The sequence below is a fragment of the Ctenocephalides felis genome, unplaced genomic scaffold (genome assembly GCF_003426905.1).
Source record: "Ctenocephalides felis isolate EL2017-DRISC unplaced genomic scaffold, ASM342690v1 CF-g0.4_SCAFFOLD_01886, whole genome shotgun sequence".
NCBI classification, from domain to species: Eukaryota; Metazoa; Arthropoda; class Insecta; order Siphonaptera; family Pulicidae; genus Ctenocephalides; species Ctenocephalides felis.
Window position 1 is genome coordinate 130,616,094 of NW_020538040.1, and position 63,700 is coordinate 130,679,793.

Consider the following 63,700-nt stretch of genomic DNA (forward strand, 5'->3'; position numbering starts at 1 on the left):
CACGAGTTACGCGCGAAAATTCAAATATAGTAGAAAAACATTTAATAATAAACCTTGTGTTTTGGTATAAATTTATGTAGTGCAATGTTTTTTGGAAGTAATTTTTGTCTTTAGGTTTACTATTAATAGTTTTTTTAATGTACCTTTGTCGAACAACATGTAGAAATATTTACATCCTTATGTGAGGAAATAATGCATAAACAACAAATAATTGCTTTCAAAGTTATTTAATCTTTATCAACTATTATTTCTTCATTGTGATAAATAGCATTAATAAAATTACTATAAAAAAATTGAACAATAAACAATTTCAGTCAAAAACTTAATCATATTAAATTTTCCGTTAAAGTCGTTTTAGTTCAAAACCCTAACCAACTTCAGATTTTATCTATCGATAATGTAACAAAAAATTAAAACATATGATCATAATGAAACAGTATTTCCATACTGTAAATATATTTACATACTTTCATATAAATAAAAATAAAAAGTTACCATATATTTCTTATCCACATTAACAATAAATTAAATTATTATAGTATCAAAAATCTAAGTTTACATTCATAAACATCTCATACTCATCATCAGCCATTAACAATTCATGAGATGCTATCGTTTCATGTTCTACCTGTTCAACATTTTCTTCAACAATTTTAGCTTTTTTTGGTGCAGAAGTTTCCATTTCGGAATTTTTTCTCTTAGTAGGAGAAAAATAACTTTTAAATAAAGAACAAGAGTGTGAAAATAAATGGATATTTTAAAAAATTACCTTGATTAAAACCTCTTTTGTATTAGCATCACCATAATCGTAATTGCATAAACCAATTTTGTTTAAAACTCCTTGTTTTTTTTGTAGCATAGGCCAAATTATATCATCTGCTGTACCTTGTGCAACTAAATATTGGACTCGAATTTCGCCAACCTTGCCTATTCGATGGGCTCTGGCTTCAGCTTGTGCCAAAATCTATCAAGCAGTAACTTTAACTTAACTTTATGTTATCAAATAATTAAAAAGTCAAAAGCAATAATTAAAATATCACTTACACTAGGCGTCCAATGCAACTCTGCAAATATTACTAGCTGAGCTGCAGTTAATGTTATTCCTGCATTTGCTGACGTTATTGATAAAACTGCCGCTCTGCATGATTGCTTAGTTTGGAAATTCTCCACTAATTTCTTCAATAAAAATATGTTATTACTACAACACATTTATATATAAAAATTACCTAAACTTACAGTACGTATTTCGGGCTTGATGCTTCCATCAATTTTAATATAATGAATTTTACAATCATTTAATAAATCACATAAAGATTCTATCATAATTTTATGATGCGCAAACAGTAATATTTTTTCATCTTTCTTCTCTCCAATCAATTCTTTTATATAAGCACTAAACAGAAAACAAAAAATTATTTATAATATTTTATATCATAATTATTAAATTCAAGTTTTAATACTAACCAAACAGCTTTAAGTTTATATTTTGCAGTATCAGTAAAATATGTGAGTAAAGCAGCATGTTCATTATCACGTTTTCTCTTTGAAAATTGTTTTGCTAATGAATTTAAATCCTCTTTAGCTGTTTCATTAGTAATAATATATTTTGAATTCAATTTTATAACTTCTCTATAAGAAATAAAATATTATTATGAATATAGAAATAAAGTAATAAATTGAATAATGAAAACCTATTAATTTCGTTTAGCTCAGGCAAAACTTGTTCTTTTGTTCTTCTGATCATAAATTTTTTATTCAATATCATATTCAATTCGGGTAAATTTGAATATCCTAAACTACTCCAACCAAACCTTGATTCCTTGCCATCACAGTATCTTTTACCTAGAATTTTAATTCTAAATTACTCACTTTCCAATCTTAATTAACAAAATTAATATATTTTAGTAATTTGGTCTAAACTTACTATATTCTTTAAAGTTGACAAAAAATTTGTCATCCAACATATATAATTGTGTGAAAAGTTCACTTGGTCTTGAAAGAGCTGGAGTTCCAGTTAATAAAATTACACGTTTTGCTGATTTTGCTAAAACAAGTGCTGCATTTGTACATTTTGCTTTAAAATTTTTTAGTGTATGTGATTCATCCTGAATATGAAAATAAAATTATATCAAACGTGTAAAATGTAATATTAAAATAAGTGTGTTAAAGAAATTAGTAGATAAATGATTTTTATGTTTACATAAATAATAACTCCATATCGATTCTTCAAACTATCGATGCATTTTTCCAACAAACTGTGTGTCACAATTAATATTTTTGCATCATATATGTAATCTGTTCCTGAAGACATACAAACAACGTTGTGAATTGAAACGGAAGGCAAAAACTCTGAACATTTTTGGTACCATGTATTCCTGTTGAAAATGAAATGATATTGAAAAGAGATTTATGTAAAAAATTAAAATCTTGTTTGAATATATTAATGATTCTTTTTTTAATTCATTCATTAATTTAATGGTTATTATACCTTACTGATGCTGTAGTTGCAATTAACAAAGGCCAATCATCTCGATAATAGCTGGCAAGAGCTAACGCCTGAATAGTTTTGCCTAAACCCATTTCATCAGCAATCATACATCTACCATTTTTTTGTACTCCAAATCTGTATCAAAATAATAAAAATAATATGCTTACTCGCTTGATTACTCGCTCACTATAATATTACCTTACACCTTCCTTTTGGAATGGATATAACTTCTCCCATAAATCTTTTTCAATTTTTGTAGGATCTACTGGAATCGTTTTGTCAGGTTTTTGTTCTAATAACTTTAAAAGTTTACATCAAGGAAAATGTAAGCAATTGCTAATAATAAAAATAGTTGATACTTACAGAAATAATGTTTAAAGGTAGTCTTTCCACTGATATGTCCGGTTGTAGAAGATTCATCTTTGTCAGTAAACTTTTATAATCAGCAAATAAAAATGTCCAGCATTTTGTTTTGCGATCTGAAATTATTGTTATGAATTAATAAATTAAATTAAATTATATATAATAATATATTTCACAGACCATATTGCTTCGATTGAATTGATTTAAATGCATCTATAAGCTTAGCATGAAACTTTGAGGCCTTAACCTTAAATCTCGAGTCTGATATCATTGCACATGATGCTCTTACTTTTTTAAGATTAATTAGAGGTTTTTTATTTTTAATATTATTAAACATTATTTGTTCTTTTGTTCTTCTGATCATAAATTTTTTATTCAATATCATATTCAATTCAGGTAAATTTGAACATCCTGAACTCTTCCAACCAAATTTTGTTTTCTTGCCATCACAGTATCTTTTACCTAGAATTTTAATTTTAAATTACTCACTTTTCAATCTTAATTAACAAAATTAATATATTTTAGTAATTTGTTCTGAACTTACTATATTCTTTAAAGTTGACAAAAAATTTGTCATCTAACATATATAATTGTGTGAAAAGTTCACTTGGTCTTGAAAGAGCTGGAGTTCCAGTTAATAAAATTACACGTTTTGCTGATTTCGCTAAAACAAGTGCTGCACTTGTACATTTTGCTTCAAAATTTTTTAGTGTATGTGATTCATCCTGAATATAAAAAAAAATTATATCAATTGTATAAAATATAATATTAAAAATAAGTGTGTTAAAGAAATTAGTAGGTAAATGATTTTTATGTTTACATAAATAATAACTCCAAATCGATTCTTCAAACTATCGATGCAATTTTCCAACAAACTGTGTGTAACAATTAATATTTTTGCATCATATATGTAATCTTTTCTTGAAGACATACAAAAAATGTTGTGAATTGAAACGGAAGGCAAAAACTCTAAACATTTTTGGTACCATGTATTCCTGTTCAAAATAAAATGATATTGAAAAGAGATTTACGTAAAAAATTAAAATCTTGTTTGAATATATTAATGATTCTTTTTTTAATTCATTCATTAATTTAATGATTATTATACCTTACTGATGCTGTAGTTGCAATTAACAAAGGCCAATCATCTTGATAATAGCTGGCAAGAGCTAACGGCTGAATAGTTTTGTCTAAACCCATTTCATCAGCAATCATACATCTACCATTTTTTTGTACTCCAAATCTGTATCAAAAATAATAAAAATAATATGCTTACTCGCTTGATTACTCGCTCACTATATTATTACCTTACACCTTCCTTTTGAAATGGATATAACTTCTCCCATAAACATTTTTCAATTTTCGTAGGATCTACTGGAATGGTTTCTTCAGGTTTTTGTTCTAATAACTTTAAATATTCTCATCAAGGAAAATGTAAGCAACTGTTAATTATAAAAATAGTTGACACTTACAGAAATAATGTTAAAAGGTAGACTTTCCACTGATACGTCCGGTCGTAGAAGATTCATCTTTGTCAGTAAACTTTTATAATCAGCAAATAAAAATGTCCAGCATTTTGTTTTGGGATCTAAAAATAATGTTATGAATTATTAAATTAAATTAAATTATATATAATAATATATTTTACGGACCATATTGCTTCGATTGAATTGATTTAAATGCATCTATAAGTTTAGCATGAAAATTTGAGGTCTTAACCTGAAATCTCGTCTCTGATATCATTGCACATGATGCTCTTACTTTTTTAAGATTAATTAGAGGTTTTTTATTTTGAATATTTTTGAACATTATATATAATTGGAAATCATTAGAAAAACTATCAAAACTAATAATTTATCATTAGTAGGCACTATTCGCAACTGTCATACTTTTCGAAACACGTGCCAGTAAATGTCAAAATGGCAATTTTTTCTTTATGTTTTCGCACAAATTTAAATAACTTAAACTGAATGTTTTTGCTTATCACTCAGTATAGATTTATGTGATGATGTTTAGACGTTTATCAAGTAAATATCCTAAACATATTTAAAATGAATGACAATGACAGCGAAAACGTTTGTATCATGTTGTGTCAGTTTTTGTAACGCTCCATTTAAACTAGAAACATCTGGCAACCCTCAAGTGCCTGACTTCAAGACTTCTGAGTGGTTACGGCCATAGATAAATAAGCATAAATAGATCGCTATCTCAATGGTGGCAGCACATGTACAGTATGTTAATTAACCCGTGGTATTAATAGTTATTTTGCTATCCAATCAATCATTAATAAAGTTACATTTGACGAAATCTATTGAAGTATTTAGAGTTATAATTACTTGTCTTTGTCCTTGGAGTTGCAGATTGTTCTTCTGGTTCTGTATCAGAGTATTCTACAGTGACTTGAAAATTATTCTGTTATTGCCGCAAAGGAGACACTTCTAATTGGTTTGGATTTCAAATTATCTTTGATTTGTGCCACGAACCGAAGAGTTAGGTCATCCATTGAAGGATTATTCGCCCTCTGCATCCAAATTGAAAGCATTTTTTTTACACACAAATTTTTACGCTCAAATATATATATATATATATATATATATATATATATATATATATATGTTTAATTTGAGTTTAAAATTCGGGCGTAGCATCAATAAAAATAGTATGAGAGTTTTTTTTAAAAGTTTATTTATTTAAAATCTATACGTTTCGGCTAGTATCCTAGCCATCATTCAGTCGTAATCAAATTAACTATAAAAATTGAAACTAAATAAATTATATGTAAGAAATTTCATGAAAAAGCAATAATAATAATAATAATAATAACAAAACACTTACAGTTTTGTATCCTAATATAGCATATGAAACCATTATTAATCCATAGTATGAGTATGTGCACATTGATAAGATATATATTTTTTAACATCACAAATGGTAAAACACACTAATAACCATGATAACTTAACAAGTTGTCGAAACTATGTATTTACTCTTCGGAGTTTAAGATAGAAGAAATGTCACATTTTTCTTAAAGCAGTTTTTAGCATGTGTTCAAATTTTATGGGAAATTTAAAAAGCGATGGGATCTTGTCATTTTTTAAGAAATTTTGACACGCTGTAAAGAAACCACGTGTTTGTTTCGTTCAGGGTCGTATTGTCGAAGCGTTTGTTTATGACCCTGTCGTTATGCAATTGCAAAAACAACCCCTGAGCAAATCTTCTTTTAATTACGTTCTCTTCAAAATGTAAAATTTTAGGGTTGAAAAAATCTATATTATGGTTTAAACATCATCTTAAATTGCTTCGGATTTTTTGAGTTGTTTTTATGTTGATGAAGGCGTTTATTCAGGTTTTGGCTAGTTTCTCCAATATAAAAGAGTTTGCATCAGAGGAATTAATCTGATATACCAAGTTCCTGAGGCGGTCAAAATTAAACTTAGATTTAATTTGTGTAAAAATTGAACTAAGGGTTGTATCACAATTGCATACCAACAAAATGCCACACTGTTGAAATAGTTTTTTCCACGAGAAATATATATCTTTTACGTACGGTAGGCAAATGATAGTATATGACTCCAAGTCTAAGCGGTTTTTATGGTCTGTCTATGAGGTCGTTTTGTTTGTTGAGAATGTAACTGCGTTTGTTATTTATGACTGAGTTGATTATGTTTGTAGGATATGAGTTGTTTTTCAGTGTGCTTATTACCAGGTCAATGTTGGTGTCCCAGAAATTTTTATCAGATAGTAGTATGGCGTGGTCTGTTAAATTTATTATTGTTGCTATTTTCATTTTAAGAGGGTGGTATGAGTGGTAATTTATGTATCGTCCGGAGCTACCGGTTGAGAATGACTAAAAACATAAAGAAAACATACAAATTACAAATCGAATTTATTTGATTTATTTGAATATATTTGATATTTTCTTATTATGTTATTTTCAAGGGTGGCCAAAAAATGCGCGCACGCAGGCGGCCACATACCCAGGCACGGCCCTGATTTCTTGCGCACATTTTTTACTAATTGATTGCGAGTAAAATATACTAGTAAAAACATGTCAATTTTAGGTTTAAAATTTTTTACTCAAAATAAAATTTTCAAGTATTTAACCATTTTACAATCCTGATAAAATGCGCCTACTTTTAATGGTACTTGCCAACACTCTTTAGCACATTTTTTTAAAAGAGTCTCTCAAAGTCAACCGATTTAAGAAAAAAAAAATACATAGGTCAACAAAATGTCTTAATTTTTGAAAACTTGGGTCAATTATGTTATTTCCAAACAACGTGAGATATTTTCTAATTTTTTTTCAGGGCAATTAAGGCCAATACTATCACCCCGATTCGACTTGACGTCAAAATCTGGGATACTCTGTATTATTGCAAATAATCCTCGAAAATGTTTAAGGTTTTTTTGCAGTTATTCTTAAGAATTATTTGGAGGAAACATTACAAAAATAAATAAATTTAATTAAATTTTAATTACAAACTCGTGATGCTCCTCTGCACAATTTATGCAGTTAATATGCTCCTTTCTTTTCTCAGTTTTTCTTAGGAGATTTGGTGACATGTTCTTGATTTTAGAAAGAGACAAGTTAGTCTGAGCGCCAAGCAAGGATTTTTTAAAATTGAAAATTACAATTTAATTCGAAGGACCTTATGTTGACTTGAAATAATTTATATTAGGAGATACTAGATACGGTTGTGACACTTTTTTTTGATCAGCAATGATTTTGTTAATTTACCAATTATGTGGGATACAAGTAAATTAAATGGTAGTTTCAACATTTGTCTGCGAGTGTCACAACCGTCCACACCCGAGAAACGGTTGTGATAGTCATAAAAATAGGTTGAAAAACAATAGCTATAAGCACCAAAATGGTTTATAATGCCTTTCATTGTCGTTAATAACAATAATATGTAACACAACACAATATGAACATTTAAACAAATCTTACCATTAAAGTATAACAATATATAACAAAACATAATTTTTTAAACATAGTTAACAAGAATTCTTTGTGATTTTTTTTTCTTATATTGAATTTCTCTTTCATACCTTATCGTCGTCTTAGTCAAGTTAGATTTTTTTTATTAGTTCAATCTTCACCCGAAAAGGACAAGAAATACATGTCACAACCCGACCCACAAAACTTGTCACAACCGTACTCTACGCACACTTTTGAAAACAAATCACCATTATGACGGAGCTAAACTATCTAAGCAAAATAACATACCAAGTGATCATCTGTTTACAATTAACAGTTATGAATAAAAGAATTTGATAATGAAAACTTACTTTTGACTCTTTAAAAGCAATGCGAACTACAGATCATGTTAATGTAAGGCACTTACTGAAAGCAATAATGGGAACTTATTCGAACAAACAAACGTCATCTTTCTCACATTGGAGACCCTATCTCAAAATCTGTATAGTTTAGCTGTTATGACGATTGTCACTACCGTACCCTGACACAACCGTACCTAGTTTTCCTTATTATTTGCTTCCTCTTGAATAAATCAATATTTGGATAGACAATTACAAAAGAACAATATCTAATTCCTCAGGATTTAGAATAAATATCATTTAATATTATAGATTTACACGTTTTCGATTAGTATCCAAACGTTACATGAATTTGTACACGATTTTAGACAGTTCTAGACAATTTGGGATCTTAAACAATTGACCTCTTTTTTAATCGATGTCCAACAATGTACGAGTATTTTAGATAATGTTAAATGATTTCAGATAATTGCAAACGATAATAGATGATTTCAAAGTTTTTGGATAATTTCAGAATTTTTTTAAACAATTTTAGATAAGAACTAACAACTTTATACTAATTTGAATTATTTTAGATATTTGCAGTTACTTGAACATAATTTAGATACATTTTAAAGAAAACTTAGTGATGGCATAGACATTTATTAGGTTTCATATAAAGGCTGGGACTCAAAGGCAGGGGTTCAAAGGCAGGGGCTTTCACACAATGTTAGACTATACACTATACCAATGATGAAGTTGTATTTAAACTAGCTGTAAGTGGAATTCTGTCTTAAGGCAATTAGGGCATCGTGCCTTAAGGCAAATTGCTGGAACTTCCCGTACCAAAAATTATTATTTTTTTTAAAAACGATTAACATTTTTGAAAAAAAATTACTTCGAAAAAATAAGATTTTTGAGAAACTATAAATTTGACAAAAAATTACTTTTTTTTGAAAAAAAAATTGAAAAAAAAAAATAATTAAAATTTTTTTTTAAATCTTTTTTTTTTAAAAAAAAAAGTTTTCTTTATTTTGACATATTTTGGAAGATCGGAACTTTTTTTCAAAGCAATCGTACTGCTTTAAATGCATAGAGACAAAATATAAAGCGCGTAAGCGCCGCGTCGTTGTCTAACGGGTAAACATTGGTACGAAACCCATAGGAATGAAAACAAAATTTATACTTATTGTTAAAATCTCTATAAAATTACTGATAATTTGATGTGCATATGTCTAATGATCATTTTTGACCGCCAAATGGCATTTTTTTTTACTTTTTTCGTTAGATCTCCGAAACCGCTAAACCTGCCCTTATAAAAATTTGATCAAATCTTCATCTTGTCAATACAAGTAAAATGTTTTCTGAATTATTAAAATCGGACGCTCCGTTCTATTAAAAACTGAGGTACCGTTTTTGGCATTTTTTGCCCCATATCTTCGGAACGGCTAGACCTACCTCCGCCAAAAACTAATCAGCACGTCTCCTTATCATACGGATCGAATGTTTTTTAAATTATTCAAATTGCTTCATCCGTGTTCCCGAAATCGTCGACGAAAATTTGTATCCGCACACACATACATACTACGCACACACACACACACACACACACACACACACACACATACATCCATTTTTTCTAAGGTATGCCAAAATATTCAGAAACCTCTGAAACGTAAAGATATATAAAAATTTTCATTTTCGATTTTTTTGCGATTACTATAACTTACCCTACGGGAAGTTAATAAGTTTGAACAAATTTGAACATATTCAGATAAACATAAAATGTTTTGAGTTTTGTCCGACAGTTTATTATTTGATTTTATTTTTATTATTTTAATAAGATATTTATATAGTTTCAAATTGTTTAAGAGAATTTCGCCAGTTTTCAATAAAGTTCAGGTATTTATGAAAATATTCCTGAAGATTTAAAAAAAGAGTGCGCGTAAGGTTCGCATGCGATTGATGTAATACTTATTTGCTACTGTACAAAACAGCAAATTTAAGTTAAGTAAAAATAAATACATCATATAAAAATTTTGAATAATGTTTATTCGTAATATGGCAACACTCGTGATGCACACATTTATTAGTGTCAACCATTATACACATTTATACAATGATAAATTTTATGTATTTATAATAGCATTAAAAATATGTATAATATTTAAATACAATAATGTAATTAAAGTCAAACTTCAAATATAACATGATCGGTTTGTCATTGTAATTAGCATTTAGAAATAAATTTTTATTAGAGAAATGAAGTAATTGCTGATTAATAACTTCTATAATATTCGTTCATACAGTGGATTATGTTAAACAACGCCTAAATAAATATTGTTTTCGCAACTTCACTCATCATGTAATAATTGTTTTTGAAGAACTTCATGTAATTAAAATTAACATACATTTATTGACTGATGTTTTTTCTCTGAACAGCTGTTTATCCTAAAAAATATTTTCCATTTCAATAACTTCAAAGATTTATAAAAACTGCGAATAATATAGAAATTATTTCAGTAAACTTATGTTTCATACACGGCGCAAATGCTGCATTTGTTTTATTATTTTCATTATAATTATTTACGGGGGACAGGATAAAATATTCTTTTGATTCAGGCATTTTTCATTAAATCAAGATTTGTACTGCGATGTAATTTTAAAATGTTTATTTATCTAAGCCGTTGATATCGGTACGCATACAACGTTGACGCCGGTACGCAAAGAACGACAGATCTCTATTCACATACACGACGACTAATCACAATCGACCTGTATAAAAATGATATCATCGAGAGCGAAAGACGAATCATTGGCACTCGACTCTTATTTTATCTTATCTGCCGTAACGAACTTCCGTTGCGTTTGTACGGATTTACACCCTAGTCGCGCCTAAAGAAGTTTTACTTCAAAAATTCATAAACCTTCAATTGATTTTTAAGACTTTTTTTCACCAAAAGGGTCGTGGGCTCCCTGTCTATTCGCGATAGTGTATTTCGCATGCCTAGACGAACTCTTTCTTCTCTCTGCCATGTTTAATGAGAGTCAGTCTTTCTTTAATGATGGCATACTCCTCCATCTTCCGTTTGCTAGTTCCTGGCCGAGATTAAAAAATAACAAAGCCGATTCGGAACAGGGTCTCTGGCAGAGTCAGTCCTTTAGGGCTGGAAGGGGGCGAGCAAGCGGTTGTACTATCCGCACCTTTGATATTAAAATTCTAAATTGCCTTTCTTTCGAGCAATTCGCTCTATACAATTTGCCCGTTTCTTTTCTTAAGCCTCTTCACGAATGCTCGCAGTCGAATTACTTTACGGCTATAATTCTATTTTTATTTAAATAGCTCACTTATTGTGCCATTAGCAATTCATGGAGTTCGGATGTTTATTTGAGGAGAGAGGGGCGTTACACATTTGGGGTTGACAAATAGCCCTGATGTCTCTTAGGTTTATAGGATTCTGTCATGAACAATCAGATTATTTTCTTTTTATGTCCAATGACTTTTTGCAAAAAAATGGTTAAGACAAGTTATAAAGTTACAAACGTAAATATTTATACTTCTACATGCGTACTATGTATAGTGTTTTATATCTTTATTCAACCAATATAACATATAAATTTCACGGGTACATTTTTTACAGAGATAATACTATATATAACCTTGATCTGGTATTTTGCCAAAAAAATCATTAACAGTGTTGGAATAAATATGTTTTTAATCTATCTTATGTAAAATTGTTTTTTTTTTAAACTTAATTTACTTTTTTATTTACTATTTTTTATTGTTTACACCTTTGCCAGGGTAAAGGTTTAGTTGAACCTTTTTACCCCAATCACGTGTAAGTTTTTATAAAAGCTATATAAAAAAACTGTTGAATTTAACTTAAAATTAACTATACAACTTATAAAACAATTAAATAACGTGCACTTGAAAATTACATTAAGGCTTTGTAAACTAAACAACGGGACTCACAACCAAAAAATAACTATCAACGAAAGAAAATACTTTTGTTATGGATTTTTAAACATTACCGTTTTTCACCCGTCAGCGACGTCGTAAGAATCAATGGCTGATTATACAGCTTTTTCTATCTACTTTCAAATATTGTTGTTAACAATTCTTAACTTTACTTGTTTTTGAGATATTAGTGGTGGATCTGTTAACCCGCGGACATTTATGCCCCGCTGTACCCTATATAATTATCACAAAAATTAAAGTGGCTGACCGCTTGATAACAATATATCTAGGTTAAGATGTACGTGAGAGCAATAACTTCTAGAAAATGTAGTTCTGATTGCTGTTCAAATAGAATATAATTTTTTTCAAAAAAGTTTGATGTTTCAAAAAGTATAATAAAGAAATGTCTACATTACATACAAAACATATGTAATATGAGGTATTTCTCACTTACTTATAGCATTTAGATACTTACATTTTTATTTCATAAATTATACTATTTTTTTTAACTTTCCGTAGGGTAGTTATAGTAATGGGCCGAAAATCGTAAATGAAAATTTTTGCATTTCTTTACGTTTTGAAGGTTTCTGAACATTTAGGCATACCTCAGAAAAAATGGATGTGCGTGTGTGTGTGTTTTGTATGTCCGCATTTTTCTGTCCACGTTTTCGGGTGCACGGATCAACCGATTTGAATGGTTCAAAAAACATTCTATTCCTATTGATAGGGAGATGTGCTGATTAGTTTATGAAAAGGGCAGGTCCAGCCGTTACGGAGATACGGAGCTAATTGTACAAAAAATGGCAGTTTTTGAGAGAACTAAGCGTCAGATTTGAATAATTCAAAGAACTTTCTACTTGTTTAACAAAATAATTGCTTTTGAAAAAAAATTTTTTTGTTTCATTTTTTTTAAAAATTTTTTTTTGTATATCGAAAATTGTTCAGATTTTATTTTTAATTCTGACTAAAGTTCTAATATACTTTAAACAAATAATTTCAACTTTGCAATTCAGTTTATATAATTCTTATAAATATTAGACAATGTTACAATATTTATAATAATCTATTTAAAAACATTTAATATTTCTAGAACATTTCGTTACGGTACGGGAAGTTTTAGCAGTTTGCCTTAAGGCACGATGCCATACACCACTAGTTTATAATCGTATTACGCTCATTATTTTTACAACATATTGAACTTTTACATATTTCTATTACATTATTATTTTAATTGATATTATATTTTAGTTATGGTATATCATAATAAAATTTTCACTCAAGATTTCACTTTCTCGATTTTTCAATGATAGTTTTTTAATAAATTTAGTAAATAATATAAATTTATTAAATAATGTGAATTTTACTAAATATAGTACCAGGGATTTATACACGTATGTAATGGTTATATACTTTCCACGTTTACTCTACTTATGCTTGGTATTAAGCAGTAGCAATATCAGTTTTTACATGAGATTATAGATCTAAAATAAGATTTCAATTGAAAATAGCCTTTTTGCGCATTGGTGAAATAATATTTAAATTAATATTTAATAATAATATTTAATTATGATACATCACATCATGCATTCTGATAAAAGTAGGATAAGGAACAGCTAATAGAACGCGTAGTTTAAATATACATATATGTACGAATATATGTATGTATGTTGACTATTATGTTTTGTAGTTAAGTGCTTATATATTTATATGTCTGTACTTATATAGATATACATTTATATTTTTCAAATAAAATAGATATCACTTATATTTTTATGTGCTAAGTGCTTGCCAACTGCTGTAACGAACAAATAAGCAGATGGTGTCTGGGTTTCGTACAATCTTTTTGGATATAAAATCTCTAAGACAACTAATCGTATCAACCCTGTGCGTTGCCAAAAATCGACAAACGTTGAATCGGTGATATTTCAAATGTCGTTTTCACGAAAGTGCGGTCACTGAGGCAGTGCGACTGCTAAATGGAGCTAAGTGGTGCCCGGTGTTATGCCACCCCTTAGGAATCGCCACCTTAGGGATGATACGCACTGACGGGAAATCGATATTAGTGGCTGAACAAATCAGATGTAACATTGATCTGAATAGTTATTTATACCCAAATTATCAGAACTCTTGCTTCTCCAGAATTTATTAGTGTGCTGTGAAAAGTGAACATGCAAAATATTAATCCATTTACTTATGTAAATGAGCTTGTTCACTTGTATATCGCATAAAGTACCTATATTATTATGCACTCTAAGTAGGGGAGACTGGGTACGGTTGTGCCAGGTTACAGATAAACAGATGACAGTCGCCTTAACAGATAAACTATACTAATTTTGAGATAGCGTCTAAAAGGAAAAAGATGAAGCATGTTTGTTCGAACAAGTTTACATTATTGCATTCAGTCAGCGCCCCGCATTAACATGATCTGTCGACCAAATTGCGTTTAAAGAGCCAAAAGTAAGTTATTTTGTTCGATTTCTTTCAATAATAATTGTTACTTGTATACAATAGATCACTTTGTTATTTTGCTGTAAGTTGAACATTAGTAGTTAATTACCAGCAATTAGTTTTGATTCATGTGACATGTATTTCTTGTCCTTATTGGGTGAAATTCAAACAGATGAAAAAAATCTTAAGTTAGATTTTAGATACAAAATTTGAAAGAGAAAAGTAGAAGAAAAGTCAATACAAGTAAACAAGAAGTAAAAGTCGATAAAATGTTTTGTTTATTATGTTTAACAATACATATGTTTAGATTATGATTTTCAATTTTGTTGTTCAAAATAATTAAACGCGATTGAAGTAAAACTTATTTGCTACTGTACAAGATGGCATTTAAGTAAAAATAAATACATCATATAACAATTTTGAATAATGTTTATTAGTAATATGGTAACACTCGTGATGCACACATTTATTAGTGTCAACCATTATACACATTTATATAATGATAAATTATAAATTATATATTTATAATAGCATTAAAAATATGTATCATAGCATTAAAAATATATATAATATTTAAAAACAATAATGTAATTAAAGTCATACTTTAAATATGATATGATCGGTTTGTCATTGTAATTAGCATTTAGAAATGAACCTTCATTAGAGAAATGAAGTAATTGCTGATTAATAAATTCTCGTTCACACAGTAGGTTATGTTAAACAACACCTAATCAAATATTGTTTTTGCAACTTCACTCATCATGTAATTGTGTTTGAAAAACTTCATGTAATTAAAATTAACATACATTCATTGAATGCTTGTATTCTTTTTCGCTGGCGATATAATCTCATTCTTTGAACAGCTGTAATATATGTCTTGCATAAGAAATATTTTTCATTTTAATAAGATTTATAGAAACTACGAATAATATAGAAATAATTTCTAATCAATAAACTTACGTTTAGTACACGGCACAAACTTTTAATTTGTTTTGATATTTTCAAGGAACAGGTAAAATATTCTTCTGATTCAGGCATTTTTCATTAAATCAACATTTGTACTACGATGTAACTTTAAAATGTTTATTTATCTATGCCGATTTCCTTGTTGATATCGGAACGCATACAACGTTGATGCCGGTACGCATACAACGACAAATCTCTAGTCACATACACGACGACTAATCACAATCGACCCGTATGTGGTATTTTTTATGATGTAATTGGTTTGGTTTTTACAATATAATTGCTCGAATTCAAATTGGACCTTTGTGCCCCTCCGTAACCTACTCATATAATACGCAATAATTTGTATAAAAAACATTATACTTGCATAATATGTGTTAATATATTCTCACCAGCAGCGATGGATCAATAAAAACAAGTTAATTAAATTTTCATTAAAAATTCATAAAAGAATTAATTATTAAGATTAATTATTATGGAAAAGCAATTTAATAAACATTTTTCTCAACTTAGATACCGGATTAATATTGATGCCAGTGCGGGAATGAGGCGGGACGGTTCAGCTTTTGCGCGACATTCGGGATTTGGGTATGCGGGACGAACATAGGGATGGTAATACTTGGTTTTAATAATTTATCGACATTATTATTTATATTATATTATATTCAGGCATAATATTTATTATATATTTACTTGTGCATATTTTCATAGATCAAACTCTCTAAATATCAAAGAAGAATAAATATTTTAATATGTCAGATTTTATTTCGTTTTTTTTTTAATTTAAACGTTCTTGAATTTTTTAAAGAATATTGAGATTGGGTAATTATTTCTAGATACATTCGATCATGTGGAAAAATAATATATTATAGAGTTTTATATTTATATATTATACTTGTAACTGTATAACACAATATATGCAATGTACAGTGATACCCCACCTTACGAGCTTAATTCGTTCCATAACCACGCTCGCATGTCGAATTGCTCGTATCTCGAAACATTTTTTCCATATAAATACATTGAAAAGCCATTAATTCGATCTAGCATAGTGTTGTTTTGATATTATACATGAATAAAACTATATTGCTAAGATCAAATACATATTCTGCAAAAACATAGCAAATTACTAAATAAAAATTGCTAGTATTTGCGTTTAAAAAACTATCCAATGAGTATTTTTTTCACCTTATTGTAGTATTTCGGAAATGAGTTAAACATGTTTTGCCAAACAATTCTTATCCAGTTGTATCTTTTTCGGGGTGATTTTTATCTAAAAACATTTCAACTTTGTCGCACATTGCCCGTAAAAATATACAACATTAAAATTAATAAATTGGAATTTTTAACTTTAAAATAATTTACTTTATGTATTTGTATGATAATTAAATGCGACTTCGCATTTGAAAATCGTTATTAGAACTGATTTTAGATGAACCTGTTTCTTTCGCATCCTTATAAATTTACGTTATGCCTCTCACTCGCACTTATCTAATATGTTGATTATATGATGAAACAACGAATCGCTCTTTAGCCGGCTCATATCTCGAATTTGGCTCGTATAACGAAGCAAACGAACCACTTCTTTGTCTCTCATTTTTCCAATTTGTTCATATCCACGGATATGAAATATATATATTGGCCCAAAGGTCCAACTTGACTTTGAGCAGTTATATTATGAAATCGAAACCATTTACATCACAGCAAATACCACATATCGAACAAACAACTATCTGACTATGTTCAGTAAAACTCTCAGCTAATTCATTATTGTAGAAATACGTTTTTCTGCCTTGTTTCCAAATTTTTGTCACCTAGTTTTTTTGTCTTATTGTCGTGGTAAAAAGGGACAGCAAGGGGATTTTTCGTGTTTGAAAGCAAAAAGACTGACAACGGAAAAAGTAATTGATATACACTTGAACACAATTTAATTGTTCTGTATTTCAGCAGTTATCATTTATGAAAATACAATATGGCAATATTTTGGGTCATTTTATAACTAGGATGTCATAAAATTGCATGTAAGACCAAAAAGCGACAGCTTTGTTAGTAAAAAATTCCAAGCAAATATCTGTACCAGATTTAGAACCAGTTCTGCAAAGTCGGATATAACAAATTCTCTGATACTACTCCGCTTGGATTCACTCCGAGAGAGGAGTTATATCCTCGGATATAAGTCACTCTGGAGTTACCCAACTTTAGTGTGTATATATAGGTAGTAGAGATGGGCTTATCATATCCGAAGCCGGACCGGTTAGGTTTTGACTCCGTTTCAGAGAGGAGTTATATCCACTAACAACTCCACGACTCCGACAACTTTGAAACATAATACTTGACACAAATGTGTTCTCTAGTGTGTTGTTAACATATCTAAGGATTTATTACGACTTTGGAAATAGTTTACAAATAGTTCAAACATTTTTGTTCATTTTATTATAATAATTACTATTTTATGCATTTCAATATGCATACAAATCTCAAATTGACAAAAAACTTGAGAATCAAGATCAATAATTTTGCAATTATTTTTGAAGAGAAAATATAGAATTCCTTGAATATGTTTATTTTTATATGAAAATAATGCAGTGAACCTTATGTATGAAATAAGAACAAATCTTTGTGTGTAATATTTTTCACAAAATAATAATACCTCACATTCTTTTATTATTTCCTTTTTTTTTTAATTTTATTTTCATTCTGCAATCTATAAAAATAATTATATTTAGCAGAGAATGCTGACAAGTGTTTACAATTGCTTGTTTACAAATTAGTACATACGCCCAGTGGTGTATCTACTATAGTTAATATATAAAAAGAAAAAACTAAAGACAAATATAGAGAGAGAAAAGAAAAAATATATATATATAAAAATAAACTATAATAAATCTCGAGGTAATTTCCTTTTGAGCCTGGTCGGCTGGCCTTCCTGGTATAAGTTGCATGCTAGTTGGTTTGGATGTGCGTCAATTCTATTCTTATAATTACAGGCAAACATTGATATATGTTCTTGAATTGTAGGTATACCCGTGTCTTTGTGGAGAATCCATGTTGGCGTGTAGTGAGGAGCGTTTAATATTTGCCGCAGGAATTTGTTTTGTGCTCGTTGTATTATGTTTAAATTGCTCTTTTTAGCAGTACCCCAAAGTTGTAATCCGTAGGTCCACACGGGTTTGATCACAGCCTTATATATAAGTAATTTGTTGTAAGTTGATAATTCTGATTTTCTGTTTAAGAGCCAATAATAATTTTTGAAGATTAGATCTATTTGTTGTTTTTTGTTCTTTATGTGTACTTTCCAGTTGAGTTTCCTATCTAAGTGAATGCCGAGATACTTTATTGATTCTTTGGACGGAATAATTTCATCGTTGAGTACAACTGCTGGGCAAGTTTGGGTGCGAAGCGTGAAAGTTATATGGACTGATTTTGTGCTATTTACTTCTATCCTCCACAACGAAAACCATTTCTCAGCTAAGCTGAGATGGTGCTGAAGGCTGTTGGAAGCTGCAGTCGGATCTTTGTTTGTGGCGATGATGCACGTATCATCAGCAAATGTGGCTAAACTCGTGTCAGTTGAAGTTGGAAAATCAGCTGTAAAAATTAAAATAGTGTTGGGGCGAGGACACTCCCTTGAGGCACTCCAGAATTAATTTCGGTAATATTTGAGTCCGTATCGGCGATGCTGACAAAAAAGTTTCTATTTTGTAAATAGGATTTTATTAATAGGAATAAAGAATCTGGTAAACATCTTTTAACTTTATACATTAATCCGGTATGCCATACTTTGTCAAATGCCTGCTTGAGATTCAAAAAAGCCGCAGAACAGTACTCTTTATTATGCAGCGCATTGTTAATTACGTTTATTATTCTGTGAACTTGCTCAATTGTTGAATGTTTGTCGCGAAACCCAAATTGATGATTCGGAATAAAACTTTGTTCTTGTAGGATTATTTTAATCCGTTGAAGAATTAGCTTTTCAAATATTTTCGATATGCAAGACAATAAACTTATCGGCCGGTAGGAAGATAATAGATAAGGGTCTTTACCTGGTTTTACTATAAGGATTATTTTAGCTCTTTTCCAAGACTGCGGAAAAGTTTTCATTTTTATTATTTCCTTTTCGAGAATTAATTATTCTCGTAGTTTGATTAGCATACTATTACTTTTACACAATTATAAAATCATAATTGTGTAAAAGTTATAATATAATACTAAATATTTTTTAGCTGATTGTATACCATTGAAAGAGCTCATTTACGGACAAACATTATCGTACACAGAATGTAGAGTACAAAATAGCATTATTTTGAGACATTATATACCTGGAAAGTCCTAAAACTGGCTGTCAGACGAGAAAAAGACCACTTCTTTCGACCCAAATCTTTGTATTAGTAAAAAATTTCAAGCAAATATCTGCACATGTTAACAGATTTAGTACCAGTTTAGGGAAGTCGGATATGACAAATTCTGGGTGATTTATAAGTATACCGAGTTGATATAGATAGAGCATTTTAATGTGAAAAACTATTGCAGGTTATTCAGTTTGTACAAATTTTCAGAACATGTTATTTCGTGACAGGCTGTGTAAAATATACTAGATATTGACGCATTGTCGATTATCAATGTTTATATACTATAAGTTTTAATATTTGATTTATCAAAGCATACAATATTAAATAATCTAGTAGCTAAGCACAATTTTAAAAACAAATAAGTACTCAATATGTCATCGGGGTAGATTAAAATTTTGAGTGATTCCGTACGAGTATAGGCACTAGCGGTGGTGATATGAAGGCATCAGTACTTCGTGCAAAATTTGCAAGTGATGATGAGGCAGACATGCAAACCGTAAAACGGTGAAAGTTATAGAATAGTTGATAAGTAACAACAACTATTGACTTCCCTTCAATTGCATACATTTAACTACAACTTCTACTTCAGAACGTCTCACAGCAACGGATTCCAAAAGAAAAATGCCTTCATATCGAGACAAAATAACGTCTTTTCGTAAAAGTTCGCGATCCCGCTGTCGTTGGCTTACGAATCATACAAATTATCGGACGAATTATTCTGATGAGCGAAGGAGAAGACACCTTAGAAGTAGGACCAGGAATAGAGACAGACATACACGTAGTAGAAACGAGAGTGGAGATCATCATCGCAGTTACATAAGTAGGTCTAGTGAAAGGAGCTGTCAAAGATACCACTGGCATAGAGATGATTACAGTCGCCGTCGAACAAATAAGCATCAGGAAGACCCGATTGCAGATGATAAGGAGGGCCATCTCATGTACAAACCTAGTGATACAATTGGAGATAGATATGAAATTATTAGTACGTTAGGTGAAGGAACCTTTAGTAAAGTGGTAAGTGTTAGGGATTCACAGAATCAAACGACAGTTGCATTAAAGATTCTTAAAAACCGAGACAAATACAGAGATGCAGCGATGAAGGAAATCAAAGTGTTAGAAAAAGTTTCTAAATTTGATCCACATAACTTATTCTTATGTGTGCGAATGGATAATTGGATAAATTATTATGGCCACATCTGCATTGCTTTTGAAATATTAGGTGTAAGTGTTTTTGAATTTTTAATGGAAAATGATTATCAACCCTACGGGCTTGACCAGATCCGGCATAAGGCTCATCAGCTTTGTGTTGCTGTGCGTTTCCTTCATCAAATAAAATTGACTCACACCGACCTAAAACCGGAAAATATCTTATTTGTTAATTCAGAATACGACATTGTTGTTGATGAAAAATGCAATTCAAAACCATACAAGCGAGTAAGAAACACTGAGATTAGGTTGATTGATTTTGGGTGCGCAACCTTCGATTATGAATATCACTTATCACTGGTTTCAACCCAATTCTATCGTGCACCTGAAGTGATATTAGAATTAGGTTGGTCGCATCCATGTGATGTGTGGTCTATCGGCTGTATACTTTTTGAATTGTACCATGGCATTGCCCTGTTCCAAACACTTGACAATCGTGAGCACTTTGCTATGATGGAGCGAATATTGGGAAAACTGCCTTTAACGATGACCAGGAAATCAATAACAGGCTATTTCTTCAAAGGCGAGCTGGAATGGGATGATTGTAGTTCTCAAGGGCGTTATGTCCGAATGAATCATAAACCCCTACATGCATATTTGTATTCTAACAATGAAGATGAACATCTTCTGTTTGAACTAATTAACGTCATGCTGGAATATGATCCTGCTAAACGTATTACACTGGATGAGTCCCTAAAACATGAATTCTTCTACATGCTTCCTCAACGGCTGAATGTCGATAACACACAGGTGGAGTTTTCACAAGACAAATTGTATGATGGTCTTTCCAGATAAAATTCACACTACAATTTGTAAATATTCAGGTTTATTGGAAGTCAAGTTACGATAGTTAGATGGTGGTGCCATTGGGAGAAATTTATTGTATCATAGTCGATGTCACAGCACCCATTAGATTTTATCACTTTAATTTTTTTTTGAAACTAAATTAATGATAAATAAATGATACAGACAATGTTTTGCCGTGCTTATTTATTGACGGAGTTATGCATATATGTGACGCAGTTGTAACTTTTCCACTTGTTAATTTTTTTTTCGAAGATAATAAATACTAAACTTGTTTTTTTCTGGCTTGTGGGTTTTACTCTTGAAAAATATAAATACAAATCAATGAGTAAATATGTGAAGACCCTGAAAAAATAGTTCGAGTTATAGTTGACACGTTACCTTACAAAAATAATTTAAGAGTATACAAAAATCACGCTTTTTATTAATATTTAATGTAATAAATTTATGTAGTGTAATTATTTATGACAGAAGTACTTTCTTGTAAAATGTTGGTCAAACTTTTTGCTGCAGGCATAGTAACATAATTATTTTGCATTATCTTTTATATCTGATCAGCACTTGGAGCAGAAGATAGATGATATATAGAATTTGGTAAATTAATATGTACATTTCTTTCCCGAAACTGATATTGCAGTTATTAGCGTTGAAAGTTTTACTATTCAGGATTAAATATATGTAAGGCATGTTATTTACCCAGAATTTATTCAATAAAAATCTTGTAGAAATGCACCCATTATACTGTCTAAGACGCACATTGAAATTAAAGATTTAAATTTAAAACTGATAAACTAATAAATAACTTAAAGTTTTAGGATAATATTATCAAACGTGAAGTTGGAACATCATTTCATATATAATACATAATCAGAATTTTACTATTACCCTTTCCACTCGGATGCCGTATTAATTCTGCAATTCACGAGTGGAAAGGGTTAACAATTACAATTATTATTTCACGGAGCACATCTATCGTATTTTATCTGTGGAATATAATATTTTATGACTTTGTAATCAGTTTCATTATTGGTAAACCCATTAAATTTAATTTTATTTTATAAATTATTTTAAGTACTTATCCACGGTTTCTATATTCAGTTCTTTTGAGATCAACATTTAATCTTAAACATCGAGGAATTGGTTGAAAGAAGTTATAAAATGTAATACTTAGCTATACAAATTACAATACAAACTACAAATATAATCCCGTGATAAAATACTTATGTTTTTATTGATGTCGCAGATATTATGTTAATTTATAATATTTACTATATATAATTCACAACAATCGCAAAATAATATTATTGTGAAAATAAATATACATTTACGAAAAAGAAATGATTATTTTGCCTAAAACGTAAATTTTATATGTGCATTTCATGTGTTAATGAACCGTTCCAAATTAACTTTTATTATTGGTAAACAACGCCTTACTAATTCTATTACTACAATACAAAGTTAATGTAAATTAACTTGGATATACAAATGATTACAAATGCGATATGCACACATCTACTTATTCTAAATCTGATCTCAAACGATTCAGAATGACCTGAAACGTGAAAAAACATGAATTTAGCAAGTCGGATTTTTTGGCAAAGTATAAACTTCTTCTCCGTGAAGAAATGGGCAGGACGTCAAACTTTTTTAAATACAAAATCTTCTGGCCATTGTTAGAGATTTTGAAAATTGACATATTTTAAAGTAAGGGGTCATTAATTAACCAAGTGAGGTTTTTAGGAGGGGGTGTTTGACAAAAAATAACAAAATATTACGTATAGTAAGATGCCACGTGTGTTTATTTTTTACCAGATTTTTTTAAAAAAAATCCAAACATCAAAAAAAAAATTACATTTTTGTCTCGTAACTAAAAATACACGTAATGTTTAGTGGGAGAAGGAAGTTTATTTTAAATATCACCAGGTATCACCAAGGGGGAGGGAGGGTTGAAATCTTAAAAATTTGATCACGTGATTAATGTATGCCCCCTAACATGAATTTATTATAAAATCTTAGTATTATTTTGGTGCAGTTTTCTGGCTATTTGTATGCTTTGTAACCTGCCTCTGCCAAATACTAATCTTCTTCTTATTAATAGGTATCGAATGTTTTTAGAATCATTCAAATCGGTATATCCGTGTGCTCGGAATCGTCGACGAAAAATTGTATCCGCACATGCAAAAACACACACATACATTCATTTTTTCTAAGGTATGCCACAATGCTCAAAAACTCTAAAACGTACAGATGTATAAAAAGTTTCATTTTCGATTTTTTGCGATTACTATAACTTACCCTACGGGAAGTAAAAATATTCCAAGTTTCAAAATTTAGAAAATAAAATCAAAACTAAAAAAATTAAATTTGAATAAAAAGTATAATTTTAAAAATTCTAAATTCTCAAAAATCTAATTTATCTAAAGCTTTTTTTTAAAAAAAAAATTAAATTACTGTACGGGAAGTTTCAGCAATTTGACTTAAGGTTTGATCTCATGCACCACTTTTTCTGCAATTTTCATAGCGTTTGAATTTTTGGGAAGTAAAAAATTAAAATAAGGACATTTATCGAAATTTTCCCCATATCTGTTGTACAGCTCTATCTTTCCAAGATCCGCTCACGGAGCCACGGGAAACGTCGTCCGCTGGATTTAATTGATTTAATTACATTGTGTTAATTAGGGTAGATGTTTGCAAAACTGAAACAGTTGCTCCGAAACGTCTGACGTATAATGCCGTCGGATTTATGTGTGCACAGACATGCCATTCGCATAATTCGCACACAATCTGTGGAATACAAAACATAGAAAAACTTTTTTTTTTATTTATTATTTAATAGACAATCAGAAGACAATGTTTCTATTAGTCTATGTGATAAGTTATATTTGGCGTTTAGAGGTCTCCTCCATTGAAGAAATCCACTGCTAGAATTAATCTCTAGCTGTCTGTATATAATTCAATATTGTAGGTCTTTTGGCCATTTCTTCTTGAGTCTTCTCGTTTGAACCATTTTGTTGATGATTTGTATTTCAGCGTTCGAATGATCATCGATTTTGTTGTGGTAAGAACAGCTCCGGGTCTTTATAATTTCATTTACAGTTTTAATTTCCAGGTCCCTGTGGATGGTCTCATTAGTTACGTACCAAGGCGCATCTACCATTGCTCTTAATATTTTGTTCTGGGTACGCTGCATAGAAAAACTTGAAAACAAAAGTCTGATAGACAATAATATATTTTTACCCATAGACATTACTTATTTGGCATAGGGTAGAGCGGTGTTTAAAGGTCCACCACCGATATCTTAAAAACCAGTAAAGTTTAGAATTTTTTTAACAACAATATTTAAAAGTAGGGGAAAGAAGATGTATAACGAGCCATCACGTTGATTCTTACGACGTTGTTATCGGGAGATAGACGAAAATGTTTGAAAATCCATAACAAAAGTTTTTTTTATTCTTGTTTTTTGGTAGTGAGCAATGTTTAGTTTACGAGACCTTGATATAATTTTTAAGTACACATTATTTAATTGTTTTAAAAGATGTTAATTTTAAGTTAGATTCAACGGTTTTTTTATATAACCTATATAAGAGCTTGCATATGGGCAGGATAAAAATTGATCCTTTACCCTGGCAAAGGTGTAAAAAATTAAAATTAGTAAATAAAAAAAAATATTACAACTCTGCTGAAGAATATTTCTGACCAAGTCGTCGTTTTTTACTATGTTATACATTTATATTTTGCATTGGTTGAATAATAAAACTGTTATTGCGTATGAGGTAAAAAGGACCAGATTATTTAATTTTTTTAAATGAATTCAAAATGATGAATTCAAAAAGTTGAAATTTTAGCTAGAATTTTACTGTTATTGTTGTGATATAATTGGTCTGGTTTTTATAATATAATTGCTCAAAGTCAAATTGGACCTTTGTTCCCCGCCCTACCCCATAATATATTTTCACTTAATGGTTGTGAACAGAAAATTTTGCAATTATTGCCCTGGATATAGTTTGAACGCTTTTTTGATTGGAAACACAAAAATACATATTTTTATTTATTATGAAATATATTATCTATCTATAGATAAGGGAAATCAGAAGGTTCCATTTCAATTTGTATCTTGGACAAGCTGATGTCAAGCAATAGTGTCATCCGTTTTCACTCAATAATATAGATCAAAAGTATGTTTTAAATTAAAAATAGTCGCAAAGAATTAAAAATATGATCACAATTAAAAATAGAGATAATATAAATGGAAAAAATAACAATTGAGCTGCCTTTTAACTTAGGAAGGATGTTTATGTTTTTGTCAGAAAATACGTTTTCTCGACTTTTCAAGTTATTCTGAATCGTTTGAGATGCAATTAGGAAAAAGTATGCGTGTGAGTCTATATGTGTATATGCGACGACTTTTTATTGATGTTTTTTACAAACTGCTCGATCGTTTACAAGTTAGGATTTAATTTAAGTGGTTAATTTATAAATGTTTACCCACAATTCAAGAACATATATCAATGGTTGCTATTAATTATAAGAACATAATTGACGTTCATCCTAACCAACTAGCAAGTCATTTATACCAAGAAGGGCAGCCGACCAGGCTCAAAAGAAAAATACCTGGATATCTAATATAGTTTATTTATAGTTTTTTTAATTTTTTTTCTCCCCATTTGTCTTTATTTTTTTTATATTAGCGCTGGTAGATACGCCACTGGGGGTATCTACTAATTTGTAGACAATTAATTGTAAACAACTTGTCAGCATTCTCTACTAAATGTAATTATTTTTATAGATTGCAGAATAAAAATATATTTAAAAAAAAATATAAATGTTTATTAAATTTTAGAATAATGGTATGCGCTTTTAGAACGTACTAGCGCATATTTGTGGGCTGTAATTAATACAATTACAGATATTTAAAGCCTATTTGAAAGATATCAACACGGGTCAAGCAATTAGAATGATTTAACTAGTGGTGCATGGCATCGTGCCTTAAGGCAATTTGTTGGAACTTTCCTTACCGAAAATTGAAATTTTTATAAAATTTTAATTTTTTTTTGAAAACTTAAAAAAGCTAGATTTTTTTTACATTTTGAAATGTTTTTGAAAACTTTGATCTTTTTTTAAATCAATTGCGCTGCGTAGCTGTTTTAGAGACGAAATATAGAAGCGCGTAAGTGCTGTGTCGTAGTCTAACGGATAAACATTGGTACCGAATTCATAGAAATGTAAACAAACTTTGTACGTATTATTAGAAATTCTATAAAATATTTGAAGATTTGATGTGCATATGTCTACTGATCATTTTTGACCGCGAATTGGCTCTTTTTTGAATACCTTATTGGGTTTCCGAAGCCGCTGGACCTGCCTTCCAGCCAAAAATTTTACTATTTGTTCATTTCGTCAATACAAGTAAAATGTTCTTGAAAACACTGTGTTTTTTGAAAATCATGCAATAATGATTTTTTTCAACATTTTTAACATAATTGGTTTGGTTTGCGCAATAAAATTGCTCAAAATCAAATAGAACTTTTGTGTCCAGCCCTACCATATATATAAATTGATCTGCAGATTTCATTACTATCTATGATAGTTTAATGTCTGCATTTGTGTTATAAAATCTGTATAGAAATATATCAAATATTGTGTAATGCCAACTATTTTCAGATTTTTTAAATGATTTTTCATTTTTTAAGCAAATCTTGGACTAATATCTGTTAGTACAAATAAAAAAATAAAATTGTTAGATGTATATGTGGGTTTTATATCCTAAATCGTTGACATTTTTGTACCAGTGTTTTCATCACAGTCTCGCACATGTCGTAGAGATGTTAAAATATCGTTGGAGTAAAAATCTGTTTATTCACATATTTAATCACCAGCATACGTTTCTCCCCAACGAGTACTTTTTTCCCCAGATAAAGTTATATTAATAATATCTCGCTTATGATTTCCGCCTATATTGAAAACGATACGAATTGCAAACTCGATGTCGGCGCAGACCTGAGTCGTATTTGTGTTTCCCCGTGTTCACAGAGACACGGTGGCCTCTGCAACGGAATTAATTAAGCTTACGGACATCGAACATTTCAAACGAATAACGAAACGTATAATATGTCCACGCCGTGGCGGACGCGGCGGCCGAGGTGGCAGCGCGTCTCCCGCACCAGGCCGGGGGGGTCGGCATACGCGTCGTGCGGGCTGCGTGCGACGGAGTCGGGGCGAGACCCTCGCCGGGGCGCCGCTGGGGCTGAAGATGACTACAACAAAATAACAACTAGTGGTGCATGGCATTGTGCTATAAGACTAATCGCTGCAACTTCCCGTACCAAGAATTATTTGTTTAAAAAACTATTCAAATTTTTTTTAGAACTTTGAAAAATAGAGTTTCGAGAAGTTTAAAATTTCTGAAAAAGATTTACTTTATTTTGAAAAATTTTAATTTTTTTATATTTTGAAATATTTTGGTAATTGCAAACTTTTTTTCAAAGCAATCGCAAACGTTAGCTGCGTAGAAACGAAATATCAAAGCGCGTAGGCGCTGCTTTGCAGTCTAACTGATGAACTTAGAAATGTTAATGAAATTTATACTCTTTATTGAAATCTTTATGAAAATTTTATGTGCATATGTCTTACTTGTAAAGTCACATAAAAATGAAAAAGTAGCAAATAATGTTCGAAATGAAAGAATTTAATTGGCTAATGCGTAAAAAGTATAATCTCTCCGTTGAAAATAAATTGCTGCTATATAAAACAATCATCAAACCAATCTGGACCTACGGAATTGAGCTCTGGGGCTGCGCTTATAAATCGAATATAGCTATAATGCAGAGAACGCAGTCAAAAATTCTACGTACAATACTTAATTCTCCGTGGTACGTGACAAATGAAACATTCACAGCGACCTTAACATGAAAACGGTGCAATTAACGTTCAAAGAAGTAAAGGAAAAATACAAACGCAAACTGGACTCACATACGAACCCATCAATAGTTGACATTACTCAACCTTTTGGCATAAGGAGATTGAAACGACACCGGCCTTTAGACTTAGTCTTAGATTAGCTCTAATATAACATTATCATATTAATTGTTAAACTAAGCAGATCTCATTGGAGTTCTTCTTAGACATCGCTCTTAAATATTGTCCATTTAGCTCATAAGAATCTTCATGCATTTCTGATAGCTAAATAAAATCAAATGGCATTTTTTAATATTTTTTATTGGATTTACTGAATCCAGTTCTTTACAGTATGATATATGGATTGTCAAAAAGAAGAAAAACAAAAAGAAAAATAGAAATTAGTACTTATTCTTAAACCTAAATCAAGTCGTTGGGGTAATTCTTTTTCAGTCTTCTGAATTGGATTTGTTCTAGCAGCTTTCTTGCAAGATTATTTAGGTTAGAGGTAAGCCTGCTACGGCACTTTAGACAAAGTCTAGGAACCTCTTCTTTAATGAAAGAGACACCCACTTCATCATGGAGTAACCAGTTGGTGGTGTATTTTGGTGCGTTGGCAATTTGCCTAAGCGTTTTATTTTGGAACCTCTGCAAGATCTCTATATTTGAGTGGCTGGCCGTACCCCAGAGCTGAATGCCATAGGTCCAAATGGGTTTAAGTATTGATCTGTATAACAAAAATTTTTTTGACATCGACACTTTAGATTTTTGACCCAGCATCCAATATAGTTGTCTTTACTTTTCTTCAAGTTGTTTACGCTTTTGGCAAATGTGTGTTTTCCACGCGAGTCTTCGATCCAGGTGGGGACTAGAGAGCATGGAAACAAAATATTGAAAAATTGAACTATGAGCTGAAAAAGAGGAATAGAGTAGGGCGGGACACAAAGGGCTATTTTGACTTTCGGTAACTATACTGTCCAAACCAAATGAACTATATCACAATACATAACACGTATAAAACAAACAACTATCGAACTATGTTCAGTAAAATACTCAGTTAATTTCCACTTCTAATTACAATATAGAAGTATGTTATTTTTACTATTTTTCAAAAATTTATTATTAGTTTCTCTTTACTCCATAGGAGGAATAAAAAGAGAACTATGAAGGGTTTTTACGGAAAAATAGTCACATTGTTTAATTATAGCAAAATAAAAATTTTATATGCACATTTTTTACAAAGATTACACTGCATATAACCTTGATCTAGTATTTTGTCAGAAATATTCATCAGTAGAGTTGAAATAACTATTAATTTAATTTATCTCTTGTATAGCTGTTTTTTGCAATTTATTCATTTACTTTTTTATCTTCAGAGGTCCCGGGTTCGATACCCACTTCGAGCAGCCTGTTGTCAGGCAACATTGACATCGATTTTCACTTGGAAATATAAATAGCAATATGTTTCCAAGTGAAAATAGCCTTCACCCAGCATTGTTGTACCATAGTTGCCCTATTACAGAGATTGTAATAAAAATTTATCATACAGAGATGTGACAACTGTTTGGGTTGCCATCTGTAATAAAACAAACGTAGTTTGTAAGATATTAATCACAACAGCTCATAGAACCCATAAGTTCTGATCGCTGTTCAAATAAAATTAAAAAAAAAACTTTTTTATCAACTACTTTTTTATAATTTACACCTTTGCCAGGGTAAATGTTCCGGTTTACCCCAACCACAACTAAGATTTTATAGAGGTTATATAAAAAACGATTAAATTTGTCTTAAAACTAACAATACATCTTATAAAATAATTAAATAATGAATACTTAATTTTATTCAAATATCATAAACAAAATAAAAGAGCTCAAAATCAAAAAACAAAAAACAATTTTCTGATAGCGACGTCGTAAGAATTAAGGCGATAGCTGGTTACACACTTCTTGCCCTCTACTTTAAAATAATATCATTAATAAAATCTAAACTTTATTTGTTAAGTTGTTGTTCAGTTGTTAAGATAATGGTGATGGATCTTTTAACTCGCGGGCCTTCAAGTCGCGCTCTACCCTGACTGAATAAATAAAATAAAATAAGTAAAAGTAAACTCACATATAGGAGACTATTCTTTGCGCAAAACACCAATAATAATGTTAATATATAATATATTTAGACAATTTTAACCATTCTAATAATTTTATGTTCTGAGAGATAATTTTGAGAAAGTCGGTTATAAGCTTTCTGTCTGTTTTTGTTATCTATCCCGACTCATAAGCAGATCTGGTATGCAGAGCGAATACCGTGTTCGAGATAACATGTTTCTTCCATGTGCAGACCATTTGTAGTGTATCAGATGACTTTCGGTCCAGATTGGTGCATCCATTACCCATGCTCGACTTAACGGACCGAAATCTGCACGAACTGAGGAGGTTATGATATACGAATTCACGTGATCGTAATAATCTCGATTGAAATGAAAATTTGAATAGGTATTCAAAATAATTTGGTTAGGAAATATATTTAGTTTCTTTAGGATTTGTTTATCAAGAATCAACATGCAGACATTGGGAAAATTTAGTTTACGGAGCAGTTTATGTTTTTATCAGATATTTCAATTTGCTACTATTATATTTCTTCGATCTTTTAAGTCGGCATCGTTGGATAAAATGGAAAAAGCATTTGTGCGTATGTGATCCAAAATTTGATCTTTCTTCAAAATTTAAAAGCCAGATGAAACTCTATAAGAATATGCATTGATTAATTTTTTTGCGAAGATCAGGTAAGCTGTTTCTTTCAAATTAGCAGATAAGTGCAAACTATTTCGTCCACGTTTTTTGCAAACACTTTGAACTGATTCTGAAACTTTGAAAATTCTTTAAGAGCTATCGTGATGATTAGGTTTTGGTAAATTTTGGTCACGCAGTTTCTTTGTATTAAAATCTAAAATAATATTTATAGTCCTACAAAAAGTAGTTTAATTATAAATTACTAGTCTTAGGAAATATACTGGGTATGTATTAAACATAGCCGACTGCTAACGAAGGCACATTGTTATAAAATATTATTATTTATATATTTTACAAAATGCCACTTACATCTAGTTTGTTAATGACATGCTGTACTTTTATGTCTTTTGTCAACAATTACATATAAAAAAATCTAATGACCTTTTTTAATATTTCTGCCAATATTGACTACATCCATACATTGGCCACGTGGTGTGATTGATTTACCAGTTTTATAAACAAAGCTTGCAATCCCGTCTATATTTTTCTACTATTAACGACTTTGTGATACATGTGATTGCATTAAGAGCTTAATTGTGCAATTCATGAATAACAAATGTTTTTTGCATGATTATCATCCCAATCTTTGGGTTTATCTCAAATACTTTATTCTTTAATTTTGGATCTCTTGGAGTTTCTAGATAATATCTATGTTATTCGTGTATTTGCAGATTAGGATATTAAGTTAATAAAGGATCAATAGCTAAATATTGTCTATTATTTTTTAATAACAATAAGTATTCTATTATTTTTTATGTATTTACTATCTATCAATTGTTCATAATGTAGGGCAAGGCGGGGCACAAAGATTTTAAGTAATCATACTGTCCAAATTAACTAAATTACAACAAATAACGAATGTTTAGTAAAACTCCCAACTAATTCAATAATGTAAAAATGTGTTTTTTGCTGTTTTTTAAAAATTTGTCTCCTGGTACTTTTTACACCATAGGCGGGGTATAATGGGACGGCCAGGGGGCAGCAGGTCCATTGTGTTATTTTTAATTATGAAGGGATATTCGAAATGGTAGTTACATCATTTAAATAAGTAAAATATAAATATTGTGGGTGCATTTTTTTATAGAGATAACACTGTATACATATAACCATGATCTGGTATTTTGTCAGAAATATTGATTAGCAAAGTTGAAATAAAAATTTATTTAATTTATCTCTTATATAATTGTTTTTTTATTTTAATTAACTTTGTTTTTTATTATTTTTTATTGTTTACACCTTTGCTTGGGTGAAGGTTCAGATGGTCCTTTTTATCTCACTCATAAAGCTATCATAAAGGTTATATAAAAAACTGTTGAATCTAACTGACGTATAATTAAAATTTATATTAAGGTCTCGTAAACTACACATTAGTGCTCAAAACTAAAAAAACTAACAAAAAAAATACTTTTGTTATGGATTTTCAGTCAATTTGCCGTTTATCTGTAACCCATAGCGTCGTCGAAAGATTCAAGGCGGTGGCCGATTATATATTCTTTGCAATCTCTTTTCAAATATTGTTGATAAAAAAATTAACTTTACTTGTTTTTGAAATACCAGTAGATCTTTTTACAAGCGGACCTTTAAACCCCGCTCTACACTGCAATAACATAAATGTAAGATATATGTCCAGTAACAGCTCAGATAAAATAAAAATATATTCATTTCTATGTAGACAGAAAATAGGTAATTAAAATTATTATTTTTAATTATTGTGTTACAAGTTTCACATGTCAACTTCTTTGCTTGACTTTTTTATGTTTAGTCCGCCTGTTTTTTTTACTTCTACCTTTCTTTTTATTTTAAAAGTATTTTGTTTAACTAATACTAACTCGAATGTAAAACTCAAAGTTCCAGCAATTTGCAATGTATGCGGATCTACTGATTACTATGCTGTATTATATAAAATTATATCTTTAAATTTATTAGTTTTACCATTTGTGTATAGCTGATAGATTTATGTTTTAATTAGAAAAACTTCGTCTTTCCATAATTTTTATCTATAATAAAAGTCATTGATTATATTGAAATATTAACACTATAGCTCAGTGCATGAGATATTTTTTTCCGCGTAACAAAAACATCATGCATTTGTGCAGAAGTGCAAAATGCACATCTAGATGGATGGAGAAGCACCAGAGAGCATCGGAGTGCCTCGGCCGAGCCTCGTTTTCCAATTCCAATTTTGATCAACCGTATGTGTTGTCTGTTTTTTTATCTGAGTTCTAATATTGAATTTGAACTCCATCTCCTCGGACACTACGGAACGTGACGAAAAAAACAAGTCTAACGCTTGATAGGGCAGGTCTGAGCGTCAACGCGGCCACCGCGTTTGCAGGCGGTAGAAGGCGGGACGGTCGAAAATTCTGGGATGCATTCTTTTAGTTTACGCGAAGAATTACTATGGAATTAAACCTGCAACATTTTTAACTTCCCGTAGGGCAAGTTATAGTAATCGCAAAAAAATCGAAAATAATTTTTTTTATATATCTTTACGTCTCAAAGGTTTTTGAATATTTTGGCATACCTTAAAAAAATGGATGTATGTGTGTGTGTGCGTGTATGTATGTGTGTGCGGATACAAATTTTCGTCGACGATTTCGGGAACACGGATGAAGCGATTTGAATAATTCAAAAAACAGTCGATTTGTATTGTGAAGGAGACGAGCTGATTAGTTTTTGGCAAAGGCAGATCTCGCCATTTCTAAGATACGGGGAAAAGTGTCAAAAATTGTAACTCGGTTTTTAAGAGAACGGAGCGTTCGATTTTAATAATTCAAAAAACATTTTACTTGTATTGGCAAGATGAAGAATTGATCAAATGAAGGCAGGTCCAGCGGTTTCGGAAATCTAGTGAAAAAAGTAAAAAAAAAAGCCATTTGGCGGTCAAAAATGATCATTAGACATATGTACATCAAATTATCAGATATTTTAATTATAAGTATAAATTTTGTTTACACTCCTTTGGGTTTCGTACGAATGTTTATACGTTAGACGGCGACGCAACGCGTACGCGCTTTGACATTTCGTCTCTATGCAGTTAAAGCAGTACGATTGCTTTGAAAAAAAGTTCAGAATTTCCAAAATATGTCAAAAAAGTAATTTTTTGTCAAATTTATAGTTTCTCAAAAATCTAATTTGTTCGAAGTAAATTTTTTTCAACAATGTTAATCTTTTTAAAAAAATAATAATTTTTGGTACGGGAAGTTCCAGCAATTTGCCTTAAGGCACGATGCCATGCACCCCACTAGTTTTACATTTCTATGGGTTTCGTACCAATGTTTATCCGTCAGACTGCAACGCGGCGCCCACGCGCTTCTATATTTCGTTTCCGCGCAGTTCAAAATTTCCAAAATATTTCAAAGTAAGAAAAAATTCAAATTTTGGAAAAAAGTCTTTTTTTCAAAGATTGTAAAATTCTCAATAATCTATTTTTTTTTTCAAAGTCCTAAAAAAATTTGAATCTTTTTTAAAAATTACAAATTTTGGTGCGGAAAGTTCCAGCAATTTCAACAAAAATTGCTCAGTTCCCCATCAAATATTACTTTACAACAATAACGCACTGTGAAAATATTATTTTATTGCTGTTGGAGTGTCGATTTCAATTTAATATAAAATCGAAAAACTTTTATATAGCCCTGAAGATGTGCTAAATGGGCTGAATCTAGATGAAAGGAAGCTTTAGACGTCATTAGTCAAATATTTTCTGATTATTGCATAAAATTATGATGCACAATAATTGTATCAAATAAAATGATGACCGATGTATTTTTTAAAACTTACCTAATTTTTTAAACTGGTTTAGTTGAAAGCTTGGATTTGACACCAAATACTCTATTTTGAACATTTTGAGTTATAATAAGGGTTAACTCTGAAATTGAGACAAATTGGGCAAATACTTCATACTTAATAGGATATTATTCTAATGAGAGTTAGTCTAAAAATTTTTCACCTTTTTGAAAAATTTTGGTATTACTTTATGTAGTATTATTGAATATTTGCGTTCAAAATTTGAAAATTATTTTACAAATGTACAGTTTAGTCTGTATGAAGTACACTTGGGTCTTTGTAAACGTTTCTAGAAATTAGTTGAAGCAAGGTGTAAGTGACATTTTGTCTTAAGACAAATTGCGTGAAGTGATGTAAATAATATACTTTATTATTAAGAATTCAGGATTAGCAACTGCTCAAATTGTGATGATAAAAATTTCTATTGTTTATTCCGAAATTAATTTATTAACTGTTATTCTAGTCGTTAGTAATTATATATTTTAATCAATTCCGTAGGCCTATAATATTTCAGGATGTTAGTTAAAATCGTCGAAATATTTAAGCCAAATAGTCTTACATACACATGCATACATTATTGAAGTATCAAACGATTAAGAATGAATCGAAATGTCGAGATGATAAAAAATTAGCAAATCGAATTTTTTGACGGAAATATAAACATATAATTCGGTAAAGTTAACAAATGCGATTTGATTTTGTAGAAAAGTATAGAGTTATTCCGTTTGCGCTGCATCATGTAAATAGTAAGTAAATATTTAATTTGAATACATAAATTTTGTTTGGCTGAATAATTTTTTCATCAGCTGTCTGCCTATAGGCAGAGTGATGCACGGACGTATTTGTCATCAATGATTTGTGTGTTTTTGTAATAGCCGAATTGGTTGTTAGCTGATTCTTATATGTACCTTCCAATTTATATATATACATATATATATATATATATATATATATATATATATAATCTAAAATATGTTTTTCACGACGAGCGGTAAACGGTCGAGATCAATTCGCACGCGGGATGCACGGCGGTTGTTGACATTCAATCGCGACGATCAAATGAATTCGGAAAAAGATGATTTAATCGATTCAATATCAAATGAATTAATAGAGGCTTAAAACAATCGTATAGGTCTCATACAAAACGTAAATTTTTATAGCAAGGTCTCCTGGAGACTACAATAAATATTTTCAAGTTCTGTGAATGATACATTACATTTTTCCACCTCTACATTCACACACACACACATATATATAGATATAAATATAAATAAAATCGAAAATAAATTTTTTTATAGATCTTTACGTTTCAAAACCTTCTGAACATTTTGGCATACCTTAGAAAAAATGGATGTATGTGTGTATGTGGGTGTGTATGTGTGTGTGCGTGTATGTATGTATATGCGGATACAAATTTTCGTCGACGATTTTGGGAACACGGATCAACCGATTTGAATAATTCTAAAAACATTTGATTCGTATTGATAAGGAGACGTGCTGATTAGTTTTTGGTGAAGGTCTAGCCGTTCCGAAGATACGGGGCAAAAAGTGCCGAAAACGGTAACTAAGTTTTTAAGAGAACGGAGCGTCCGATTTGAATAATTCAAAAAACATTGTGTTTGTATTAACTAAATGAAGAACTGTTCAAATTTTTGGAAAGGCAGGTTTAATGACTTTGGAGATATGGAAGAAAAAGTAAAAAAATGAGCCATTTGACGGTCAAAAATGAACAAATATGCACATCAAATTATCAGATATTTTATAGAGATTTTAAGAATAAGTATAAATTTTGTTTACATTTCTATGCCTTCCGTACCAATCTTTACGAGTTAGACGGCGACGCGGCGCTTACGCGCTTTGATATTTCGTCTTTATGCAGTTAAAGCAGTACGATTGCTTTGAAAAGAAGTTCAGAATTTCCAAAATATTTCAAAATAAATGATTTAAGATAGAATTATTTAATATGGTTCGAAATTCTATTAAAAGTTTCAAATCATTGATCAACTTTTATTGATTATTTTCTTAATTACTCGAATTTTGAATAGCGGTACGGAAAGTTCCAGCAATTTGCCTTAAGGCACGATGCTCTAATTGCCTTAAGACAGAATTCCACTCACAGCTAGGTTTTCCATATATATTGATATATGATTTTATGTCCTCATCAGTGGATATGAACAAATTTAATAATAAGCGTTTTAAAATAGGATATGGCGGGGCACAAAGGTCTAAATTGATTTTGAGCAATTATATTGCAAAAACCAAACTAATTTATATCATAACAAATAACACATATCGAACAAACAACTATTGACTATGTTCAGTATAACTCCCAGCTAAATTCATCATTGTAGAAATACGTTTTTTGTTCTTTTTCAAAATTTGTAACCTGGTTTCAAAACCATTTTACCCCGCCCATGAGACAACAAATCCAACTTCTTATTTTTATTTTTGCAGAGATTTTACGAAATAATTGCTACATTTTTAACCAATGCAAAATAAAAATTTCTTGAATAATTTTTTTACAGAGATAACACTGTATATAACCTTGATTTGGTATTTTGTCAGGAATATTTATCAGCAGAGATAGAAAAACTATTTATTTAATGTATCTCTTGTTAAATTGCTTTTTAATTTCCATTTACTTTATATTTACTATTTGTTATTGTTTACACTTTTTCCAGGGTTAACGTACGATTGGCCTTTTTACCCCACCTACATGTAAGATTTTATAGGGGTTATATAAAAAAAGTTGAATCTAACTGAAAAATAACAGTACATTTTATAAAACAACTAAATAACGTATACTTAAATATTATATTAAGGTCTGGTAAACTAAAAGAGATATCGATGGTGCAACTTTTTACTCGCGGTGTCGTGGTTCTATAAGTCTCGCTTGTAAGGATATTTTGTTTTGAGCATTGTTATTAACTTTCTGCAGGGTAAGTTACAGTAAACGATAAAAAATCGAAAATGAAAATTTTTATATATCATTACGTTTCAGAGGTTCTGAACATTTTGACATACCTCAATAATGGATGAATAAATGGATGTGTATATGTGTGTGCGTGTGTGTATGTGTTTGTTTTTGTATAGCGAAGGAATTGGAAATGTATGTTGGACTCACCAATACCGCCTGGGTATAACAACGACTAAAAACTCCACTTTTCTCTTGTCTTTGGTCCCCACGGAATCCGCCGCTAGGCATTATTTCGTGGGGGGAGGATCTAGAATGCCATTATTCTCGCTCTGAAGTTATACTTATCTTCAAATTATTCCCATTCGCTATTCCTCTTTCCAAAGACCACAGGTCTATTAGCACCTTAGTAGCAAGTGTGTCTTTGACGTTTCACGCAGCCTCAGTTGTCAGCATCACTTCTAAGTGTGTGTGTGTGGATACAATTTTTTGTCGACGTTTCTGGACAACCAGAAACGTCTACAATAATTTAAAACAACCGATTTAAATTATATGAAAATTTCTTTATTCATTCGATTTCTATTGACAGGGAGAAATGCTGATTAGTTTTTGGCGAAGGCAGGTCCAGCCGTTTTGGAGATACAAAGCAAATAGTGTGAAAAATGGCAGTTTTTGAGAGATTCGAATAATTCATTTTACTTGTATTGCCGGAGTAAAAAATTATTATATTTTTGCGAAGGCAGGTCTGAAATTATCATTACAAATGATTATTATTGATTTATATACATGTAGAGATATTAAACACACATATGGCAGGTAGATAGGTAGTCAGATAGACAAGTGGACAAGTAGTCAAGTAAACCAGTAGGAAGGAAGGTTTTTATTACCTTCAAATGTGCCTACAAATAATTTAAACAAAACACAAAAGTTATAGTAGTACATATAGTAATAAAACGAAGAAAAGTTAAAAGAAAGTTAGTTATTATTTTTTATCCATAACTCTCTTTCTTTATGTGTATTTACCGAAGCAGATAAATAAAAAATACATGTAAAGGTCCGGTTTTGTGATCGTACCGCTATTTTAATGAGAACATTTTTCATTGTTAATTGTTTTTTAATTATTGTTATTATTGAATGGATGCCTTAAAACATTTCATTGTATATTATATACATATGACCTGAGTATAGATTTGCAGTGGAAATTATTTTAATTAATATTATACAAACTTTATCGATCTCCGTCGAACAAATCAAATATTCAAAATAAATACATTATAAAAATGATAATAATTTCTGGAACGCAGCAGTGAATGAATTTTTGTCCATAACTCTCTCTCTCTCCATGTGTATTTACCGAAGCAGATGCCTTGATGACACCCGTGTTCATTTTCAAAATGAAATTCTGTAACAAAAAATAACAGATTGACAAATATTTTACATACTATATGGACATTCAGTGGATAATATGTACCCTAATATGCACACACCTACACACACACACACACGCACACACACACACACACATATATATATACTAGCTGACCCGGCAAACGTTGTTTTGCTAAATAAGGTATATTCTAAACCATTTCTAGAGAATCAAAAATATTAATACTTTAAGTGCATAAGGATGTGTTTTTTGAATGCTGTATACAATGAGGTATTATTAAAGCAATAAACCCCATTAGTTTGTCTATATTTTGTCAATACAATCAAACAGGAAGTTTTACACACTTTCTATAGATTTCGACTTATTGATTACGTTTCAAGTTTTTCAGATTCTTTTTGGATTCTGGATTTTGTGTATAATTGTAAATAACTTAGCTTATAAAAAAATTTCAATTTTCTGCGAGAAGAGATGGAAAATGAATTTAGTATTTTTTCTTTGACCTGCTTTCTGAAAAGTTTCAAGTAACATTCGATGAATAAAAGTAAATTTATTAAAAAGTATATATTTAGAGCAGGGCGAGGCACAAAGGTCCAATTTGACTTTGAGCAAATATAAACTATATTGTGAAAACCATAACGATTATATCACAACAAATAACACATTTCTAATGAACATTATCTTAACTTGGAACGGCCAGGTGGCAAACAGGCTTAATGTCTTTTTTTAATTTTAAAGGTATTTTTCAAAATAATTACATTTTTAACTAATGTTAAAAAACTACCAACGAAAGAAAATACTTTTATTATGGATTTTCAAAGATTACCGTTAATCTCCCGATAGCAAAGTCAAGAATAAAGGTTATAGCTGGTTATACATTTTTTCCCCTCTACTTTCAAATATTGTTGTTAAAAAATGATTAACTTTACTGGTTTTTGACACATCGGTGGTGGACCTTTTTAACCCCTGATCTTTATATATTACTATCTATTCTTCGATAAATTCTGGGAAATTATAACTGGGAAAATGTTATTCGACAAAATGTCTCTTTGATCGATACCTAATTTAGGTTCTGAATTTAAATAACATAAATAAAAAATAATATAACCTAGAAAATGTTTTATAAATGCCAATGAGTATATAAATATACAAATGAGATCTTTCTGTGCACGCACCGTGTTTGAGAAAAATATGATTTGCAAAACAACACCAAAAAGTGCATTTTCATATTAACATTTAAAAAAAGTTGATATTTTGAGTTTCTAGTAAAATCTGCGGCCCGTTTACTAACGTTTTTGTATATAAATAAAACTACGAACAAAACTATTTGCTACAATTTAATCAAAATTTAATAATATTAATTAATATTATTAACGTAATTGAACATCATCTGTTAAAAACATTTGACATTTGACGTATTGACCACCGTCCATTGTTTTATTTAAATTACGCTTCTACAAAAAATTTCAAATCAAAAATGTAAATTTTTTATTCGGTTTTGAAATAATTTCTCACCTTTTGGACAATCTCTGTATTGGCACGAATTTTTCAAGACTAAGACTGGCCAAATCGGTTTTCGAGTTTTAGCAGATCATTTTATCGAGCTCTATTTTTATATATAAGAAGATATATGCATGTATATTTATGGTTAAACTCAACTGTCAAACAAAAAATATATAAATTGACCCGCTCGAGCAAGCAAATTATTTCCTCTGGCTGTTCGTCAAGCAATCTGCTACCGCAGATGACACTTAGCCCTGGCGCCCGCCTCCCGCGCGATCGCTTAAGCTTCGAAATACATTAATAGCATTTACAAAGGATAAACAAAGACCCGGCTATTAATCTAAACGCATTTACATATACAAAAAGGCTTACTACAAATAGAATTGTACGTGACGTGACAAGTCAGAGGCGGATTAAGATTTTATTTTATATCGTGCGTCTTATAACTATTATTTAAATTATTCATGGCTATTCTTATTTGGGAATTAAATAAGTAGTTTTCTAAATTTTTGCAGTTGTAATATTTTTCATGTTTTATTGATTATGATTAAATTTTGGTCGAGAAAAGTTTTATTACATGTAGTTACTACACAATCAATATAAGACATGGGCTCCCCTGAAACACACATACACATGTGTGTATGTCATGATTTTATAATAAATATTGTTGCATTTATTCATTTTTAAAAAGTAATATACATTACTTGAATTATATGCTTTTTTGTCATAATTAGCAAGTAAGTGCTATCCAACATGAACCTTTTTTGCAAGATATCCTCATCCTCTGAGCAGTTTTCTATACTACCTCCAGATCAGTGCATTATTTTTTGCAAAAAAATATATTTGCGATTACTTGCTTTTAGCAAAATGATATTTATATATTTAACACATGTAAAGTAATCTTTATTAAACTTTTATATTCATTTTATTTAAAGAATTGCTTAAGAATTATTTAATATATTGTTCGAATAATCCTAGATTTTTTTTTCGCTATTTATTAACTTCCCGAAGGAGAAGTTTATGTTTTCATCAAAAAATCCGAATCGCTAATTTTATGTTTTCTCGACGTTTCAAGCCATTCTGAATCGAATGAGACCAAATTTGGAAAAAGTATGTGTGTGTGTGTGTGTGTGTGTGTGTGTGTGTGAACAGATTTTTTGCCGTAAATCGACGTTTTCTCGAAAATGGCTGGACCGATTTCAAAAATTTAAAAGCCATTCGATGTATCTCGACGAGGACTATTGTTTGTCAGTTTTGTGCGACGATCGGCCAAGCCGTTTCTTTGTAAATAGCAGGAAAGTGAAAAATTTTTCGTCCACGTTTTAGCCCGCAGTTGTGAATCGATCTTGAAAATTCAAAAACCGTTCGAAAGATATTGATTGGGAATCGTGCTGATGAGTTGTTGGTAGAGATCGGCCGGGCCGTTTCTTGTAATAAAGTGTTAAAAAATTTTTTTTCGACGATTTTTATTATTATTTTTTTGACGGTAGATACCATAGTCTTCTATATCATACTAAAATATTACGGCCCTACGACAATTGGTTTAACTTTGAAAATTCGTCAAAGTTTGCAAAAATTGGTATCGTTTTTTTGGCATTTGTCAAAATTAGACCTTTCATCGACGTTTTCTCAAAAACGCCTGAACCGATTTCAGAAATTTAAAAGCCATTTGATGTATTTCGATGAGCACTATCGTTTGTCAATTTTGTGCGACAATCTGCCAAGCCGTTTCTTTGTAATTTGAAAAAAAGTGTTAAACTTTCCGTCCACATTTAAGCTCATCCTACCGAACCGATTTTAAAAAATCGAAAACTGTTCGAAAGATATTGGTTGTGATTGATGCTGATTAATTTTAGGTGAAAATCTACCGAGCCGTTTTCTTGTAATTAACTGTTGAAAAAAAATTTAAGCCGATTTTTATGAATTTTTTTTGGCGATATAAATCATGGTCTTATACAACTTACTAAAATATTACGGCCTTACGACATATGGTTTAATTTTAAAAATTCATCAAAGTTTGAGAAAATGAGTAGTTTTTTTGACGTTTGTTAAAATTAAAATTAGACGATTCTCTTGGTATAGCGACAGAGTACTTGGTCTTAATAAACGTAATAAATCATTAAAGTCCTACGAAAACTGGTTCAATTAAAAAATTATTGATTTGTGAAAATTTGCTTTTAGAAAATACTCCGATTAACGTGTTCATTCGTTTTCAATTATGTGTAATAAATTCACTCGGAATACTTTTAATCACTCATAAATTAATTTATTTTTTATTGATTAAGTCGATTAATTGCACATATCGGGAAGTTCATGTAACTTGCCTCAAGGCTAAATACCAAACCAACTAGTTTAGCTATTGTACGGCGATTTTAAGTGTACGTTATATAATTGTTTCATAAGATTATTTGATTTAGATTCAACAGTTTTTTTTATATTACTTATATGAAAGCTAACGCATAGTTGGGGTAAAAAGAACCAACTGAACTTTTATCCTGGCAAAGGCGTAAACAATAAAAAATAGTAAATTGAAACAGATAAAGATGATTTAAATAAATAGTAATTCCATCTCTGCTAAAGAATATTTCTGAAGAAATACCACCAGATCAAGGTTATATACAGTGCTATCTCTGTAAAAAATGTACCCATAAAATTTACATTTTGCATTGGTTGAATAATGTATCTATTATTTCATAAAAAAATTTACAGTCAAAAGTAAGATATTGGATCTGTTCCCCCCCCCTGGCCGTACCATTTTACCCCCTTATGTGTTTTAAAAAAAGCAAAAATAAACATATTTTTACAATGAAGAATTAGCTGAGAGTTTTACTGAACATATTCAGATAGTTTTTTGTTTGGCATATGTGTTATTTGTTGTGATATACTTTGTTTGGTTTTCCAAATATAATTGCTCAAAGTCAAGGACTTTTGTGCCGCGCCCTACGCTATATAACTATTTTATAAAATATATAATACTATAAAATATTTATTTGTTTACTTGATAAAATTTTTAAAACAAATTTACAATATTTGGCATTATTGTTTTAAAAAGTAAGATACAACACTTTTTCAAAAATATAAAATATAAAATCAAGGGAATTGGCAAAAATTTCAGGAAATATGTAAGTAATTGACACAATAGATATTAATTAATATTTATCATTAGCGCGGAAGGAACTCGTGCTTGTGGAGCGAGATTTGTGTTATATGGAATCCGTGTTATCGGAGGGATGTCGGATTTTTGGTTCCGTGTAGTACAGGAACCGTGCTCGCGGAGTGCCGTGTTAACGGAGAGCCTGTAGTCCTAAATTTTTACCCTTCTTCTACAAATCCCTATTTTGCAATGTAAGAACAATTATTATAATAATGAAATTATTTTTCATTGCGCTTTCAGCTACTGAAATTGGGGAGGGTCTTTTCTTTTGAATTTCCATTAAGGTTTTCTGAGCTTATAGAAATCAACTTATACCAGTCAACTTGCCTATCTGCTTTTCAGTATCATTGTTCAAAGATACTAAAGAATATATTTATATGGCAAAAATAACTTATATGACTTTGCCGGAAAATTCAGTATATATATGTATATATGTATATATGTATATATGTATATATATATATATATATATATATATATATATATATATATATATATATTAGGGTGGTCCTTAAAATGGTCATTTTCGAATTTCCTGGCTCCCAAGTACTCAAATGGTTCCAAATAGTAAAAAAACATTTCTCTGAAAGTTTTAGCTCTTAATATTAACGTTTAGATAGAGCGCAATTCAATCAAAGTTTTGTATGGAAATAGCATGAAAAATTTTTCAAAAATTTAAAAAATGTTTTTTAGATGTAATTTAGTGAACAAATTAATAAATAAAACTCATTCATTTGTCGCTAAGTTATACCTAAAACATTTTTTTTTATTTTCAAATTTTTTTCCATGCTCTTTCCATACAAACTTTGATTGAATTGCGCTCTATCTAAACGTTAATATTAGGAGCTAAAACTTTCAGCGAATTGTTTTTTATCAATTTGGAACCATTTGAGCCTCTGGGAGCAAGGAAATTCGAAAATGACTATTTTAAGGACCACCCTAATATATATATATATATATATATATATATATATATAATGTGTGTGTGTGTCTGTGTAAATTGTATTATCAAGCGACATCAAATTATATACGATCACTGCGGCTCGGAATTTAAATATGATGATCAATTCCCAATCCCAATAAATGCGAAAATACCAACCCCTAATGCTCTGAGAAAATTAAGTGCTTATTTATGGGATGCGTTTAGGTTCGGATGCGCAATCAATATATGAGAAATCATCCCCCGATGAGGAGAGGGTCGAAATAAAAAATATGCGGCCGATGATATCGAATCGCATTAGACGAAGTATTTATCCCTGCGGATCATTCTGATTGATTGGCAATAATAAACAATAAACCGCCATTCCCGACGGTAATTCCTGAAATCGCGAAACACAAAATGTCGCTATCTGCACAAGAGTTTCTTTGGCTTTAAATTCAATTTCTTTTCCCTACTCGAAAATAACTAAAGTATATTCGAAACGACGGCCGCCCTCACCTCGGAGTTAAATAGGAAATGAGAGGTGCAGTAAATCAGGAGAGATCACGGTGGCGACCGACTCAGATATCACACAGAGTAGGCCGGCGGCTGATCAACTTCACAGTATAAAAATTTTATCCATTCAACCAATAATTATTAATTTTAATTTATTCATCTTTAGAATTTTACACGTAGGTACAGAAAATCCAAATAAACTAGTAGTGTATGACAACGTGCCTTAAGGCAAATTGCTGGAACTTTCCGTACCGTAACGAAATATTTGATAAATATTATTTTTTTTTAAATAGCTCATTATAAATACTGTAACTCTTATTATTCTCATGTTATAGAAAAAATATAAAAGTTTATGGATTGGACGACGACGTTTATATATGTATTACAGAAAAGTAAATAAACATAACTTAATCAATCGGGTTTAAAATGAAGGACATTGTCTACTATTTCTAAGAATTATAAATACTGAATTGTAAAGTTAAACTTATTTATTTAAAGTATATAAGTGAGGTTTAGAACTTTAGCTAGTATTAAAATTAAAATCCGAATTATTTTCGATACACAAAAAAAATTGGAATATTTTTTTAAGCACTTGTCTCTTCAACACAAGCAGAGAGTTTTTTGAATCATTCAAATCGGATGCTTAGTTTCCTCAAAAACAACCATTTTTTGCACACATAGCTCCGTATCTCCAAAACGGCTGGACCTGCCAAAAACTAATCACAAACACTCCCCACCACGGATTGAATGTTTTTTGGATTATTCGGTAGCTCCGTTCTTTCAAAAACTCGATTTCTATGTTCTGCACTCTTTGCTCCGTATTTACGAAACGGCTGGACCTGTCTCTGCCAAAAACTGAACACATCTCCCTATCAATAGAAATATAATGATTTTTGAACCATTCAAATAGGTTGATCCGTGCGCCCAAAAACGTGGACGAAAAATTGCGGACACACGATTATTTCTAAGGTATGCCAAAAACGTGAAGAAATGCAAAAAATTTTAATTTCGATTTTTGGACGAATACAATAACTTACCCTACGAAAAGTTAAAATCAGCGTAAAGTATTATGGAAATAATTTAATAAAATAATTTAATTGACATGAGAAATTCTTTCCAAAATTAATCACAAAGCATTGGTAATGAAATAACAAAAAGGGAGAAAAATTGCAAGACAAACAATATTATAATTTATTTGTTTATGTTAAATTAGGATCAAGTGTCAGACCAGGATATAGTTTAGTATAGCGTGTTTGCCATACAGTGCAGTGAAAAATCTTGTACAAATACAAAACTATGACGACCATAAGCCTAATATGAAATTATCTAATACATTTGACAACAATGAAAAACCTCATTTAAAATAATATGGCACTAATTTTCTAATGCGCAGTGATAGTAAATTAAGAAGTGGCACACCTAATTATACTAAAAAAAACTGCTTTAACTGCATAGTGATAAAATATCGAAGCGCGTAAGCGCCGCGTCGTCGTCTAACGGATAAACACACACATATACGCACACACACATACATCCATTTTTTCTAAGGTATGCGAAAATGTTCAGAAGGTTTTGAAACCTAAAGATATATAAAAATTTTCATTTTCGATTTTTTTGCGATTACTATAACTTGCCCTACGGGAAGTTAAATGTTGAAAACAAACAGATTTAAATCTCTAGACTCTACCATTTTTCAATATTTAGTTAACGGTAAAATAAAAAATAACTAAATTAGACCATCAGAACATACTGTGAATAATGCTAGTTAATTTAAAAATTCCATAGGTTGAAAATTTGTGCGAAAATTCTTCATTTTTATAATTCCCAATCTAATTGATTTAAAGTTGATTTGAATTAATGAATCAACTTTAGTTTTTAGTCTAAAGCATTTAATGCATTGTAAAACATATTTTCTAGATAGATAACTCCATAGAATTTCTTATAAATGACACATTTTAATAAAAAAATAAATTAGTAGTTTTCCCACTAGCTGTCTCTCTATCTGTGGATCCTCGATCTTCCAGTCGAGTGGATGCATCTGCCCACTCCTCCTCTAAGATTCTGATGGGGATTGAACTGTGGAAATCATAGCCGACTTTCCATAATGACATTATACTCATTAAATCGGAATAGCGACAATCATTTTGCCCGTTTAGTGAAACGTATACAACACACCCGGAATTCGGAGATACGACCGGAAAATAGCAATTGCCGAACGAAAATCATCTGAACCTAATTATGGAGTCGGAGAAAATCTTTTGACAAATCGACATGATTTAGGAAAAACCTATAATAAAATTCTGAGTGCGGCTTCTTAACTGACACATTCGACTCATCGAATCTACCACGAAATCAGAAGAGGAGGACTTTAAAGCACACTGAAAATTTAAAGCTCTGATGATGTCAAATTCACTAGTCGATGCAATATGTATTTTTGTTCGGAATCAAACTGAAATAATTATTTTTAACCAACGAAGAAGTTACATTAACAGTTTCGCTTCAAGATCGCAAAATTCGAACGAAAATAGTATCAAATGCAAAAGAGTAAGGCATTGTAAGGTTACTCTATACATTTGATATGTTTACTGATTATGTAGGGGAGACTGGGTAAGGCTTTCTCCCTTTGGACCCTGTCTCAAAATCAGTATAGTTTAGCTGTTTCGACGATTGTCTTTACCGTACCCTGGAACAATCGTACCCAGTCTCTCTTACAGTTTGAAATTTATATTATATTACTACTAAGGCTAAGTACCTTTTAAATTTAGTGAGCTTTTTGTGTTTCTAGTATGGCGCAAAAAAATATGCGCATTCTAGCATAACTGAGTAAAACAAAGTAAATTATAGGAAAAACGACCTGTACGAAACTTTTAGTAAAAGGGACAAACTTAGACTTCAACTCTGATGTTAAGGTCTTAGAACGTGTAACTACAAAACTCAGTAGATTCTATATTCTGACAATTTTTGTCATTGATAAAGAGTATATTTAAGCTACAAAAACGTTTTAGGAATAATTTTTGTCGTTTAGTCCATATCCATATCCATCTATATTTTGTCGATTGTTTTCGCCAATTTAACATTCTTACCCTGCTTTGTACAATCTGCATTCTCCCCTACTAGTTAGGGACTGTTTTATCAGTTTTACGTTACAATTGACCAAGCCATTTTTTTATAATTAACATAAAATTGCAAAACTTTTCGACCTGAATCAGTTTTGAAAAATCCAAAAACAGTTCGAAAGTTTGCTTGGGACTCGTGCTAATTAGAAATTGGTAAAGGATGCTATTTCGATTTAGATGAAACTTTTTATGATAGTAATTTTGATAATATTGATAAAAAATTTCAAGGTGGTAGATATGATGGCCTTTACACTAATCATACCAAATCGGGAGGTCAAATGACCCGTTTTGAGCTTTGAATTGAAATAGCATCTATAATATTATTGTTTTTGAAAATTGGACGTTCGGAACTTCTTCTACTAAGGGAGCGTCCATTAATCACGTGAGCGAGTTTTTAGGGATTTTTAGACCAGGTCACCAGGTATTCCCCTTGGTGATACATGGTGATATTCAAAATTACCGCCCCCCTCTCCCACCAAACATCACGTGTATTTTTAGTTACGTGAAAAAAGTGTTAAACTTTTGATTTTTTTGAAAATGTTTGAATTTTTTTTAAAAAAATCAGTTAAAAAATACACGTGATATACTACTATACACCGCCCTCCCCCACCTAATATTTCATAATTTTATGTCAAACCCCCCCTCCCCCTAAAAACCTCACGTGATTAATGGACGCCTAATCATTATATTGTAAAAATAGTTTTACTGTTAGGAATCAAAGAGAGTACTTGGACATAATTGGAGTTTATTTTGAAAAAAAAAAATAAATGCATTTCTTGCAATTTTATATGTGAGCCTAACTAGCTATAAATAAAATTTGCGGTCCTATTTTTAGAAATAGTAGAAACAAATTCAACGATATTTCTAGTTTTATGTGATCTGAAAACTAACTAATTTGCTATGATTTTGTAATTTTTATAGAAAATTGTCAAAATTGTTATTACCCTTGTCCTTATATAACTATTGATGACCAGCTATTTTCGACTAAACATAAGTTGTGATGTAAGTTGGAATTATTCGGTTGAATTAAACGAAATTAAAACTAATTACGAAACAATATTATGATGATATGGAACGATTTTCATCATTAATTTTTACTATAGGTAATTATTCTACTACAATATAAAGCAATGATAAGCATTTATCGAAAAAAAATCAATCTACAATAAAGACTTAGCAGGCCAACTCGGCGAGAAAATTTGCTACAAATTTTAAGTGTTGCGGATGGCCTTTCCATCAATTTCCCTTTTCTTTCAGTATTCTTGTTTTAGTTGGCACAAATATATCGAATTTGTACAACCAAAGCTAAATGTCTCGAATTTATTCTGAATTGCTTTTTACTGAAGCAATAGAATTAGGCGCTCTTTTTCGAGAATCTCGTGAACAATAAAAAGAGAACAAATACAAAAAAATATTGCTTGTGGAATACAGATGTTTGTCAACTATTGCTTGTCGAATACAACATTTGTTCTAAATAGTGTAAATGCAAAAAATATGCGCGCGGAATATGTAAGGTAAGGGGCCCAGTTTCTGACCTTTTTAGAGGGACGGTGGAGGTTAAACTATAATAATTAATATAAAACTTAACTTAATGAAGAAAATTATAATTTTATCTATTAGTTTAGGATTTTTAAAATAAAGTAATGTGCATAAAAAAATTATTTGAACTAAATTTATATTTTAAATTGACGTTTTAAAAATTGACATTAAGAGCTCCAGTTTCTGACCCTCAGAATTCTTCGTGTGGCAGTTTCTGACCCTGACCGTAGCCCAATTTCTGACCCTCAAATTTAATCATGACTAGGTTATGAAGTGCTTACTAATTTTAAATAAACTGAAATTATTATTAAAATAAATAAATTAAATATTTATTCTAAAAATATACAGTTTGTTAAAATTTAACGTATAAATAGTTCGAGTCTTGTTATAACATATTACACAAACAAAAAAATTAAAATTAATTATTTAAATTACTTGGACTTTTTTTTATTTTAAGAGCTTTTTGTTTCTTTTTTTCTTCAAGTTTTTCTTTTTTAATTATTTTTTCTGCCTCCTTGATGGCTTTATTTTTGGACCTTTCAGCTTTTTTCAATTCTTTTTCTTGTTCTAATTTTCATTTAATTAATTGTAATTGTATAATTGTATAATAATAAAAATATTAGTAAACTAAAACAGTCATAATTTAAGCGTTGATAAAACTGACATTTTTTTATTAATAATTTTATCACTTAAAAGATGTATTTACAAGATTTAAATACAATCTTTCATTTATACCAATGAATATTAAATGTAAATTTATCACTTTACTACGAAAAATAGTAAAAAAAATATAAGATAACAATAAATATTATTATTTTTACATTTAATGAACAAGTGACTAAAAACATATGACAGATAACCTAGCTTTTAGAAGGTTAGAATTGCAGGGTCAACAACTGTGACATACACTTAAAATTGAGCCTAGTTATTGACCCTCAAATTTCAGTAATAAAACTAAATTTAATATGTTTTATAAATATTTTAAAATAAATTTTAATTAATTATTGACTTATTTGTATATTTTTAACTTCCCGTAGGGTAAGTTATAGTAATCGCAAAAAAATCGAAAATGAAAATTTTTATATATCTTTACGTTTCAGAGGTTTCTGAATATTTTGGCATACCTTAGAAAAAATGGATGTATGTGTGTGTGTGTGTGTGTGTGTGTGTGTGTGTGTGTGTGTGTGCGTGTGTGTATGTATGTGCGGATACAAATTTTCGTCGACGATTTCGGGAACACGGATCAACCGATTTGAATAATTCAAAAAACATTCGATTCGTATTGATAAGGAGACGTGCTGATTAGTTTTTGGCGAAGGCAGGTCCAGCCGTTCCGGAGATACGGGGCAAAAAATGCCGAAAACGGTAACTCAGTTTTAAAGAGAACGGAGTGTCCGATTTTAATAATTCAAAAAACATTTTACTTGTATTGACAAGATAAAGAATTGATCAAATTTTCATACAGGCAGGTCTAGCGGTTTCGGAGATATAACGAAAAAAGTAAAAAAAAATGCCATTTGGCGGTCAAAAATGATCATTAGACATATGCACATCAAATTTTCAGATATTTTATAGAGATTTTAACAATAAGTATAAATTTTGTTTATTTTCCTATGGGTTCCGTATCAATGTTTACCCGTTAGACAGCGACGCCGCGCTTACGCGCTTTATATTTCGTCTCTATGCAGTTAAAGCAGTACGATTGCTCTGAAAAACAAGTTCAGATCTTCCAAAATATGTCAAAATAAAGAAAACATTTTTCTAAAAAAAAAAAAAAAATAAAAAAAAAATTTTTTTAAAAAAATTTTTTTTTTAAAAAAAATTTTTTTCATAAAAAAGTAATTTTTTATCCAATTTATAGTTTCTTATTTTTTCGAAGTAAATTTTTTTCAATTTTTCAATTTTAATCGTTTTTAAAAAAAATAATAATTTTTGGTACGGGAAGTTCCAGCAATTTGCCTTAAGGCACGATGCCTTAATTGCCTTAAGACAGAATTCCACTTACAGCTAGTTAGTTAGATTTTCGTACTTACATCATAATTAGTGCACGAACTCAATTGTCGTAGCTCCTTACATAAACTGTTTAGACTAAAGCTAAAAAATGGCTTCCACAGTCACTTTTGGTTTAAATAATTTTTTTTGTTTAGTTAATATTTTTTATATTTTTTTAATTGACATTAATGAGGCATAGAATAAATTACTGTCAATTAAGAAAAAATTTATTTTCACATTAAATGTATAGTTTTTTAATTAATTCCAAAAAAAGTTGAAAAGGTCAGAAACTGGGCCAGGGTCAATAACTGGGTCTTTTACCTTATATTGAACGCACTTAGAAGTAAAAATGCGATGAGTAAAGAAAATATGTACATTAATTATAATAAATTGTATTTTCAGATTTATTTCCAATCTAATTTCCATATTTCATACATTCAAGCAGGTCGGGTCATTTGACCCGCTATGTACGAAAAGCGGCTGTACGATTAGTGTTGAAGAACATACTAAAATATTACGGTTGTACGACAAGTAGTTTAATCTTAAAAAAATGGTCGAAATTTGAAAACTTATATGAGCACCGCTGTTATGAGGTGTGTCAAAATTTTACTTATCCACGTTTTTTCCAAAAAATTAAATGGATTACAATTGCTAGACAATCGATTGGACCATTTCTATGTAATCAGAAATAGAGTTTTCAGAAAAGATTCTGAATGTTTCCGTAAAAGTCTTTGAATCGATTTTGAATTTTCGAAAAACTGCTTAAGATATCATTCGGCAATCGTGCTTAGCCAACAGCTGGCAAAGATCGGACGTATCGTTTTTTTAATAAGTGTTTAATTTTTTGCGATTGCAACGAAAATTTGTATGGCGATAGAGTTCCTGTTCTTAATAAACATAAAATATTAGAGGCTAATGACAAGTGGTTTAATTATAAAAATCAATTTAAGTACGGATACATTGTTCGCGCTTTTAGAAAATATTTTGTTTTTCGATAATGAGTAATTTCAAATTATTTGCGAAAAATATCTAGCATGGTTCGTAAAATTGTTTAAATTAAAAAATATACAATAGTTACTCACAATAAAGTGCTCTACATCAACTTATATATCACTCATAAATTAATGTATTAATTTCCTATTGATTAAGTCGATTATACATTTTAGGAAGATCATGCAATTTGCCTTAAGGCAAAATGCCACTTACACCTAGTTTAAAATATGAATTAGTAAATAACTATGTGCTACTAAAATTTGCTACGTAAAAACATTTATACAAATATATAAGCATTAGTACGGAACTCTCTACTCTAGTACTTTACTATATTTTTCAATTTCCTTCCCGTTTATCCATGAATCCAAATAATCCGAGTTGCTCCTGACTCGGTCCCTTGTTAATTATGTCGTTGCGGTTTTGGACCAAGAAATTCAAATCTTGTTCGTATTCTGGCAATAAAGTCTTCAATAAATGACATACGGAACTTTAATAACTACTGCCGAGAATTGGCACACGGTACACGAGCACGGAAGTTTAGGGAAATAATATGAGGATACAGGAAAATATGATAGACATGGGGTTGATAAACGCAGGACAAGTTTGTACACAATTCAATAAGTTTATAATAACCAATAAATGCATTACACTATTGTTTTTAGTTAATTTGTCAATGTATATATGTGCAATTACAATAATCAGAATAGTTATACTAGTGATAGGAATAAAAGTTGTTTAGGCTAGGGCATGGGCTCGCCCGTAGGTAAGCGGTTAAGAGCGATGGGACCCGAATCAGAGGTTTCGGGTTCGATACCCACTTCGAGCAGCCTGTTGTCAGGCAGCAGTGACAACGATTTTCACTTGGAAATATAGATAGTAATAGGTTTCCAAGTGAAAATAGCCCTCACCCGGCATTGCTGCACCAATAAAAATGCTCGCCCTATTACAGAAATTGTAATAATAATATATCATATAGAGATGTGACAACTGATTGGATTGCCATCTGTCAAACAGACTAGTAATAAGTCAAATCAGCACAACAGCTTATAAAACTACTGGGTTCTGATTGCTGTTCAAAAATAATTTAAAATAAAAAAGGGTAAGGCATGACACAACGGTACAATTTGGCTTATAGAGTTAAAGTAAAGATCAAATCAATTATATCAGAACAAATATAATATGTTGTTAAAAACGACTATAGAACTATGTTCAGTAAAATACCTAGCTAATTCATTATTGTGAAAATATGTTTTTTTGCCATTTTTCTAAAATTTGAAAGTACAAAAAATCCACTATATTATTTTTAATGTTGACGAGTTTTTCCAGAATATTAGTTACATTATTAACTTCCCGTAAGGCAAGTTATAGTAATCGCAGAAAAATTGAAAATGAAATTTTTTATATATCTTTGCGTTTCAAAACCTTCTGAACATTTTGGCATACCTTAGAAAAAATTGATGTATGTGTCTGTGTGTGTGTGTGTGTGTTTGTATGTGTGGGTGTATGTGTGTGTGCGGATACAAATTTTCGTCGATGATTTCGGGAACACGGATGAAGCGATTTAAATAATTCAAAAAACATTCGATTCGTATTTATAAGGAGACATGCTGATTAGTTTTTGGCAAAAGCAGGTCTAGCAGTTTTGAAGATATGGGGCAAAAATGCCAAAAACAGTAACTCAGTTTTTAAGAGAACGGAGCGTCCGATTTGAATAATTCAAAAAATATTTTACTTGTATTAACAAGATGAAGAACTGATCAAGTTTTCATGAAGGCTTAGCGGTTTCGGAGATCTAGTAAAAAAGTAAAAAAAAAAATGCCATTTGGCGGTCAAAAATGATCATTAGACATATGCACATCAAATTATCAGATATTTTATAGAGATTTTAACAATAAGTATAAATTTTGTTTACATTTCTGTGGGTTCCGTACCAATTTTTATCCGTTAGAAGGCGACGCGACGCTTACGCGTTTCGATATTTCGTCTCTATGCAGTTATATTTCAAAATATTTTTTTTTTTTCAAAAAAAAATTAATTTTTGTCAAAAATTTATAGTTTCTCAAAAATCTATTTTTTTCAAAGTTATTTTTTTTCAAAAATAATTTTCAAAAATCTTTCTAAAAAAAATAATTTTTGGTACGGGAAGTACCAGCAATTTGCCTTAAGGCACGATGTCATGCGCCCCACTAATTATCTTCCCGTAGGGTAAGTTATTGTAATCGTTCAAAAATCGAAACTGAAATTTTTTATATTTCTTCACGTTTTCGAGTTTTTGAGAGAACAGAGTATCCGATTTGAATGATCCAAAAAACATTCAATTTGCAATGATTGGGAGAAGTGGTGATTAGTTTTTTGTCCAGCCATTTTGAAGATACAGAGCTAAATATAAAAAAATGGCAGAAAATTTTTGAGAGAACTAAGCATCCAATTTGAATGATTCAAAAAACTTTCTGCTTGTGTTGGCGAAACAATGTTTTTTTTAAATTACCAAAACATCATTCATTATGGTACCAGCAATTTGCTTTAAGGCACAATGCCATACACTACTAGTTATAATTTAGATCAAATAATATTTTCACTTGGCATCCATTCAAAAATCAGGTGTACACTTTTGTTTTCACAATATTTTGTGAAAATCGCAGTTAAAAAAGCTGTTTATTTGCGTTCGCTGTTATGTGACTGATGCAAAAAGTAGATAAAAACAATTCTAGATGATGATTAGATATCCTGCTAAAAGTTCAGCTCTTTCGGTGCAAAACTTTTTGATTATAATTGATTTTGATTTAGAATGTAATTCTTAATTTTGTTACTCACATTAACAATTAAACTGCATCGCGTTCATTAAATAGTATAGCTATTGTTCTGTGAAAGCTCTTCAAAATTAAAAATAAAATGATGGATCTTTTTGTTCCCTTACTGTCCGATTTTACTACGTCTATGGGGTGAAAGAAGCAAGTGACAATTTTTCAAAAAGAGCATGAAAAACATATCTCTATAACATAATTTGCATTTGTGTTAGATAGTTGTTTATTTGATAGATAGTTGTTTATTTGCTGGTTTGTAATGTATGATGTAGAATAGATGGTTTGGTTTTCACTGTATAATTGTTAAAAGTCAAATTAGATCTTTGTGCCCCGTCCTACCATGAACAGTGTAAAAATCAAATGTCGTTAATAACAGTAATAATAGATTAATAATGATTCTACCAATTAGGAAACTAGCTCTCCTACTATCAAGTACACGTTATGTGATTGAACAATCCGGTTACCTATCCAGTTAACGGCGTCGTGTGTGTACGAACCGTCATTTAGCCTCGTTTAACGATTCTAATTCGCTTTGGTGTGCAGCATCTGGTCCCGATAATCCCACAAGACGCCCCCCGAACCCCAAGACGACAAAACTCACGATGCCAACTAACCCTTTCTAATGTGTTGTCCTTGATAAGGATGAGCAAATATAAGATCATCAACGCTGGAGCATCCAAGATGCGGATGTAGGTTTAATTATTTAACTAGTTGTGTATGGAATTATGACGTAAGGCGCACAGTCTTATGAACAAATTAGTTTACTCAACAATATTAGATGAACAAAGTTATGAAACGCATTGCAGCAAGGCAAATTGCTGGAACTTCCCGTACCAAAAAATTTTTTTTTTTAAATATTAACATTTTTTTAAAAAAAAATACTCTGAAAAAATTAGATTTTTAAAAAACTATAAATTTTTGACAAAAAAAATTATATAAAATATATACAATTTTTTTGAAAAAAAAAGAGTTTTTGAAGAAAAATTTATTTTGCAATATTTCGGAAATTCTGAACTTTTTCTCAAAGCAATCGTACTTCTTTAACTGCACAGAGACGAGATATCGAAGCGTGTAAGCGCCGCGTCGCCGTCTAACGGATAAACATTGGTACGGAACCCATAGAAATGTAAACAAAATTTATACTTATTGTTAAAATCTTTATAAAATATCTGATAAATTGATGCGCATATGTCTAATGATCATTTTTGACCGCCAAGTGGCTTTTTTTTACTTTTTTTTCACTAGATTTCTGAAACCGCTAGACCTGCCTTCATCAAAATTTGATCAGTTTTTCATCTTGTTAATAGAAGTAAAATGTTTTTTAAATTATTCAAATCGGACGCTCCGTTTTCTTAAAAACTGAGTTACCGTTTTTGGCACTTTTTGCTGCATATCTTCGGAACGGCTAGACCTGCGTTTGCCAAAAACTAATCAGCACATCTCCTTATTAATACGAATCGAATGTTTTTCATATTATTCAAATCGCTTCATCCGTGTTCCCGAAATCGTCGGCAAAAATTTGTATCCGCACACACACATACATCAATTTTTTCTAAGGTATGCCAAAATGTTCAGAAGGTTTTGAAACGTGAAGATGTATAAAAATTTTCATTTTCGATTTTTTTGCGATTACTATAACTTGCCCTACGGGAAGTTAAAAATACCTTCGGAACTTCATACCGAAAAATTAGTATCTAAAAATAATCCGATATATTTTATCACTGAGTTTGTGTCACTAAAAAGTATTTTTATTGTTTTATCCGTTTTTTAGTGAAGAACTTCAATTATTTTACTATTTTACATTATTAGTTAGAAGTTAGTTAGAAACTCAAGACACTTTAGTACATTTTTTAAAAGGCCTTTTCAGGACGACCGATTTTGTAAATGTTTACTCATTGTTGAACAATACCTAATAATTTTGGGGCAATTGTGTCATTATTTTTTATTGTGGTCCTGAAAATGTTTTCTACGGTTGCGGATACAAAGCTTGAAGAAACAAAAACAATAAAAATTAATTACAATAACTGAAAAATTGTCAGTTTGGCCAAAGCTTTAGGTGGCACTTTAAAGCTCATAATTTTCAAGTATAAAAACAAAGCTATGTTTTAATTTTTAAAATAAAACTTTAGCCCCATTTTGACTCTTAATTAATGGATAAAACTACAAAACGTAATATAAATATCTACAATCTATAAAATGATAAAAAAACTATGGTGTGATAAACGAATGCTAAAAAATTAAAGATGTACTTACTATTAAACAAATAACAACCATAATCAATGCATAGTATACAAAATAATTAATAATAAATTAATAATCAATTTAAAAGTATGATTTAATATAAAAAACTTACTGCACAAATTATTAAAAAAATATTTATAATAATAACAAAATAATTAACATAAATTAATATAAAAATATAATGAAGCAGTACAGTGAGCTCCATCTCGATTCAGGGAAGAATAGTGTAATATATTTTTTATAGCCATTTAACACCGCAGTGCTCGAAAAGGGCTATTTTCTATTGGAAACATATTTTTTTATCCATATTTTCAAGTGAAAATGGACATCGCTGCTGCGCGATATCAGGTTGTCCAAAGTGGGGGTTTGAATTCGCGTCCACACGAAGCAGCGCTGTTAACCGTTTTTGAACAGTAAATCCAATTAAAAGATAATATGTTTTTTTGAAGGTATGTTTTATCATCACACTTTCTGACAACAATAAAAAACATTGATGTGACAATGAACAATATGGTAAAATAATTTAACGAATGATTTATAAAACTCTACTAACAAAGTGTAATATTTTTATTTAAAAAAAAAAAAAAAATATTTAAATTATGTTAGAATTGTAGTGTTCATTTTGTATGGAAAAACCAAAGAATATATTATAAAACTCTACTAACAAAGTGCAATATTTTTATTTAGATAATGTCAGAAATGAAAACTTATATATCTACGAGTGAATAATCAAATTAAATATTTGTTTCTTTTCAAAAATGTATTCTAATGTATCTAACAGTTGTTCTGCTACTCGAAATTGAGACAAACACAGAAAAAAAAACAAAAACGCGAGAAACAATCAGAGTTATAAATTATAGAACAAATACGATTTGGTCTTACATTTTCTAGTGTGAACAAGACTTTTAAATATTTCATGGGAGCTCTGGACAAAAGGTTAAAGCCCTATACACAAATGAGTCAAAGTTGTAGAATTTGAGACTCCTTCTAATGGTCACTATTAGCTTTTGCCGACCTAAGCTGTTTGGGACTATTCAAATATAAATTTAATACAACCGAAATTGTCCACCGTCGACTACCACTCCTTGTCTTGTTAGATAGAAAGCTAGTGGAAAAATTGAAAATACATAACTAGATATAATGAAAAAGTAAATAATAAGATTAAGTAAAAATTTATCAATACTGTTTTATATCAGGTAGTTCGAGGTAGAACCAAGAACTTGAGCTAAGAATAAGCTCAAAGTTGATTTGCAAGTTATAAATCACATTCGAATTGAAAAAGAGATCTATTTGAGGCATACCACTGTTACTTCGAAATTGATTATTGTCCAACGTAATAATACATCAATTACTTTTGTTAGTTTACTATTGATATACAGATGTTTTCCTATTTTCATTCCAATAATTATCGAGGCATACTTTTCTTTGTGATCATACTTTTCTTTTTTAACAGCGATCAGAACTACGTGTTCTTTGAGCTATGTTTGCTAACTTATATTCTTAATCTGTTTTTTCTTCGAGAGGGCAACCCAGTGGTTAACCACACTTTTTTATATTACTGTGTACTGTGCATTTCAGATATATGTATCCATATGGGTCATTCTTTTACAAATAGCAGGGATTTTGGGTAAAATAAAATGTGACATTTTATTTTAGAATTGTCTGAAATTTTTTTTACAGATATTATACTTAAAATACATTCGACATGTATTTCAAGAGTTTTCTGAAAAAATTTCTTTTACGTAAATATTTATATTGAAATATGGATTTTTTGCTCAATTTCTATGAACATCCTCTCCGGTGAATTAATTATCTCTAGTTGTGATGATGATAGGATCAGTAATATTATTTTTGTATTACACTCATATTGAATTAAACTTTGTAATTTTTTTTGTTTTTGCAATTTTCTTGACAATAACAACTCTTAAATATTTACAAAGGTTTACTTACCCTTCCCCCAAATTGAATCGATTAAAAAAACTTTTTTTTTTCTTTTATACATAATTGTTTTATAACTGTATCTAATAGTATTGATATGTATTAGATACATATCGTGCAGCAATGCCCGCTAAATGCGATTTTCATTTGATATACTATTATAATATATTAAGAACTATAAATTCAAGTGGGAATTTGAAAATCATTCTGTCTGTTATCGAGTATTACCAAATTGGGATAGAACCTAGCCCTAGGTTTGTGCTAACCCACGTCCGTACCGGTTGTGCCACGGCTGGCTCAACGTAATCGATATCGATATCAACATAATCGATATTACGAATATTTGGTAGTTTTTAAAAGGTTTGGAAGGTTTGTCACAAATATTTTAGGAAAAGTTTTACTAACTTTCCGTCTATGAGTCAACTAACATGAAATCTATCAGGAGCGCCCGGTCCATGAAGTAAGGGTAATGGACGTGTATTATACAAACGATATTTTGGAACAGCAGGAGGAGGTAATTGCTGTTTGTTATTGATGTTGTTTATGGTTGATCGATGTCCGTCATATTACTTAAAGTGCACAATAAATTATGGCAAATAAATTAATTTTACAATTTTTTTTATTAACTTTTTGTAGGGTAAGTTATAGTAATCGCAAAAAATCGAAAATGAAATTTTTATATATTAATTTACGTTTTTAAGGTGATAACCTGCTGGCATACTTTAGAAAAAATTGATGTATGTGTGTGTGTGCGGATACAAATTTTCGTTGTCGATTTCGGGAACACAGATGAACCGATTTGAATGATTCTAAAACATTCGATTCCTATGGAGGCACTGATTAGTGCTTGGTGGCCAAGACAGGTCTAGTCATTTTGAAGATACAGGGCAAAAAGTGCTAAAATGGTAACTCAGTTTGCAGGAGAACGGAGCGTTTGATTTTAATATTTTTTTTATATATATATGAGCTGTTGGGCTGAAACTTCTCCTTTCTTCGTATTTTTTAGATGGTAACCCAATGGTTAATCCATCCATATTTGATGATTTTTGTTATTAGAATTAATCTAATAGGGCTGACTTTTTATTGGTGCAGCAATGCCGGGCAAGGGCTATTTTTACTTGGAAACATATTGCTATCTATATTTCCAAGTGAAAATCGTTGTCACTGCTGCCTGACAACAGGCTGCTCGAAGTGAGTATCGAACCCGGGACCTCTGATTCAGGTCCCGTCGCTCATAACCGCTTACCTACGGGCGAGCCCGATTTTAATAATTTTAAAAACATTTTACTTGTATTGACAAGGTGAGGAACTTATTAATTTTTGGGAAGGCAGGTCCAGCTGTTATAGACTCTCAATAAAAATAAGTTAAACTAGTGGTGTATGGCATCGTGCCTTAGGCAAATTGCTGGAACTCCCAGTACCGTAACGAAATGTTTTCAAATAGATTGTTATAAATTTTGTTAAATTGTTTAATATTTATAAGAATTATATAAACTGAATCGCAAAGTTGAAATTATTTGTTTAAAGTATATTAAAACTTTAGTCAAAATTAAAGTTAGAATCTGAATTGTTTTCGAAAAACAACAAAAATTTTCTAAAAAAAATTTTTTTTTGAAAAAAAAAAATTAAAACAAAAATTTTTTTCCCAAGAGCAATTACTTTGTTAAAACAAGCAAAAAGTTCTTTGAATTATTCAAATCGGATGATTAGTTCTCTCAAAAACTGCCATTTTTTTGCACATTTAGCCTTGTATCTTCGAAATGGCTGGACCTGCTTTTGCCAAAAACTAATCACCTGTTCTCCCATATCTGATCAAATATCTGATAATTTGATGTACAATGTCCAATGAACATTTTTGACCGCCAAATGACATTTTTTTAACTTCCAGTAGGGTAGTTATAGTAATAAATCGAAAATGAAAATTTTTGCATATCTTCACGTTTTGAAGGTTTCTGAACATTTTGGCATACCTTAGAAAAAATAAATTTATGTTGTTTGTGTGTATGTGCGAATACAAATTTTTGTCGACGATTTCGGGAACACGGATCAACCGATTTAAATAATTCAAAAAACAACCGATTTGATCGATTAACAAGCTTATCAATACTCCTAGGAGACGTACTGATTAGTTTTTGGCAAAGGTAGGTCTAGCCGTTTCGAGGATATGTGCCAAAAATAGTAATACAATTTTTGAGAGAACGGAGCGTCCAATCTGATTAAATCAAATAACATTTTATTTGTACTGACGCTTCGACACTTCTTCTATAAAACAGCCACTATTGCTTTGTAAAGAAGTTCAAATTTTCAGAAAAAATCAGGGCGCGATGCCATGCACCACTAGTTTATTATAGTATTATTATAGATTATAAGGTCGATTATTTATTTAAGTCGTAACGTTCATGCAACTTGCCTTAAGACAAAATACCACTTACGCCTAGTTTACGGTCCATGAGCCCCATCTCATTCCAGTGCCCTTCGCATGCCAATCCATGATTATATTTTCGTACCGAAAGAGCAATTTGTGTAAATAGTCAGTAATTTGCTTATTCGTTCATAAGCTTGCGATTGGTTTCGTTCAATAATTATCGTCCGGCTCCATCAACTGATATCTTGTTTGTCCAATCTGATGTTGTTGAATTTATGATATTATTGAGAAACAAAAGTGACTAGGCAGAAGTCGAATGAGTGGCTAAGATCTATGAAAACTATGCACTAGTGGGGTTACACGAATGTCGATTTGAGAACTGTTTCACATTTTTATTTTGGTATTCATGGAGATGCTTTGAAATTGAAAGAAGTGATGGATAGAAGTACATAATCCATTATTTTATTTAAAACTTTCATTTAGTCTATAGAATTTTTATCATTTGAATGGCGAAGAGAAATTAAGAATTTTGAAGACATATTAAATCATCACAGTTTCCGAACAATAAACGAGTATGTTTATTTTTCAAGTATTTATCTGAAGACGTGCATTTTTCTTGCAGCACAGGAAATGATATCGTTTTCAAATGTCTATTTATTGACTCCAATTTGTGAAAAATATTTTTATAGATAACAATTATATAGATAGATAGCTAATATTGAATATGTTGTTATTTTCCTGAGCTAAAAGCTTGCTTTTGGTGAAAATTAGGATTTTCTGGACTAACCGACTGCTAGCTGAAACAATACCTTACATATGCCGCCCGTTTCAATTTTCAAAATTGCGTTTATCTTTTATAGTTAAACCACTTTTCATAGGTGTACAATATTATATGAAATAGTATTTCAGATGATGATAGTCTTATAACAATATAATAATACAAGCGTTCTTTAATTGTTTTTGCAATTATTATAAAAATATCAAGATAAATTTGAAAATAATCATACATTATGAA

General features: G+C 30.4%; 1 protein-coding gene and 1 pseudogene across 1 annotated transcript; one reads left to right on the forward strand and one right to left on the reverse strand.

Annotated features, from left to right (window-relative positions):
• Positions 1-541: 541 nt before the first annotated feature.
• Positions 542-4,684, reverse strand: LOC113375903 (SWI/SNF-related matrix-associated actin-dependent regulator of chromatin subfamily A-like protein 1). Its single transcript, XM_026615846.1, has 12 exons — positions 4,504-4,684; positions 2,852-2,967; positions 2,687-2,787; positions 2,489-2,623; positions 2,201-2,375; positions 1,925-2,105; positions 1,692-1,842; positions 1,465-1,629; positions 1,237-1,393; positions 1,045-1,176; positions 770-964; positions 542-697 (listed from the first exon to the last, which is right to left on the reverse strand). Exons 1-12 carry the CDS (start codon positions 4,592-4,594, stop codon positions 542-544), a joined length of 1,755 nt encoding a protein of 584 aa, XP_026471631.1. The 5' UTR covers positions 4,595-4,684.
• An 11,388-nt stretch (positions 4,685-16,072) lies between these two features.
• Positions 16,073-21,832, forward strand: LOC113375904 (annotated as a pseudogene).
• Positions 21,833-63,700: the final 41,868 nt, after the last annotated feature.

What these genes read in the sequence shown, in the direction of transcription:
- LOC113375903 (XM_026615846.1), bottom strand. Translation starts at nt 4,594, where the DNA reads ATGATATCAGAGACGAGATTTCAGGTTAAGACCTCAAATTTTCATGCT. An exon ending in AATTCAATCGAAGCAATATG is followed by an intron (nt 2,968 to 4,503) that starts GTCCGTAAAATA and finishes CAATAATTTCAG; the next exon opens with ATCGCAAAACAAAATGCTGG. An exon ending in AGTTGCATTGGACGCCTAGT is followed by an intron (nt 965 to 1,044) that starts GTAAGTGATATT and finishes ACTGCTTGATAG; the next exon opens with ATTTTGGCACAAGCTGAAGC.